Source organism: Caloenas nicobarica, unplaced genomic scaffold (genome assembly GCF_036013445.1).
Source record: "Caloenas nicobarica isolate bCalNic1 unplaced genomic scaffold, bCalNic1.hap1 Scaffold_404, whole genome shotgun sequence".
NCBI lineage: Eukaryota > Metazoa > Chordata > Aves > Columbiformes > Columbidae > Caloenas > Caloenas nicobarica.
Genome location: NW_027017393.1, coordinates 4195 through 74290, shown reverse-complemented (window position 1 = coordinate 74290; position 70096 = coordinate 4195). Strand labels below are relative to the sequence as shown.

The window sequence follows — 70096 nt, the reverse complement described above, 5'->3', positions numbered from 1 at the left end:
TGGAATGTTAGAGGAGCAAGAGAGGCCCCAGAGTACAGAGCAACCCAAACAAAATGGTATTCCTCTAACTCACAGTCTGTCTCTCACCCACACAGAATTTGAGGACGTTGTTCAGTCTGTGAGTATAGAGTCTCGGAGCACGAAAATTGTATTGAATGCCATTGAGACAGCTGTTCACAAACTTGCAGAAACAGAAGAGCCAGCTGCCTTTGAGCCAGAGCAGTGCATTAAGTCCACAGGGAAAAGCCCATCAGATACAAATATACCTGAGCTTCTGGAAAGTACGCAGGTGCATCATCAGATTCCAGTAGGCACGGAAGAGATATGGAATAATGAACAAGAGCTCCAGCAATCACGAATAGTGAAAACTGCTACAACAGCAGAGTCTGCAGAAATTCATGTACCTGTGGAAAAGACAAAAGACATGCTGTTAACTTCGGAGGTGCTGGAAGATGGACAAAGTGAGAATTCTTTAACAATTGTGACTAGCCCTGAAGACATTTCAAGGGGAAGTGAGAGACTTCAGAAATCAACACTAGAACTAAGTACTTCAGAAAATTCGACCAAAGACCCGGTTGGCCGGATTATGGAAATACCAGACCAACATACAGGTCAGCAAATGTGCAGAGAAAGTGAAGAACAACAACATCCCCTGCCAGTGGAGGATGGAAAAACACAGACATGGGAGAATGATAGTTGCCAAGAAGCAACATCTTGTGATAGTCCACAAAGTCAGAACTCAGTGGCTCCTGAGGCCTTGAATGTAAGTAGCATTTTTAGTCAGCAATTTCTTTTTTTTTCATAGTAGTTTTTGGAGTCTGTAAAACTGTCTTGTTTTTTTTTTTTTAATTCTGGTGAAAGACTGCTCCTCAGTTTAACCACCAGGCCACAGATTATCTATATATATATATTTTTTAATCATTATTTCTTTTCCCCCCTCACTTTACTGCCTCTATCTTGGCTAACACTTTCTTTTCTGTTCTGTACAGCTACCCTCATTTTAATGGACTTTGACTTGGCCTGTAGTTTAGGGTGATATTTCTGGGAGGCAGAAATGTGGTTTCCAGCTTTGCTAGATACACACTCATATGGCACGTGTTTAACGTATGGGATTTAATCTGCAAACATGTTTCCTCTTTAACAAAGCTCTTTGTAAAATCCTAAGGGATGTGAGTGTCACCTTCCATGATAAACCTGGAGTGCCCCATGTACTAAAGCTCTTTGCACTTCAGTGAAGTCTGAATCAGAAATGATAGGTACAACTTCTCCTTAGGATGTTTACTATGCTTGCTTAACTAAGTCATGAGACCTTTATCTCTATCTTTGAGAGCTGCTTGGGAAAATAAGATATTTTTGAGAGAGTAAGTTGTCATTAATATGGCTTTTTTTCACTGTCGTCTTTCTTTCAGATGTGCTAAGCATCCATGTGGCGTTTGGAGAGATGCCAGTCCTAGAGAACAACTGACAATCCTGCAGCAAAACCAGGAGCTTTATTCACTACCCTTTATTCTTGGATGTTAACATTTGCTTTTTTGAAGACTTCACCCTTTTTGTCATTTCTATGAAAAAAAAAAATGGCTTTAATGTTCGCTATATCTACACGTGTGTTCCACTTGAAGGGCATTTGCCTTTGCCCAAAATATACCATTTAGACTGGAGATACACAACTGAGTGAATGGACAGACCATTAAATTTGTGCCACAGTTTTTACCCCACTTAACGTGTGTCTTGTCTGTCCCACCTCCTTGAATCCTTTAGCTCATCCCTTAATCCTCCTACCTTTCTGCAGTCCCCTCTACTCCCCACATCTTCCCTAGCTGCCTTGATTTGACCTGCAAGTGGCTGTAGATGCTGCTTGATTCATGTGTGAGGAGGAGAAGGAAGGCTGGCTGATGAGAACACATGAGACTTCTGGCTGAGTAGCAGACTTGTCTTCATCAAACAGCAGGAACTGGATCACACACAAATTCTTGAGCAAGATACTCAAGATTGCTGCCTTTCAGTCCCATTCAGGTATCTCTATCCATCCTTCAGTTGTATCTGTGCAGGCCTGATTTAGTCAGAAATGACTTCTACAGTGTAGCTTGAAAGGAGATTGAGAATACCCTTCTTCTTTTGTTCCAGACTTCAGGTCTCAGGACTAGACTGTAATGTGTTGAATATTTATATGTATGTCTTAAACCCAGTTCTGATTTTAATGTAGAGCTATGATACTTCTGTACTATTTAGGTGTACCCTTAAATGAATTTTGTAGAGTAGCTTGGAGCGGAAATTGATACCATTGGAGCGGAAATTGATAACATGTACTTTCCTATTTATTGTTCCAGGTTTTTCCCCTTGTAAAATCTCTCAAAAACTTGGCTGCCTTGCTTTGAATATTTATATGTATATCCTAAACCCAGTTCTGATTTTAATGTAGAACTACAATACTTCTAAAGACAAAAGAGGCCTGACCTGTGTCAGATCCACCAACCACTTCTACTCGCAGTCTTCCCTCATTTCTGAGAATCCCATAGACTTACCATTTCCCTGCTGTCTCGCTCATGTAACAACCCTCAAGTCACATCCCTCTCGTTTCAGAGTCTGCTCATTTCTGGTCACTGCCCCATCCAACCCCAGGCCTTTACCCAAACCTACACCATCTAACATCCTTCCTGCAGAGAGCCTTCCTCCTTTCCCAACCCCTGCTTGAACCTCTTTCCTTATCACAGCAGGTGGAGTAGCAGGAAGGAGGATAAGGGCTTGGTGATGCATTCTGTCTTGGATTGCAAAACGCTGATGAGAATTTTGGGGTGCTGAGATCTTAAAAACCTTCAGCTTAAAAACCAACAGCTGTAGACCAGAATGAGCAGGGCGATTTAACAATGGGAAGAAGCCCCAAGACTACGAGTCCTGGGGTGTCTGTCCCCAACAGGAGTTGGTCCTCTCTTTTGTTGTTTACATTAAAATCAAATACGGGGTACAAGTCCAAACTTGCAGCTCTGATTTGAAAAGTGAAGGTTACAGATCACACTTTGTGAAACTGATGCCCATCAAGTTGAACAATAGCTCACTATCCTACCTGTATAGTAATTTATTTTAAAAACAACTTCTAGTGTAGAAATGCTCTTGTTATGGCAGGGCTCGCCTCTCCTCGAGGCTGCACATACAGCAAGCAATGCAACTGCACCGGTGTGATTGCACCATCTGGTGCTGCCCTGCGTGGAAGCATCGAAAGATTTTTTTTTTTTCCTTACCTCAGAGCAAATTATATAAATGTTTAAAGCCCAACAATGTGGTTTCAAACAATCCCGTCTATGTCAGTCCATCGTTAGCAGCAGCTTCCCCCCCTAGCTTTGGGCAATTCCACCAACCTCGGCTGGTTTCCACAGGTTTAAGTTGGCTTGCAAGTTAATAGTGCTCTTAATAACACCTCACAAGTGCAAACTTGGCTGAATTTGTACAAATTGTATACCTATGTACATTAAGCCATATTGCAACAACTGCAGCAGGTAAAATGAAATAACAATAGCATGACCTGTGTAATCCTGATTCTTACGTTTGTAGCTCCAAAGCTGTTAATAATATGTAAAGTTAATTCTTGTCTGAACCTTATTTAAATAAAGCTAGCTGTACCACAGTGTAAATTGTCTGTTGGTAGTAATTGGACAGACGAGTGCTTAAACTTGCCTGTTTTCTCCGTTAATCCAGGGCCCAGGTAAGCAATGCAACAAACTTAACTATAAAACAAATACAAAAGCTTCTTATTATAACTGACAGCTAAAGAAATACTGCACCCAAAACCACGCTAATGGTGCAAGGGGCATGCCTCCACAGAAGGATACTACATTGTTTCAGCGTATTGCTTTGGCCTCTGAAACTCTCATTTGAGACTGTGACTTCTGGCTTGTGCTTAAAGCTCAAAGCTTTCTCTAATCCAATGTACTGGGTTACTAAATTTGATTTTGTGTTTTTAAGGTAGATTTTCATTGATTAAATAAAGCTACAAATTTGTTCTAAAGTGTGTATGTGGGTTTTTTTCAGCTTGCTTAGTGTAAATTATTTTCTGATAGTTGCTTCATCTTCAGAGTTAGCTTTGCTCCTGACAGTTCGTTTGTTGTTGACTGACATTCAGTCTTTGTGAATTGAAGGAACTAATTACAGAATTAAACTGTGATTTGGTTGTAAGGTTCTTTGAAATAAGCATACTTAAGAAGTAGTAATAAGAATAAGGTACTTTAGAAGACTGTGAAGAAAAAAGCCTCAATATAAGTAACAGTATTCAGTGAGCCACAATGAAAAATGAGTAAATAATTCCCTGGCATAAATGAAGTATTAAAAAAACCCAACAAAACAACAATATGAACGTCCACCAAAAAAACAATGGCATAGAGTAGAAGATTAAGGACCTTAGACCCATAATGCATATCTTCTAGGCTCCCACACTTCTGCTTAGCTGGACTATACTCCTCATGGCACTGAATATTCAGAGGTCCTTGTGATTTATGTTCACAGACCTTGGATTTAAGACATGAAGCTTCTCCAGCCATCTATGTTCTATGGCTAAAGATGTTTAGCAGCATTTGTATCTCAAGGCTTGCATGGATTTCATACCTAAACTCATTTTGTAAAGCTACACATCTACCTTCCTATCGCAGCTAAAATGCTAAATCCAGTATCTGCAAATACTTACCTGCTCTGGTCACAGCAAACGCAGAGATGTCAAAGTGCTGCAGGATGCCTGTCCCTCCTCTTGCTTCTGTATTGCATCAGGGGGCTCATACTGCAGGTGTGCTGGTTTGACTGAATATAAGTTAATTCATGCAGTTAGAAACATTTCTTTTTCATAGCTAGTACAGTCATTATTTGGACTAAGTTTGAGAAAAAGAGATAACACCCCAGCACAGAGTTAATGTTTTTAATTGCTCTGCTATGAGATCCAAGGACATTCTGAGTGCTCCACCAACAGGTGTGAAGCATCGAGGAAGGGGGGCATGGATGGGGCAGCCCCTGACTGACATCCAGACTGATCAACAGGAGTATTCCATCCCATTAGCGTCATGTTTCATATCGAAGGAGAGTCGGGATCTTCCACTCTTTCTCCTTTGTTGGAGCTGGGACAGAGACCTGTTCAGGAGAGTTCTGTTCAGGACTTTCTTCAGTTTGGCCTTCTGCCATCCTGCCATTTTGCAGAGGCCTCTGGGCCTTTCTGCCTTTTTCCTCTTTTCCCTCTCTGGGATTGGTTGTTGGGACCAGGTGCTGTTTTCCTGGGACTGGCTGCTCAATGTGGACAGAGTTTGTGAAGAATTACATTAAGTATATTTTATATTCTATTTCTCTTATATATATATATATGTTTACTAGTTGTTTATTAATATTTTGTTATTTTATTCAACTGTGTTTATCTCAACCCAAGTTTCTCCCTTCCCTTTTGATTCTCTCCCCTATTTGGAGGGTGGGAGGAGGGGGGAGTGAATGAGTGGCTATCCTAGTTGTATTGCTAGCTCGGGTTAAACCACGACAGCAGGTGACAGATCTCACTGCCCAGCTCTAACATCGGAGGTATAGATCAAACCAGTATCTCTCACCAGACTTTGTGTTCAAGGCGCACAACCTCTGCCAGTCCTTTCACAGGGTTTATTCATTTATACTATCCCGTTACTTGTTAACATGAAGTCCCTAAAAAGGCATCAAAGTAGGGATTAGAGACCCAGCCTCTTGCATGAGAGGTTTGTGTGCTGCTTTCTCTTTCGCAATGCTGTTTTATTGGCAATAGCTCAAGTATCCTGGCTATTAGCTCAAGCTATGGAAGCAGATCTGGCTTTCCAATTCAGATCCAGAGCATATGGGAGGCAGCTGTGCTCGTTAAGGAACCTGCACAGCTTGGATGCAGCAAGTGCCTGGGGATGGGCAGGCGGCTTGCCAAAAGCACAGAGGATTCCTGAGATGGTCATGTCTGGATGCCAAACACTGGATGTTTGTCATTCACACTGCCACAAGGGAGGGGAGCAGGCCTGAGGAGGCTGATGGCCCTGTAAGGAAGGATGTGGTTTGGAACGAGGAACAATGTGGAGCCAGGAGAAGGCCAGTGGAATTGACAGCACAGGGTTTGGAGTCCTGATTTCAGGGAGATGGATGAGATGTGGTAAAAGACTTTTAGCTTTGTGAACATTTTAAGATGCTACTAACAAGATGGAAGCTTGGCCACCACAACATTAATATCTGATTTAGGGCTGATGTCATTTCTAGTTGGACACTACATTTAGTCTTCACAAAAGTGAGAATGAAAGATAAGGATGCGGTAAAGGCCCGTAGCTGTTCTGGTCCAACATCCTCTTGAAAAAATAATATAAACTCTTTAAAATTTGAGGAACATTTTAAGTGTCTCCTGTTCCTCCTTGAAAAAGACATCCATTTCCAGAGCTTGAAAACCCCACATGTCTCAGTCCTTGCTGCTGGGACAGACAAAATGATGAAATGAGGGAAGCAGAAGTCTAATATGCCATGGGAGTTGCTTCCTGGGAATGGTCTCTGTGTGAAGTCCTGCAGCAGCTTGACCCTCTCCTCATAATCTAGCCGACCAATCTGTCCCTGTCCCTCCTACAAAAGCACCAGACTAGAAAGAATAACCTGCAAGACACCTTTTCTTCTAAGCAGCTAGACAAGAAGGGAATTGTAAAAATTTGCAAGGAGTTCACAAGCCAACTGCTGTCCTGAAAGGCATACATCCCATGAAGCCTTTGGGAAGCAGCCCAACAGCAATCCCTGCCTTCTCCCCAGCACTACTGTCCCTATCTCATGGTCTCCTGTGGACCCTCAGCCTTGCAGTGCTGCAGCCTCCTCTCCCTTGCTTGAGCTATTGTCTCTGCTTGGTAAGCAGGTTCCTTGAGAACCTTTAAACCCATTTCTAGGAGATTTTCATCAAACAGTCCCACAGTTGGCATGTGTCCTGGTTTTGTTAAAAACAAGTTTTTTTTCCTTCTCCAGTGGGGTGATTGGACTAGATGGTCTTTTGAGGTCCCTTCCAACCCCTAATATTCTGTGACTGTGACTCTGTGATTCTATGATTCTGTGATGCGTTCCCAGGTTCTGTTGGCAAGAGGAAAGGGGAACCCCTAGCAAGCTGTGTCTCTAGCTGCCCGCCAGTTGCCTGCAAGGAGTCATGAGTGTCTTTTGAACTGTCCTCCACTCCTGCTGGCTTCTTGCTTCTGGTCTTTCCCACTTAGACCCAGCGTTACACACAGGCTTTCAGCTCTGGTTTTTTTCTGCCTTTGTCTGAGTCGTGCCAGATGGAGATAGAGATTTCCACATATCCAAGGGTAAGCATGTTGGCATTAATGCAGGACTGAAGAAGAATAGAAGGGAGACTTGATAGGCCTTGTTTCCACCAGAGATGCTAAGAAGAAGAAATGATTAGTGTTCAATTTCATAGCTGGTTCAGCCATTAAAAATACTCGTAGCGTAGATAAAGGGAAGAAATGTCACTGTCTTCACCCAGGAAAAAGAGTTAGACATCCATCTCTCTCGCTCTCTATCCTCTCTCTCTCTCTCTCTCTATCCTCTCTCTCTCTCTCTCTCTCTCCTCTCTCTCTCTCTCTCTCTCTCCTCTCTCTCTCTCTCTCTATCCTCTCTCTCTCTCTCTCTCTATCCTCTCTCTCTCTCTCTCTCTATCCTCTCTCTCTCTCTATCCTCTCTCTCTCTCTCTCTCTATCCTCTCTCTCTCTCTCTCTCTCTATCCTCTCTCTCTCCCTAGGTTATATTAAAGTACCTCTTACTAAATAAGTATAAAATATGTGGTATGTACCCTAGTGTTAGAAGAAATGTCTCTAACTTTGTGAATTCCCATTAAGCCATGGTAAGCTTTCTGTTAAATTATATAGTTTGACAGTTCTTTCTGGACCTAAGAATAAACGAACACAGATATGAGAGTGGTTCTTTGGCTTTATCCTTGTGTAGTCTTAGTATACAACAACACAATGTTTGATTAATAAGACTCCCAAAATATTAATAAAATAAGCACATCAGTTTTTATTTGGAAACCATCTTAAAATTAAAAGAGAGTTCAAAAGTATTATTGCTACTTCTAGCTGTCCTTACAATCTTACTTCCCTTTACTGACTAAAGTGTTTTTGCAGTGAGTTATTTTTGGTTGTGGAGTGTTCTGGTGTTTGCAAGAGGTGTATTACCAATAGAGTAATAATCCTGGCTTCTTCAGAAGAATGTCCATTTCTTCTCACCCCACTCCCTCACAAATTACTTGGTTTGAACATCTCTGTTTTAAAATGTTCAGGGAGTTAGGATGTTATCAGAGGTCAGACTTTTAATTAGGAATTAACAATTAACGGAAATAATTTTAAACTGTTAGATAAAGGGAAAAATAAAAAGCTTTGTTTACATCAACTGAGAAACAACAACCAGTAGGCTGTCGATAGTGAATATAAACATAGTTTGCCCTCTACATAGCTATTAGAAGTCAGTATACTTGTAGATTTAGTTTTGCCTATTGTGTAGTTGTGTTTCAGCACTATCTAGAGTGCATTGTCTATGTGCTTATGAAGATGCTGTTCTTCTCAAAGGGAACATAGGCAAGCAGAATCAAGGAAGCATCTGGGCTGGAAGGGACCTCTGGAGATCAGGTGGTCCAGCCCCTGTGCAAAGCAGGGCCAGCTGCAGAGTAAGATCCAACTTAAAAGATGGATCAAATAAAAAAATCAATCACTTTGGGGAATTCGGTGATGCACGTACTTTTGAAAGCAGTGTCCACCATGCCTTTAGGCATCAAAGCAGCACCTGTACACTTAAAAGAAAAGGGCCGTGCCTTCTCCAAAGATGTTGCTGTTTAACATTGATCATTATTATTCTTTATTTTGTCATCTTCACATTCTAACAAGGTTGGTCAGAGAGAAGAGCACACTTACTCATGCTCTTGCACTTTCACCTATTGCACAAAATCAAGGGTCAAGAACAATGCTAAACTGAAATCAAGGCAGTATCCAAGCCCAAGAATCTTTTGGAGCCTTGAACATGCCATAGATTTTTATCTTCACGTGTTGTCCTGTTTCATCATCAAGCATGTTCATCGCACAGTTATTACTACAATTAAAATTCTCATTATAGGCAACAGCAGTTTTACCTGCTCATTTTTGTGTTTAAATGGAAGAACTTAAAGGCTCGGTGCCCTTGTTCCTTTCCACCCTTTCCCTCCAAAGTTACTTATTTGGGGCATGGGGAGCCTGCAATTTTGTGCTCTGAACTGGATGTGTGCTGGCTTCTTGATTGCTGCATTTTGGCGGGTTTAATGTAGATGCCAGTCTGTGAACTTAGGCAACTTGTGGCCAGAGGGAGTGACAGTATTAATACCTAAATTGTCCCAGCAAGACTGAGAGGATGGTTGCCCGTGTCCTGAAGGTAGAACTCAAGCAGTGCTCAAGAATGAGATTATGCAAACACAGACTTACGAGCAATTGGGGGTTGGATTTTACCTGCCTGCATAGTAACAACCTCATTAAGTGATGTGGAATTGCTGTAGATGAGGTTTCTGTTTGGCCATAGTGGTGATGTGATGTATGGGAGAATTACAAGATTTATGATCTTTAAAACAAATATGTTGTAATGTAACTGTTCTGGGGATTTTAAGTTTCCAGAAAAATACAAAATTTCCCATGGGCATTTTAACAAGTTATTGTTCTTTTGTGACAGAGCTGTAAATAAGATTTCTTTTTTGGCCATCATTTTAGATCAACACACTCTTCCTTTTTCCTTTTTTTTCCCCCCTTTTCCTTTTTTTTTTTCCCCTTTCCCCTTCTTTTTCTTTTTTTTTTTTTTCCTTTTTTTCGAGGGTCTTGCTGCATCAGGATACTGAGCTTTGCTTCAGGGGTAATTACATACATTGTTCTGTGTATTCTTTGAGTAATTATAGGACAGAATTAATTTTTTTTCTCGCAGTTTTTCTTAAAGTAAAAAAGATAAACCTTAGACAACAATAATGACAACAACAAAAAGCCTAAACATAAGCCTTGTGCCCGCCCGCCTCCCCCCCCGCCCCCCCCCCAAAAAAAAATGAAAGAAAGAAAGAGAATGAGAGAATATAAGCTCAAAAGGTATATTTGCAAATAAATTTTGGAAAGACCTATACACTGATATAAGGAATGAAAGGAATTTTGGTAATCTTAGAGCAAAAACTGGTCCTTAAAAAAAAATTAATAACAGCACGTGGAAGAGGCACACAGATAATAGAACACATCTGTTTTGGAAAGTTTAATAGAAATGAAAAAAAATCAATATATTTACATAAAGGTATAATATAACATTAAATTGAGAAGGAAACTAACTTTTTTTTTTTTTTAAATTAAAAAAAACAGTTGGACAGACAGAACATGCCAGTGTAACTCTGAAGGAAGAAGCTGAAACTATGGAGACAAGTCCATCTGTTGCAAGCACCAAGGATGGTGTAGATGCTGAGAAAGACGATGACGACGATGCTTATACAGTTAAACAGTTGCCATCTTCGGAAGAAGACGCGGAAAACCTTGACCAGGCATCTGAGCCTCAGTCTTATGATCTGGGTTTTAAAAAGGTTTTTAAATTTGTTGGATTCAGATTCACCGTGAAGAAGGAAAAGACAGGGAAATCGGAACCAGTTCAGCTGCTTACTGTAAAAAAAGAAACACGAGTCCATGAAGGAGCTGGTGATGAAAAAGAAGTCAGCTCAGAAGAAACAGCGATGCCTGAGGATGCATACTGTGCAGAAGACAACACCAAAGACACATTGAAAAATGAACAAACAGAACCTGAATCTCCTAAAACACCAGAAGCAAATGAGATTTGTTCTGAATCAGCTGCCTTAGCCACTGATACTACATCACCATTAAGAAGATTTTTTACTCAGGGATGGAGTGCATTTAGAAAAAAGAAGAGTTTCAGGAAGCCTAAAGAAGATGAACTACAGTCTCCTCCACAAGAAGAGGAGCAAGAAAAAGAGGGCTCAACATTAACAACTGAAACCAGTGAAAAGGAGGAGAAATCTGAGTTCGAGAAGCAAGATGAAGAGAAGAACATGACAGCAGTAACTGCTGAAGTGCACGAGAAGGAGCAAACTGAAGGTGAAAAGCAGGAGTCAGAAAAGACTGTGGCAGCCATAGGAGCTGAAGCATGTGAGAAGGAAGAGCTAATCAGGCATGATGAGCAGGGACAAAAAGAGGATGTAGCAGCAGCAGTTGTTAAAGAAAGTGCGATGGAGAAAAAAGCTGAAGAAGGTGATCAAGAAGGAAACCTGGTGGAAGTCTCAGAAGATCTTGGTCAAAAGGAAGAAAAAACTGAAGAAGGAGGAAAGGAAAGTGAGGTGACAGAGAAACTACTAAAAACAAGGTCAGTGGTACCTGTTATCACTGACAGTGTGAACGGAGAACTGAAAATGTCCTCGGAAGTACTACCTGTGGGAGAAAAACTGGAGTCAACTGGAGCCAAGTGTGAAACAGAGGACAAAAATGAAATGGCTTCTGAAGAGAAACTTGAAGCAGGATCTTTGGCTATTGAATTTTCTAGTGAAGAGCTCAAAAAATCTGAAGGAAGAGAAGGAAATAAACCTTCTTCACTGGGGAAAGAAACTTCCGATGAAAAAATAGAGGAAGCAGAATTGAAAATTTCACCCACATCAGAAGACATAACTGGAAAGTTAGACACACAAGGAGAAGCTCAAGATAGAACCACAGAGAAGAAAGCAAGCGAAGAGCATGAGACAAAACTGACTCTGGGTGCTCCTGAGTTGAAGTCCTTTTCTACTTCTGAATGTTCTGTTGACACGGAGGATGATCAACAGACAATCAAACCCACTGATGAAGGTCTACAGGGAAAAACTGGCATAGTTATGACTGATACTGTCAAACCAGATGAAGTAACCACAGAAATAACTCCTGAAGAGGCAGCTGGAAAGAGGCCTCCAGAAGGTATCACAAATGAAGCTGAACTGTTGTCTTCTCAAGAAAAAACTAAACCACAAGGCAGCCCTTTAAAGAAACTCTTTACGGGGACTGGATTAAAAAAACTGTCTGGGAAGAAACAAAAAGGCAAAAGAGAAGAATCTAAGTTAGGGGAACAGGGTGAACCAATTCAGCACTTATCAGATTCCCCAGATAGCCCAGAGGAACAGAAGGGGGAGAGTTCTGCTTCTTCTCCTGAGGAGATGAATGAAATTCCTTCTTTGGAAAAATCTGCAGATGGAATGCAAGTCACTGAAAATGAAGAAGCTGCAACTTCAGATGTGGAGCGAAAAAGAGAAAGTGTCACAGCCTGGGCGTCATTTAAAAAGATGGTGACTCCCAAGAAACGTGTCAGAAGACCTTCTGAAAGTGATAAAGAAGAAGAAATTGATAAGACAAAGGATGGTGCAGTGTCTTCAACTGAAAATGCTGTTGATGAAAAGCAGGGAGAATTCAAAGAAAATGGGATGGACCAGAAACCAGAGAAAGCCACGGAAGAGCCCAAAAGAAAGGTTGACACCTCTGTGTCCTGGGAAGCTTTTATATGTGTAGGTTCTTCAAAGAAAAGAGCCAGGAGGAAATCATCATCATCTGATGAAGAAACTGAACATAAACTTGCTCAAGAAAGCCAAAAAGTGGAAGAACCTGGACAGACCAAAGAAACAGTAACAGATGCAATTCTTACCAGCTCTCAGGAGAGTGATCAAGGACAAGGGAATTCTTCCCCAGAACAAGCCGGAAGCCCATCTGAGGGCGAAGGTATTTCAACATGGGAATCCTTTAAAAGGTTAGTCACTCCAAGAAGGAAATCCAAAACCAGAATGGAAGAGAGGACTGAAGACTCTGTGGTGGGATCCAGCCTGGAGCATTCAACATCAGATGGTGAGCCTGGAAAAGATGAATCATGGGTTCCATTTAGAAAGCTGATGCCTAGGCGTAGGAAGAAAAAGTCAGATCGGAAGCCAGAGCCAAATCATCTTAAACAAACAAGAGAAGACATGGCAGAAACAGCTGAAGAAGATTCAGATATTCCAGCTGTTGTTCCTTTATCCGAATACGAAGCAGCAGAGCAGGAAAAGATGGAAGCCCAACAAGCAAAAGATGCTGAAGCGATGAGAGAACGAACCTCAGAGGAAGAGAGAGCAGAAAAATTAGAGGAGAGCCTAAGAATTGAGCAAGGACATGAAGGGCTGGTACATGTGGTTACTGTTACCGTTGTGGAAGGGGAAAGGGCAATCAGCAGTATTGAAGAAAGGTCACCATCTTGGATATCTGCTGCTCTGACAGAGTGCATTGAGCAGGCAAAAGAAGAGGAAGAGACGGAAACTGAGAAAACATTTGAATCAGATGTTCTTGTGGAAGAAGCAGTGGCAGCTGCTAAGACAGAGCCAGAGATGAGAAAGGATCGAAGTGATGACACCACAGCAAGTGAGCTAGAGCTAACCTCCGAAGCAGTGACAGCTCTGGAAGAGACAGCAGAAGCTTCCTGTGCTGAAGGAACAATGGAAGTGTCCCTTGCTGAGGAGACAACTGAGATGGTTTCTGCTGTTTCACAGTTGTTAGAAACCCCAGACACTACAGAGGAAGTTACACCTGTACAAGAAGTAGAGGCCACTGAACAAAATTTGAAAGAGTTAGACAAACAAACACAAAAAGTTCTTCAGGAAGTTGCTGAAAGAGTAAAGTCAGCAGATGCAGCCCAGCTGGTTAGTGAAAGAACCATGACAACAACTGTAATTACAACAGTGCAAGAAGAAATTGATTCAGAAATGAAAGATGATGCTGAAGATGGGCAAGTTGTAGGTCAGGCAACTGTTTTGCTTGACCAGTCCTTGAAAAAAGAGGAACATAAAGATGACCTCCAGGCACTGGGAAGTGCAGGGAGCATTCAGGACCAAACTGGACTTGAAGAGAGTGTCCTTCTGGAAGGTTCTGAGAGAAGTGGACTATCTGCTGGAGCAAAAGAAAGCACAGAAGGATGTGAAAATGTAGATGTATCTAGAGAGGAAAGCCAGTGTCAGGCACGTGAGGAACCAGTTGTAGAAGGCCATGAAGAAATATCTGAAGCTCAGAGAACAGTAGAGGAACCTTCATCACAAGACAGAGACCCTCACATTGTCAAAGCAGTCACTCCTGAAGAAGAGCCATTTCCAAAGCAGGAGGCTTCAGAACAAGAAAAACTACCCATGACGGATTTCGCAGTAGATGAGACAAGAGATGAATGTATTCCAGGAGTGCACGCTGCGGTAGGTATTACATATAACACCAAGGTTCATCTGTCAAAGGAAAAAATCCGCAAGCATTAGCTATTATACCTACTTTAGATCCAGGTAGTAGCAATATTACTGCCAGGGTCCTTTTTTGTGCAGCCTGAGGCAACTGAAGTTTGTTTCCAGTGAGACAGACACACAGATGTCCATAAGCAGCAGCCACTGAGGCTTGTATGCAGATTGAGGTGGATGCAATTCCTGCAGAAATGGGTGGGAGATGGTTTGTGTGGATCGGAAGGTGCTGCAACAATTGCAATGAGGGCTCCTGCACAGCACAATGTGACTGAAGATATTATATGAAAATATGTGATACATATGTGATCTATATGGTACCATACATAGCAGGTGGTATCTTCAGTCATAGGCAGAGGTACGATTGTAGCTGAGGTACTTGTGCAAAGCGGGGGAAATAAATGACCCCAGTATCTCCAGCTTTAAATGTGCGGGAGTTCTTGTGGCTGATGTGTCCCTGCCTTCCTCTGTACCTCCCCACCAACTTGCTGGCTTAGTCTTTGTTTCAAGTGCTGCTGGTTATCCCTTGCTTTAGGCTGCCCTTTGTTTAATGAGCTGTGTGTCCTGAGAAACTGAACATGAGCTGGAATCTTGGTGACCCACTGATCTCAGTGTCATCATCTCGTGCTCTTCCCATAACCATACTCCTCTGCTTGTTTTTTCTGGTGCTTTTTCACGCAGAACACTTCTGGTCACTCCCTGTTCCTACCCTTTATCACAGGTCTGTTGCAATTCTCCACAGGTGCAGGACAAGATGGAGTATGAAACCTCTACCTTGGGGCTTCCACCTGAAGAGCCTGTGCAGCTTGAAGGAGAGGGCAAAACCCTCACGATGGGACCAGAATGCACAGAAGCAGCTGTCACTGTGGTCCCCATGAAACCTGAAAGACAAGATGAAATTCCTGACTTAGACTCTCAGGAGCAAACTTGTACCAAAGGAGTTCCTGGCAAGGCACCTGCCCAGAGAGAGGAAAAAGAAGATGATGCTGTGCTCCTTGGAGAAGAAAGCACAGAAGTTGCTGTTGCTGAGGTTCCTCTGCAGAACGAAGTAAAAACCTCTGCCCTTCCTTCAGAAGCAATTGGCTCAGAGGCAGCTGCAGATGCTGAGCAGAGTGTGAGGGATGGGGATGGCAGGCAGATTACAGCAAAAGATCCTGTGCCCTTTGTTGAGCCACAATGCAGAGAAAAAACAACTGAAATCCCCTCCCAGAGTGATGAAACTGAGGGTGGGAAAATGGAAGGTGCTGTGCCCAAAACTGAAACACACTTCGAGAGGGGTACCCCTGTCACTGAGGCCCCCACGCAGATTGAAGCAGACAGTGTATCTAATGTAGCGTCAATATGCCCAGATCTCCCTGAAAATGGAAGCACCATCCTCACTGACACAATTGCTAAGAAATGTGAAACACTAAGCAGCTTAGCTGAAGAAGAGACTGTGGAAAAAGAAGAAAAACTTGCAGAAACCTCCACCTGTCAAGACTTTCAGAAAGAAGATAACAAAAATGAGCACTCGATGGAAGGAGCCAAAGAAGTATTTGAATATGGAAAAGGGGAGGCTGTGAGAGGTGCTGAATGTTCAAGTGCTGTCCAGCAAGAGGTTTTAACTGTGCAAGAGGAAGGCTCTGACTCAGCCTTCCCACAAGCTAGAGGCTTGGAGGCTCTCACTGTGCCTGTGCCTGTAGCAGCTGCAGCAGCTGAAGAGCACATCATGGCAGAAACTGTGACACCCGCAGACACAACATCTGAAACTGTACAGCCCTTGGCAAACACAGCAGAACAAATGGCTTCTGAAGGAGTCCCAGTTGCTACTATTGACTTTTCAGGCTGTGGGACTGCAGAGCTTGGTAGTGCAGGAGCACCTGAGCCTCAAGTATCTCCCACTTCCATGAATGGAATGTTAGAGGAGCAAGAGAGGCCCCAGAGTACAGAGCAACCCAAACAAAATGGTATTCCTCTAACTCACAGTCTGTCTCTCACCCACACAGAATTTGAGGACGTTGTTCAGTCTGTGAGTATAGAGTCTCGGAGCACGAAAATTGTATTGAATGCCATTGAGACAGCTGTTCACAAACTTGCAGAAACAGAAGAGCCAGCTGCCTTTGAGCCAGAGCAGTGCATTAAGTCCACAGGGAAAAGCCCATCAGGTACAAATATACCTGAGCTTCTGGAAAGTACGCAGGTGGATCATCAGATTCCAGTAGGCACGGAAGAGATATGGAATAATGAACAAGAGCTCCAGCAATCACGAATAGTGAAAACTGCTACAACAGCAGAGTCTGCAGAAATTCATGTACCTGTGGAAAAGACAAAAGACATGCTGTTAACTTCGGAGGTGCTGGAAGATGGACAAAGTGAGAATTCTTTAACAATTGTGACTAGCCCTGAAGACATTTCAAGGGGAAGTGAGAGACTTCAGAAATCAACACTAGAACTAAGTACTTCAGAAAATTCGACCAAAGACCCGGTTGGCCGGATTATGGAAATACCAGACCAACATACAGGTCAGCAAATGTGCAGAGAAAGTGAAGAACAACAACATCCCCTGCCAGTGGAGGATGGAAAAACACAGACATGGGAGAATGATAGTTGCCAAGAAGCAACATCTTGTGATAGTCCACAAAGTCAGAACTCAGTGGCTCCTGAGGCCTTGAATGTAAGTAGCATTTTTAGTCAGCAATTTCTTTTTTTTCATAGTAGTTTTTGGAGTCTGTAAAACTGTCTTGTTTTTTTTTTTTTAATTCTGGTGAAAGACTGCTCCTCAGTTTAACCAACAGGCCACAGATTATCTATATATATATATTTTTTAATCATTATTTCTTTTCCCCCCTCACTTTACTGCCTCTATCTTGGCTAACACTTTCTTTTCTGTTCTGTACAGCTACCCTCATTTTAATGGACTTTGACTTGGCCTGTAGTTTAGGGTGATATTTCTGGGAGGCAGAAATGTGGTTTCCAGCTTTGCTAGATACACACTCATATGGCACGTGTTTAACGTATGGGATATAATCTGCAAACATGTTTCCTCTTTAACAAAGCTCTTTGTAAAATCCTAAGGGATGTGAGTGTCACCTTCCATGATAAACCTGGAGTGCCCCATGTACTAAAGCTCTTTGCACTTCAGTGAAGTCTGAATCAGAAATGATAGGTACAACTTCTCCTTAGGATGTTTACTATGCTTGCTTAACTAAGTCATGAGACCTTTATCTCTATCTTTGAGAGCTGCTTGGGAAAATAAGATATTTTTGAGAGAGTAAGTTGTCATTAATATGGCTTTTTTTCACTATCGTCTTTCTTTCAGATGTGCTAAGCATCCATGTGGCGTTTGGAGAGATGCCAGTCCTAGAGAACAACTGACAATCCTGCAGCAAAACCAGGAGCTTTATTCACTACCCTTTATTCTTGGATGTTAACATTTGCTTTTTTGAAGACTTCACCCTTTTTGTCATTTCTATGAAAAAAAAAAATGGCTTTAATGTTCGCTATATCTACACGTGTGTTCCACTTGAAGGGCATTTGCCTTTGCCCAAAATATACCATTTAGACTGGAGATACACAACTGAGTGAATGGACAGACCATTAAATTTGTGCCACAGTTTTTACCCCACTTAACGTGTGTCTTGTCTGTCCCACCTCCTTGAATCCTTTAGCTCATCCCTTAATCCTCCTACCTTTCTGCAGTCCCCTCTACTCCCCACATCTTCCCTAGCTGCCTTGATTTGACCTGCAAGTGGCTGTAGATGCTGCTTGATTCATGTGTGAGGAGGAGAAGGAAGGCTGGCTGATGAGAACACATGAGACTTCTGGCTGAGTAGCAGACTTGTCTTCATCAAACAGCAGGAACTGGATCACACACAAATTCTTGAGCAAGATACTCAAGATTGCTGCCTTTCAGTCCCATTCAGGTATCTCTATCCATCCTTCAGTTGTATCTGTGCAGGCCTGATTTAGTCAGAAATGACTTCTACAGTGTAGCTTGAAAGGAGATTGAGAATACCCTTCTTCTTTTGTTCCAGACTTCAGGTCTCAGGACTAGACCGTAATGTGTTGAATATTTATATGTATGTCTTAAACCCAGTTCTGATTTTAATGTAGAGCTATGATACTTCTGTACTATTTAGGTGTACCCTTAAATGAATTTTGTAGAGTAGCTTGGAGCGGAAATTGATACCATTGGAGCGGAAATTGATAACATGTACTTTCCTATTTATTGTTCCAGGTTTTTCCCCTTGTAAAATCTCTCAAAAACTTGGCTGCCTTGCTTTGAATATTTATATGTATATCCTAAACCCAGTTCTGATTTTAATGTAGAACTACAATACTTCTAAAGACAAAAGAGGCCTGACCTGTGTCAGATCCACCAACCACTTCTACTCGCAGTCTTCCCTCATTTCTGAGAATCCCATAGACTTACCATTTCCCTGCTGTCTCGCTCATGTAACAACCCTCAAGTCACATCCCTCTCGTTTCAGAGTCTGCTCATTTCTGGTCACTGCCCCATCCAACCCCAGGCCTTTACCCAAACCTACACCATCTAACATCCTTCCTGCAGAGAGCCTTCCTCCTTTCCCAACCCCTGCTTGAACCTCTTTCCTTATCACAGCAGGTGGAGTAGCAGGAAGGAGGGTAAGGGCTTGGTGATGCATTCTGTCTTGGATTGCAAAACGCTGATGAGAATTTTGGGGTGCTGAGATCTTAAAAACCTTCAGCTTAAAAACCAACAGCTGTAGACCAGAATGAGCAGGGCGATTTAACAATGGGAAGAAGCCCCAAGACTACGAGTCCTGGGGTGTCTGTCCCCAACAGGAGTTGGTCCTCTCTTTTGTTGTTTACATTAAAATCAAATACGAGGTACAAGTCCAAACTTGCAGCTCTGATTTGAAAAGTGAAGGTTACAGATCACACTTTGTGAAACTGATGCCCATCAAGTTGAACAATAGCTCACTATCCTACCTGTATAGTAATTTATTTTAAAAACAACTTCTAGTGTACAAATGCTCTTGTTATGGCAGGGCTCGCCTCTCCTCGAGGCTGCACATACAGCAAGCAATGCAACTGCACCGGTGTGATTGCACCATCTGGTGCTGCCCTGCGTGGAAGCATCGAAAGATTTTTTTTTTTTCCTTACCTCAGAGCAAATTATATAAATGTTTAAAGCCCAACAATGTGGTTTCAAACAATCCCGTCTATGTCAGTCCATCGTTAGCAGCAGCTTCCCCCCCTAGCTTTGGGCAATTCCACCAACCTCGGCTGGTTTCCACAGGTTTAAGTTGGCTTGCAAGTTAATAGTGCTCTTAATAACACCTCACAAGTGCAAACTTGGCTGAATTTGTACAAATTGTATACCTATGTACATTAAGCCATATTGCAACAACTGCAGCAGGTAAAATGAAATAACAATAGCATGACCTGTGTAATCCTGATTCTTAGGTTTGTAGCTCCAAAGCTGTTAATAATATGTAAAGTTAATTCTTGTCTGAACCTCATTTAAATAAAGCTAGCTGTACCACAGTGTAAATTGTCTGTTGGTAGTAATTGGACAGACGAGTGCTTAAACTTGCCTGTTTTCTCCGTTAATCCAGGGCCCAGGTAAGCAATGCAACAAACTTAACTATAAAACAAATACAAAAGCTTCTTATTATAACTGACAGCTAAAGAAATACTGCACCCAAAACCACGCTAATGGTGCAAGGGGCATGCCTCCACAGAAGGATACTACATTGTTTCAGCGTATTGCTTTGGCCTCTGAAACTCTCATTTGAGACTGTGACTTCTGGCTTGTGCTTAAAGCTCAAAGCTTTCTCTAATCCAATGTACTGGGTTACTAAATTTGATTTTGTGTTTTTAAGGTAGATTTTCATTGATTAAATAAAGCTACAAATTTGTTCTAAAGTGTGTATGTGGGTTTTTTTCAGCTTGCTTAGTGTAAATTATTTTCTGATAGTTGCTTCATCTTCAGAGTTAGCTTTGCTCCTGACAGTTCGTTTGTTGTTGACTGACATTCAGTCTTTGTGAATTGAAGGAACTAATTACAGAATTAAACTGTGATTTGGTTGTAAGGTTCTTTGAAATAAGCATACTTAAGAAGTAGTAATAAGAATAAGGTACTTTAGAAGACTGTGAAGAAAAAAGCCTCAATATAAGTAACAGTATTCAGTGAGCCACAATGAAAAATGAGTAAATAATTCCCTGGCATAAATGAAGTATTAAAAAAACCCAACAAAACAACAATATGAACGTCCACCAAAAAAACAATGGCATAGAGTAGAAGATTAAGGACCTTAGACCCATAATGCATATCTTCTAGGCTCCCACACTTCTGCTTAGCTGGACTATACTCCTCATGGCACTGAATATTCAGAGGTCCTTGTGATTTATGTTCACAGACCTTGGATTTAAGACATGAAGCTTCTCCAGCCATCTATGTTCTATGGCTAAAGATGTTTAGCAGCATTTGTATCTCAAGGCTTGCATGGATTTCATACCTAAACTCATTTTGTAAAGCTACACATCTACCTTCCTATCGCAGCTAAAATGCTAAATCCAGTATCTGCAAATACTTACCTGCTCTGGTCACAGCAAACGCAGAGATGTCAAAGTGCTGCAGGATGCCTGTCCCTCCTCTTGCTTCTGTATTGCATCAGGGGGCTCATACTGCAGGTGTGCTGGTTTGACTGAATATAAGTTAATTCATGCAGTTAGAAACATTTCTTTTTCATAGCTAGTACAGTCATTATTTGGACTAAGTTTGAGAAAAAGAGATAACACCCCAGCACAGAGTTAATGTTTTTAATTGCTCTGCTATGAGATCCAAGGACATTCTGAGTGCTCCACCAACAGGTGTGAAGCATCGAGGAAGGGGGGCATGGATGGGGCAGCCCCTGACTGACATCCAGACTGATCAACAGGAGTATTCCATCCCATTAGCGTCATGTTTCATATCGAAGGAGAGTCGGGATCTTCCACTCTTTCTCCTTTGTTGGAGCTGGGACAGAGACCTGTTCAGGAGAGTTCTGTTCAGGACTTTCTTCAGTTTGGCCTTCTGCCATCCTGCCATTTTGCAGAGGCCTCTGGGCCTTTCTGCCTTTTTCCTCTTTTCCCTCTCTGGGATTGGTTGTTGGGACCAGGTGCTGTTTTCCTGGGACTGGCTGCTCAATGTGGACAGAGTTTGTGAAGAATTACATTAAGTATATTTTATATTCTATTTCTCTTATATATATATATGTTTACTAGTTGTTTATTAATATTTTGTTATTTTATTCAACTGTGTTTATCTCAACCCAAGTTTCTCCCTTCCCTTTTGATTCTCTCCCCTATTTGGAGGGTGGGAGGAGGGGGGAGTGAATGAGTGGCTATCCTAGTTGTATTGCTAGCTCGGGTTAAACCACGACAGCAGGTGACAGATCTCACTGCCCAGCTCTAACATCGGAGGTATAGATCAAACCAGTATCTCTCACCAGACTTTGTGTTCAAGGCGCACAACCTCTGCCAGTCCTTTTACAAGGTTTATTCATTTATACTATCCCGTTACTTGTTAACATGAAGTCCCTAAAAAGGCATCAAAGTAGGGATTAGAGACCCAGCCTCTTGCATGAGAGGTTTGTGTGCTGCTTTCTCTTTCGCAATGCTGTTTTATTGGCAATAGCTCAAGTATCCTGGCTATTAGCTCAAGCTATGGAAGCAGATCTGGCTTTCCAATTCAGATCCAGAGCATATGGGAGGCAGCTGTGCTCGTTAAGGAACCTGCACAGCTTGGATGCAGCAAGTGCCTGGGGATGGGCAGGCGGCTTGCCAAAAGCACAGAGGATTCCTGAGATGGTCATGTCTGGATGCCAAACACTGGATGTTTGTCATTCACACTGCCACAAGGGAGGGGAGCAGGCCTGAGGAGGCTGATGGCCCTGTAAGGAAGGATGTGGTTTGGAACGAGGAACAATGTGGAGCCAGGAGAAGGCCAGTGGAATTGACAGCACAGGGTTTGGAGTCCTGATTTCAGGGAGATGGATGAGATGTGGTAAAAGACTTTTAGCTTTGTGAACATTTTAAGATGCTACTAACAAGATGGAAGCTTGGCCACCACAACATTAATATCTGATTTAGGGCTGATGTCATTTCTAGTTGGACACTACATTTAGTCTTCACAAAAGTGAGAATGAAAGATAAGGATGCGGTAAAGGCCCGTAGCTGTTCTGGTCCAACATCCTCTTGAAAAAATAATATAAACTCTTTAAAATTTGAGGAACATTTTAAGTGTCTCCTGTTCCTCCTTGAAAAAGACATCCATTTCCAGAGCTTGAAAACCCCACATGTCTCAGTCCTTGCTGCTGGGACAGACAAAATGATGAAATGAGGGAAGCAGAAGTCTAATATGCCATGGGAGTTGCTTCCTGGGAATGGTCTCTGTGTGAAGTCCTGCAGCAGCTTGACCCTCTCCTCATAATCTAGCCGACCAATCTGTCCCTGTCCCTCCTACAAAAGCACCAGACTAGAAAGAATAACCTGCAAGACACCTTTTCTTCTAAGCAGCTAGACAAGAAGGGAATTGTAAAAATTTGCAAGGAGTTCACAAGCCAACTGCTGTCCTGAAAGGCAGACATCCCATGAAGCCTTTGGGAAGCAGCCCAACAGCAATCCCTGCCTTCTCCCCAGCACTACTGTCCCTATCTCATGGTCTCCTGTGGACCCTCAGCCTTGCAGTGCTGCAGCCTCCTCTCCCTTGCTTGAGCTATTGTCTCTGCTTGGTAAGCAGGTTCCTTGAGAACCTTTAAACCCATTTCTAGGAGATTTTCATCAAACAGTCCCACAGTTGGCATGTGTCCTGGTTTTGTTAAAAACAAGTTTTTTTTCCTTCTCCAGTGGGGTGATTGGACTAGATGGTCTTTTGAGGTCCCTTCCAACCCCTAATATTCTGTGACTGTGACTCTGTGATTCTATGATTCTGTGATGCGTTCCCAGGTTCTGTTGGCAAGAGGAAAGGGGAACCCCTAGCAAGCTGTGTCTCTAGCTGCCCGCCAGTTGCCTGCAAGGAGTCATGAGTGTCTTTTGAACTGTCCTCCACTCCTGCTGCCTTCTTGCTTCTGGTCTTTCCCACTTAGACCCAGCGTTACACACAGGCTTTCAGCTCTGGTTTTTGTTCTGCCTTTGTCTGAGTCGTGCCAGATGGAGATAGAGATTTCCACATATCCAAGGGTAAGCATGTTGGCATTAATGCAGGACTGAAGAAGAATAGAAGGGAGACTTGATAGGCCTTGTTTCCACCAGAGATGCTAAGAAGAAGAAATGATTAGTGTTCAATTTCATAGCTGGTTCAGCCATTAAAAATACTCGTAGCGTAGATAAAGGGAAGAAATGTCACTGTCTTCACCCAGGAAAAAGAGTTAGACATCCATCTCTCTCTCTCTCTATCCTCTCTCTCTCTCTCTCTCTATCCTCTCTCTCTCTCTCTCTCTCTCCTCTCTCTCTCTCTCTCTATCCTCTCTCTCTCTCTCTCTCTCTATCCTCTCTCTCTCTCTCTCTCTATCCTCTCTCTCTCCCTAGGTTATATTAAAGTACCTCTTACTAAATAAGTATAAAATATGTGGTATGTACCCTAGTGTTTGAAGAAATGTCTCTAACTTTGTGAATTCCCATTAAGCCATGGTAAGCTTTCTGTTAAATTATATAGTTTGACAGTTCTTTCTGGACCTAAGAATAAACGAACACAGATATGAGAGTGGTTCTTTGGCTTTATCCTTGTGTAGTCTTAGTATACAACAACACAATGTTTGATTAATAAGACTCCCAAAATATTAATAAAATAAGCACATCAGTTTTTATTTGGAAACCATCTTAAAATTAAAAGAGAGTTCAAAAGTATTATTGCTACTTCTAGCTGTCCTTACAATCTTACTTCCCTTTACTGACTAAAGTGTTTTTGCAGTGAGTTATTTTTGGTTGTGGAGTGTTCTGGTGTTTGCAAGAGGTGTATTACCAATGGAGTAATAATCCTGGCTTCTTCAGAAGAATGTCCATTTCTTCTCACCCCACTCCCTCACAAATTACTTGGTTTGAACATCTCTGTTTTAAAATGTTCAGGGAGTTAGGATGTTATCAGAGGTCAGACTTTTAATTAGGAATTAACAATTAACGGAAATAATTTTAAACTGTTAGATAAAGGGAAAAATAAAAAGCTTTGTTTACATCAACTGAGAAACAACAACCAGTAGGCTGTCGATAGTGAATATAAACATAGTTTGCCCTCTACATAGCTATTAGAAGTCAGTATACTTGTAGATTTAGTTTTGCCTATTGTGTAGTTGTGTTTCAGCACTATCTAGAGTGCATTGTCTATGTGCTTATGAAGATGCTGTTCTTCTCAAAGGGAACATAGGCAAGCAGAATCAAGGAAGCATCTGGGCTGGAAGGGACCTCTGGAGATCAGGTGGTCCAGCCCCTGTGCAAAGCAGGGCCAGCTGCAGAGTAAGATCCAACTTAAAAGATGGATCAAATAAAAAAATCAATCACTTTGGGGAATTCTGTGATGCACGTACTTTTGAAAGCAGTGTCCACCATGCCTTTAGGCATCAAAGCAGCACCTGTACACTTAAAAGAAAAGGGCCGTGCCTTCTCCAAAGATGTTGCTGTTTAACATTGATCATTATTATTCTTTATTTTGTCACCTTCGCATTCTAACAAGGTTGGTCAGAGAGAAGAGCACACTTACTCATGCTCTTGCACTTTCACCTATTGCACAAAATCAAGGGTCAAGAACAATGCTAAACTGAAATCAAGGCAGTATCCAAGCCCAAGAATCTTTTGGAGCCTTGAACATGCCATAGATTTTTATCTTCACGTGTTGTCCTGTTTCATCATCAAGCATGTTCATCGCACAGTTATTACTACAATTAAAATTCTCATTATAGGCAACAGCAGTTTTACCTGCTCATTTTTGTGTTTAAATGGAAGAACTTAAAGGCTCGGTGCCCTTGTTCCTTTCCACCCTTTCCCTCCAAAGTTACTTATTTGGGGCATGGGGAGCCTGCAATTTTGTGCTCTGAACTGGATGTGTGCTGGCTTCTTGATTGCTGCATTTTGGCGGGTTTAATGTAGATGCCAGTCTGTGAACTTAGGCAACTTGTGGCCAGAGGGAGCGACAGTATTAATACCTAAATTGTCCCAGCAAGACGGAGAGGATGGTTGCCCGTGTCCTGAAGGTAGAACTCAAGCAGTGCTCAAGAATGAGATTATGCAAACACAGACTTACGAGCAGTTGGGGGTTGGATTTTACCTGCCTGCATAGTAACAACCTCATTAAGTGATGTGGAATTGCTGTAGATGAGGTTTCTGTTTGGCCATAGTGGTGATGTGATGTATGGGAGAATTACAAGATTTATGATCTTTAAAACAAATATGTTGTAATGTAACTGTTCTGGGGATTTTAAGTTTCCAGAAAAATACAAAATTTCCCATGGGCATTTTAACAAGTTATTGTTCTTTTGTGACAGAGCTGTAAATAAGATTTCTTTTTTGGCCATCATTTTAGATCAACACACTCTTCCTTTTTCCTTTTTTTTCCCCCCTTTTCCTTTTTTTTTTTCCCCTTTCCCCTTCTTTTTCTTTTTTTTTTTTTTTCCTTTTTTTCGAGGGTCTTGCTGCATCAGGATACTGAGCTTTGCTTCAGGGGTAATTACATACATTGTTCTGTGTATTCTTTGAGTAATTATAGGACAGAATTAATTTTTTTTCTCGCAGTTTTTCTTAAAGTAAAAAAGATAAACCTTACACAACAATAATGACAACAACAAAAAGCCTAAACATAAGCCTTCCGCCCGCCCGCCTCCCCCCCCCCCCCGCCCCCCCCAAAAAAAATGAAAGAAAGAAAGAGAATGAGAGAATATAAGCTCAAAAGGTATATTTGCAAATAAATTTTGGAAAGACCTATACACTGATATAAGGAATGAAAGGAATTTTGGTAATCTTAGAGCAAAAACTGGTCCTTAAAAAAAAATTAATAACAGCACGTGGAAGAGGCACACAGATAATAGAACACATCTGTTTTGGAAAGTTTAATAGAAATGAAAAAAAATCAATATATTTACATAAAGGTATAATATAACATTAAATTGAGAAGGAAACTAACTTTTTTTTTTTTTTAAATTAAAAAAAACAGTTGGACAGACAGAACATGCCAGTGTAACTCTGAAGGAAGAAGCTGAAACTATGGAGACAAGTCCATCTGTTGCAAGCACCAAGGATGGTGTAGATGCTGAGAAAGACGATGACGACGATGCTTATACAGTTAAACAGTTGCCATCTTCGGAAGAAGACGCGGAAAACCTTGACCAGGCATCTGAGCCTCAGTCTTATGATCTGGGTTTTAAAAAGGTTTTTAAATTTGTTGGATTCAGATTCACCGTGAAGAAGGAAAAGACAGGGAAATCGGAACCAGTTCAGCTGCTTACTGTAAAAAAAGAAACACGAGTCCATGAAGGAGCTGGTGATGAAAAAGAAGTCAGCTCAGAAGAAACAGCGATGCCTGAGGATGCATACTGTGCAGAAGACAACACCAAAGACACATTGAAAAATGAACAAACAGAACCTGAATCTCCTAAAACACCAGAAGCAAATGAGATTTGTTCTGAATCAGCTGCCTTAGCCACTGATACTACATCACCATTAAGAAGATTTTTTACTCAGGGATGGAGTGCATTTAGAAAAAAGAAGAGTTTCAGGAAGCCTAAAGAAGATGAACTACAGTCTCCTCCACAAGAAGAGGAGCAAGAAAAAGAGGGCTCAACATTAACAACTGAAACCAGTGAAAAGGAGGAGAAATCTGAGTTCGAGAAGCAAGATGAAGAGAAGAACATGACAGCAGTAACTGCTGAAGTGCACGAGAAGGAGCAAACTGAAGGTGAAAAGCAGGAGTCAGAAAAGACTGTGGCAGCCATAGGAGCTGAAGCATGTGAGAAGGAAGAGCTAATCAGGCATGATGAGCAGGGACAAAAAGAGGATGTAGCAGCAGCAGTTGTTAAAGAAAGTGCGATGGAGAAAAAAGCTGAAGAAGGTGATCAAGAAGGAAACCTGGTGGAAGTCTCAGAAGATCTTGGTCAAAAGGAAGAAAAAACTGAAGAAGGAGGAAAGGAAAGTGAGGTGACAGAGAAACTACTAAAAACAAGGTCAGTGGTACCTGTTATCACTGACAGTGTGAACGGAGAACTGAAAATGTCCTCGGAAGTACTACCTGTGGGAGAAAAACTGGAGTCAACTGGAGCCAAGTGTGAAACAGAGGACAAAAATGAAATGGCTTCTGAAGAGAAACTTGAAGCAGGATCTTTGGCTATTGAATTTTCTAGTGAAGAGCTCAAAAAATCTGAAGGAAGAGAAGGAAATAAACCTTCTTCACTGGGGAAAGAAACTTCCGATGAAAAAATAGAGGAAGCAGAATTGAAAATTTCACCCACATCAGAAGACACAACTGGAAAGTTAGACACACAAGGAGAAGCTCAAGATAGAACCACAGAGAAGAAAGCAAGCGAAGAGCATGAGACAAAACTGACTCTGGGTGCTCCTGAGTTGAAGTCCTTTTCTACTTCTGAATGTTCTGTTGACACGGAGGATGATCAACAGACAATCAAACCCACTGATGAAGGTCTACAGGGAAAAACTGGCATAGTTATGACTGATACTGTCAAACCAGATGAAGTAACCACAGAAATAACTCCTGAAGAGGCAGCTGGAAAGAGGCCTCCAGAAGGTATCACAAATGAAGCTGAACTGTTGTCTTCTCAAGAAAAAACTAAACCACAAGGCAGCCCTTTAAAGAAACTCTTTACGGGGACTGGATTAAAAAAACTGTCTGGGAAGAAACAAAAAGGCAAAAGAGAAGAATCTAAGTTAGGGGAACAGGGTGAACCAATTCAGCACTTATCAGATTCCCCAGATAGCCCAGAGGAACAGAAGGGGGAGAGTTCTGCTTCTTCTCCTGAGGAGATGAATGAAATTCCTTCTTTGGAAAAATCTGCAGATGGAATGCAAGTCACTGAAAATGAAGAAGCTGCAACTTCAGATGTGGAGCGAAAAAGAGAAAGTGTCACAGCCTGGGCGTCATTTAAAAAGATGGTGACTCCCAAGAAACGTGTCAGAAGACCTTCTGAAAGTGATAAAGAAGAAGAAATTGATAAGACAAAGGATGGTGCAGTGTCTTCAACTGAAAATGCTGTTGATGAAAAGCAGGGAGAATTCAAAGAAAATGGGATGGACCAGAAACCAGAGAAAGCCACGGAAGAGCCCAAAAGAAAGGTTGACACCTCTGTGTCCTGGGAAGCTTTTATATGTGTAGGTTCTTCAAAGAAAAGAGCCAGGAGGAAATCATCATCATCTGATGAAGAAACTGAACATAAACTTGCTCAAGAAAGCCAAAAAGTGGAAGAACCTGGACAGACCAAAGAAACAGTAACAGATGCAATTCTTACCAGCTCTCAGGAGAGTGATCAAGGACAAGGGAATTCTTCCCCAGAACAAGCTGGAAGCCCATCTGAGGGCGAAGGTATTTCAACATGGGAATCCTTTAAAAGGTTAGTCACTCCAAGAAGGAAATCCAAAACCAGAATGGAAGAGAGGACTGAAGACTCTGTGGTGGGATCCAGCCTGGAGCATTCAACATCAGATGGTGAGCCTGGAAAAGATGAATCATGGGTTCCATTTAGAAAGCTGATGCCTAGGCGTAGGAAGAAAAAGTCAGATCGGAAGCCAGAGCCAAATCATCTTAAACAAACAAGAGAAGACATGGCAGAAACAGCTGAAGAAGATTCAGATATTCCAGCTGTTGTTCCTTTATCCGAATACGAAGCAGCAGAGCAGGAAAAGATGGAAGCCCAACAAGCAAAAGATGCTGAAGCGATGAGAGAACGAACCTCAGAGGAAGAGAGAGCAGAAAAATTAGAGGAGAGCCTAAGAATTGAGCAAGGACATGAAGGGCTGGTACATGTGGTTACTGTTACCGTTGTGGAAGGGGAAAGGGCAATCAGCAGTATTGAAGAAAGGTCACCATCTTGGATATCTGCTGCTCTGACAGAGTGCATTGAGCAGGCAAAAGAAGAGGAAGAGACGGAAACTGAGAAAACATTTGAATCAGATGTTCTTGTGGAAGAAGCAGTGGCAGCTGCTAAGACAGAGCCAGAGATGAGAAAGGATCGAAGTGATGACACCACAGCAAGTGAGCTAGAGCTAACCTCCGAAGCAGTGACAGCTCTGGAAGAGACAGCAGAAGCTTCCTGTGCTGAAGGAACAATGGAAGTGTCCCTTGCTGAGGAGACAACTGAGATGGTTTCTGCTGTTTCACAGTTGTTAGAAACCCCAGACACTACAGAGGAAGTTACACCTGTACAAGAAGTAGAGGCCACTGAACAAAATTTGAAAGAGTTAGACAAACAAACACAAAAAGTTCTTCAGGAAGTTGCTGAAAGAGTAAAGTCAGCAGATGCAGCCCAGCTGGTTAGTGAAAGAACCATGACAACAACTGTAATTACAACAGTGCAAGAAGAAATTGATTCAGAAATGAAAGATGATGCTGAAGATGGGCAAGTTGTAGGTCAGGCAACTGTTTTGCTTGACCAGTCCTTGAAAAAAGAGGAACATAAAGATGACCTCCAGGCACTGGGAAGTGCAGGGAGCATTCAGGACCAAACTGGACTTGAAGAGAGTGTCCTTCTGGAAGGTTCTGAGAGAAGTGGACTATCTGCTGGAGCAAAAGAAAGCACAGAAGGATGTGAAAATGTAGATGTATCTAGAGAGGAAAGCCAGTGTCAGGCACGTGAGGAACCAGTTGTAGAAGGCCATGAAGAAATATCTGAAGCTCAGAGAACAGTAGAGGAACCTTCATCACAAGACAGAGACCCTCACATTGTCAAAGCAGTCACTCCTGAAGAAGAGCCATTTCCAAAGCAGGAGGCTTCAGAACAAGAAAAACTACCCATGACGGATTTCGCAGTAGATGAGACAAGAGATGAATGTATTCCAGGAGTGCGCGCTGCGGTAGGTATTACATATAACACCAAGGTTCATCTGTCAAAGGAAAAAATCCGCAAGCATTAGCTATTATACCTACTTTAGATCCAGGTAGTAGCAATATTACTGCCAGGGTCCTTTTTTGTGCAGCCTGAGGCAACTGAAGTTTGTTTCCAGTGAGACAGACACACAGATGTCCATAAGCAGCAGCCACTGAGGCTTGTATGCAGATTGAGGTGGATGCAATTCCTGCAGAAATGGGTGGGAGATGGTTTGTGTGGATCGGAAGGTGCTGCAACAATTGCAATGAGGGCTCCTGCACAGCACAATGTGACTGAAGATATTATATGAAAATATGTGATACATATGTGATCTATATGGTACCATACATAGCAGGTGGTATCTTCAGTCATAGGCAGAGGTACGATTGTAGCTGAGGTACTTGTGCAAAGCGGGGGAAATAAATGACCCCAGTATCTCCAGCTTTAAATGTGCGGGAGTTCTTGTGGCTGATGTGTCCCTGCCTTCCTCTGTACCTCCCCACCAACTTGCTGGCTTAGTCTTTGTTTCAAGTGCTGCTGGTTATCCCTTGCTTTAGGCTGCCCTTTGTTTAATGAGCTGTGTGTCCTGAGAAACTGAACATGAGCTGGAATCTTGGTGACCCACTGATCTCAGTGTCATCATCTCGTGCTCTTCCCATAACCATACTCCTCTGCTTGTTTTTTCTGGTGCTTTTTCACGCAGAACACTTCTGGTCACTCCCTGTTCCTACCCTTTATCACAGGTCTGTTGCAATTCTCCACAGGTGCAGGACAAGATGGAGTATGAAACCTCTACCTTGGGGCTTCCACCTGAAGAGCCTGTGCAGCTTGAAGGAGAGGGCAAAACCCTCACGATGGGACCAGAATGCACAGAAGCAGCTGTCACTGTGGTCCCCATGAAACCTGAAAGACAAGATGAAATTCCTGACTTAGACTCTCAGGAGCAAACTTGTACCAAAGGAGTTCCTGGCAAGGCACCTGCCCAGAGAGAGGAAAAAGAAGATGATGCTGTGCTCCTTGGAGAAGAAAGCACAGAAGTTGCTGTTGCTGAGGTTCCTCTGCAGAACGAAGTAAAAACCTCTGCCCTTCCTTCAGAAGCAATTGGCTCAGAGGCAGCTGCAGATGCTGAGCAGAGTGTGAGGGATGGGGATGGCAGGCAGATTACAGCAAAAGATCCTGTGCCCTTTGTTGAGCCACAATGCAGAGAAAAAACAACTGAAATCCCCTCCCAGAGTGATGAAACTGAGGGTGGGAAAATGGAAGGTGCTGTGCCCAAAACTGAAACACACTTCGAGAGGGGTACCCCTGTCACTGAGGCCCCCACGCAGATTGAAGCAGACAGTGTATCTAATGTAGCGTCAATATGCCCAGATCTCCCTGAAAATGGAAGCACCATCCTCACTGACACAATTGCTAAGAAATGTGAAACACTAAGCAGCTTAGCTGAAGAAGAGACTGTGGAAAAAGAAGAAAAACTTGCAGAAACCTCCACCTGTCAAGACTTTCAGAAAGAAGATAACAAAAATGAGCACTCGATGGAAGGAGCCAAAGAAGTATTTGAATATGGAAAAGGGGAGGCTGTGAGAGGTGCTGAATGTTCAAGTGCTGTCCAGCAAGAGGTTTTAACTGTGCAAGAGGAAGGCTCTGACTCAGCCTTCCCACAAGCTAGAGGCTTGGAGGCTCTCACTGTGCCTGTGCCTGTAGCAGCTGCAGCAGCTGAAGAGCACATCATGGCAGAAACTGTGACACCCGCAGACACAACATCTGAAACTGTACAGCCCTTGGCAAACACAGCAGAACAAATGGCTTCTGAAGGAGTCCCAGTTGCTACTATTGACTTTTCAGGCTGTGGGACTGCAGAGCTTGGTAGTGCAGGAGCACCTGAGCCTCAAGTATCTCCCACTTCCATGAATGGAATGTTAGAGGAGCAAGAGAGGCCCCAGAGTACAGAGCAACCCAAACAAAATGGTATTCCTCTAACTCACAGTCTGTCTCTCACCCACACAGAATTTGAGGACGTTGTTCAGTCTGTGAGTACAGAGTCTCGGAGCACGAAAATTGTATTGAATGCCATTGAGACAGCTGTTCACAAACTTGCAGAAACAGAAGAGCCAGCTGCCTTTGAGCCAGAGCAGTGCATTAAGTCCACAGGGAAAAGCCCATCAGGTACAAATATACCTGAGCTTCTGGAAAGTACGCAGGTGGATCATCAGATTCCAGTAGGCACGGAAGAGATATGGAATAATGAACAAGAGCTCCAGCAATCACGAATAGTGAAAACTGCTACAACAGCAGAGTCTGCAGAAATTCATGTACCTGTGGAAAAGACAAAAGACATGCTGTTAACTTCGGAGGTGCTGGAAGATGGACAAAGTGAGAATTCTTTAACAATTGTGACTAGCCCTGAAGACATTTCAAGGGGAAGTGAGAGACTTCAGAAATCAACACTAGAACTAAGTACTTCAGAAAATTCGACCAAAGACCCGGTTGGCCGGATTATGGAAATACCAGACCAACATACAGGTCAGCAAATGTGCAGAGAAAGTGAAGAACAACAACATCCCCTGCCAGTGGAGGATGGAAAAACACAGACATGGGAGAATGATAGTTGCCAAGAAGCAACATCTTGTGATAGTCCACAAAGTCAGAACTCAGTGGCTCCTGAGGCCTTGAATGTAAGTAGCATTTTTAGTCAGCAATTTCTTTTTTTTCATAGTAGTTTTTGGAGTCTGTAAAACTGTCTTGTTTTTTTTTTTTAATTCTGGTGAAAGACTGCTCCTCAGTTTAACCAACAGGCCACAGATTATCTATATATATATATTTTTTAATCATTATTTCTTTTTCCCCCTCACTTTACTGCCTCTATCTTGGCTAACACTTTCTTTTCTGTTCTGTACAGCTACCCTCATTTTAATGGACTTTGACTTGGCCTGTAGTTTAGGGTGATATTTCTGGGAGGCAGAAATGTGGTTTCCAGCTTTGCTAGATACACACTCATATGGCACGTGTTTAACGTATGGGATTTAATCTGCAAACATGTTTCCTCTTTAACAAAGCTCTTTGTAAAATCCTAAGGGATGTGAGTGTCACCTTCCATGATAAACCTGGAGTGCCCCATGTACTAAAGCTCTTTGCACTTCAGTGAAGTCTGAATCAGAAATGATAGGTACAACTTCTCCTTAGGATGTTTACTATGCTTGCTTAACTAAGTCATGAGACCTTTATCTCTATCTTTGAGAGCTGCTTGGGAAAATAAGATATTTTTGAGAGAGTAAGTTGTCATTAATATGGCTTTTTTTCACTGTCGTCTTTCTTTCAGATGTGCTAAGCATCCATGCGGCGTTTGGAGAGATGCCAGTCCTAGAGAACAACTGACAATCCTGCAGCAAAACCAGGAGCTTTATTCACTACCCTTTATTCTTGGATGTTAACATTTGCTTTTTTGAAGACTTCACCCTTTTTGTCATTTCTATGAAAAAAAAAAATGGCTTTAATGTTCGCTATATCTACACGTGTGTTCCACTTGAAGGGCATTTGCCTTTGCCCAAAATATACCATTTAGACTGGAGATACACAACTGAGTGAATGGACAGACCATTAAATTTGTGCCACAGTTTTTACCCCACTTAACGTGTGTCTTGTCTGTCCCACCTCCTTGAATCCTTTAGCTCATCCCTTAATCCTCCTACCTTTCTGCAGTCCCCTCTACTCCCCACATCTTCCCTAGCTGCCTTGATTTGACCTGCAAGTGGCTGTAGATGCTGCTTGATTCATGTGTGAGGAGGAGAAGGAAGGCTGGCTGATGAGAACACATGAGACTTCTGGCTGAGTAGCAGACTTGTCTTCATCAAACAGCAGGAACTGGATCACACACAAATTCTTGAGCAAGATACTCAAGATTGCTGCCTTTCAGTCCCATTCAGGTATCTCTATCCATCCTTCAGTTGTATCTGTGCAGGCCTGATTTAGTCAGAAATGACTTCTACAGTGTAGCTTGAAAGGAGATTGAGAATACCCTTCTTCTTTTGTTCCAGACTTCAGGTCTCAGGACTAGACTGTAATGTGTTGAATATTTATATGTATGTCTTAAACCCAGTTCTGATTTTAATGTAGAGCTATGATACTTCTGTACTATTTAGGTGTACCCTTAAATGAATTTTGTAGAGTAGCTTGGAGCGGAAATTGATACCATTGGAGCGGAAATTGATAACATGTACTTTCCTATTTATTGTTCCAGGTTTTTCCCCTTGTAAAATCTCTCAAAAACTTGGCTGCCTTGCTTTGAATATTTATATGTATATCCTAAACCCAGTTCTGATTTTAATGTAGAACTACAATACTTCTAAAGACAAAAGAGGCCTGACCTGTGTCAGATCCACCAACCACTTCTACTCGCAGTCTTCCCTCATTTCTGAGAATCCCATAGACTTACCATTTCCCTGCTGTCTCGCTCATGTAACAACCCTCAAGTCACATCCCTCTCGTTTCAGAGTCTGCTCATTTCTGGTCACTGCCCCATCCAACCCCAGGCCTTTACCCAAACCTACACCATCTAACATCCTTCCTGCAGAGAGCCTTCCTCCTTTCCCAACCCCTGCTTGAACCTCTTTCCTTATCACAGCAGGTGGAGTAGCAGGAAGGAGGGTAAGGGCTTGGTGATGCATTCTGTCTTGGATTGCAAAACGCTGATGAGAATTTTGGGCTGCTGAGATCTTAAAAACCTTCAGCTTAAAAACCAACAGCTGTAGACCAGAATGAGCAGGGCGATTTAACAATGGGAAGAAGCCCCAAGACTACGAGTCCTGGGGTGTCTGTCCCCAACAGGAGTTGGTCCTCTCTTTTGTTGTTTACATTAAAATCAAATACGGGGTACAAGTCCAAACTTGCAGCTCTGATTTGAAAAGTGAAGGTTACAGATCACACTTTGTGAAACTGATGCCCATCAAGTTGAACAATAGCTCACTATCCTACCTGTATAGTAATTTATTTTAAAAACAACTTCTAGTGTACAAATGCTCTTGTTATGGCAGGGCTCGCCTCTCCTCGAGGCTGCACATACAGCAAGCAATGCAACTGCACCGGTGTGATTGCACCATCTGGTGCTGCCCTGCGTGGAAGCATCGAAAGATTTTTTTTTTTTCCTTACCTCAGAGCAAATTATATAAATGTTTAAAGCCCAACAATGTGGTTTCAAACAATCCCGTCTATGTCAGTCCATCGTTAGCAGCAGCTTCCCCCCCTAGCTTTGGGCAATTCCACCAACCTCGGCTGGTTTCCACAGGTTTAAGTTGGCTTGCAAGTTAATAGTGCTCTTAATAACACCTCACAAGTGCAAACTTGGCTGAATTTGTACAAATAGTATACCTATGTACATTAAGCCATATTGCAACAACTGCAGCAGGTAAAATGAAATAACAATAGCATGACCTGTGTAATCCTGATTCTTACGTTTGTAGCTCCAAAGCTGTTAATAATATGTAAAGTTAATTCTTGTCTGAACCTCATTTAAATAAAGCTAGCTGTACCACAGTGTAAATTGTCTGTTGGTAGTAATTGGACAGACGAGTGCTTAAACTTGCCTGTTTTCTCCGTTAATCCAGGGCCCAGGTAAGCAATGCAACAAACTTAACTATAAAACAAATACAAAAGCTTCTTATTATAACCGACAGCTAAAGAAATACTGCACCCAAAACCACGCTAATGGTGCAAGGGGCATGCCTCCACAGAAGGATACTACATTGTTTCAGCGTATTGCTTTGGCCTCTGAAACTCTCATTTGAGACTGTGACTTCTGGCTTGTGCTTAAAGCTCAAAGCTTTCTCTAATCCAATGTACTGGGTTACTAAATTTGATTTTGTGTTTTTAAGGTAGATTTTCATTGATTAAATAAAGCTACAAATTTGTTCTAAAGTGTGTATGTGGGTTTTTTTCAGCTTGCTTAGTGTAAATTATTTTCTGATAGTTGCTTCATCTTCAGAGTTAGCTTTGCTCCTGACAGTTCGTTTGTTGTTGACTGACATTCAGTCTTTGTGAATTGAAGGAACTAATTACAGAATTAAACTGTGATTTGGTTGTAAGGTTCTTTGAAATAAGCATACTTAAGAAGTAGTAATAAGAATAAGGTACTTTAGAAGACTGTGAAGAAAAAAGCCTCAATATAAGTAACAGTATTCAGTGAGCCACAATGAAAAATGAGTAAATAATTCCCTGGCATAAATGAAGTATTAAAAAAACCCAACAAAACAACAATATGAACGTCCACCAAAAAAACAATGGCATAGAGTAGAAGATTAAGGACCTTAGACCCATAATGCATATCTTCTAGGCTCCCACACTTCTGCTTAGCTGGACTATACTCCTCATGGCACTGAATATTCAGAGGTCCTTGTGATTTATGTTCACAGACCTTGGATTTAAGACATGAAGCTTCTCCAGCCATCTATGTTCTATGGCTAAAGATGTTTAGCAGCATTTGTATCTCAAGGCTTGCATGGATTTCATACCTAAACTCATTTTGTAAAGCTACACATCTACCTTCCTATCGCAGCTAAAATGCTAAATCCAGTATCTGCAAATACTTACCTGCTCTGGTCACAGCAAACGCAGAGATGTCAAAGTGCTGCAGGATGCCTGTCCCTCCTCTTGCTTCTGTATTGCATCAGGGGGCTCATACTGCAGGTATGCTGGTTTGACTGAATATAAGTTAATTCATGCAGTTAGAAACATTTCTTTTTCATAGCTAGTACAGTCATTATTTGGACTAAGTTTGAGAAAAAGAGATAACACCCCAGCACAGAGTTAATGTTTTTAATTGCTCTGCTATGAGATCCAAGGACATTCTGAGTGCTCCACCAACAGGTGTGAAGCATCGAGGAAGGGGGGCATGGATGGGGCAGCCCCTGACTGACATCCAGACTGATCAACAGGAGTATTCCATCCCATTAGCGTCATGTTTCATATCGAAGGAGAGTCGGGATCTTCCACTCTTTCTCCTTTGTTGGAGCTGGGACAGAGACCTGTTCAGGAGAGTTCTGTTCAGGACTTTCTTCAGTTTGGCCTTCTGCCATCCTGCCATTTTGCAGAGGCCTCTGGGCCTTTCTGCCTTTTTCCTCTTTTCCCTCTCTGGGATTGGTTGTTGGGACCAGGTGCTGTTTTCCTGGGACTGGCTGCTCAATGTGGACAGAGTTTGTGAAGAATTACATTAAGTATATTTTATATTCTATTTCTCTTATATATATATATGTTTACTAGTTGTTTATTAATATTTTGTTATTTTATTCAACTGTGTTTATCTCAACCCAAGTTTCTCCCTTCCCTTTTGATTCTCTCCCCTATTTGGAGGGTGGGAGGAGGGGGGAGTGAATGAGTGGCTATCCTAGTTGTATTGCTAGCTCGGGTTAAACCACGACAGCAGGTGACAGATCTCACTGCCCAGCTCTAACATCGGAGGTATAGATCAAACCAGTATCTCTCACCAGACTTTGTGTTCAAGGCGCACAACCTCTGCCAGTCCTTTTACAAGGTTTATTCATTTATACTATCCCGTTACTTGTTAACATGAAGTCCCTAAAAAGGCATCAAAGTAGGGATTAGAGACCCAGCCTCTTGCATGAGAGGTTTGTGTGCTGCTTTCTCTTTCGCAATGCTGTTTTATTGGCAATAGCTCAAGTATCCTGGCTATTAGCTCAAGCTATGGAAGCAGATCTGGCTTTCCAATTCAGATCCAGAGCATATGGGAGGCAGCTGTGCTCGTTAAGGAACCTGCACAGCTTGGATGCAGCAAGTGCCTGGGGATGGGCAGGCGGCTTGCCAAAAGCACAGAGGATTCCTGAGATGGTCATGTCTGGATGCCAAACACTGGATGTTTGTCATTCACACTGCCACAAGGGAGGGGAGCAGGCCTGAGGAGGCTGATGGCCCTGTAAGGAAGGATGTGGTTTGGAACGAGGAACAATGTGGAGCCAGGAGAAGGCCAGTGGAATTGACAGCACAGGGTTTGGAGTCCTGATTTCAGGGAGATGGATGAGATGTGGTAAAAGACTTTTAGCTTTGTGAACATTTTAAGATGCTACTAACAAGATGGAAGCTTGGCCACCACAACATTAATATCTGATTTAGGGCTGATGTCATTTCTAGTTGGACACTACATTTAGGCTTCACAAAAGTGAGAATGAAAGATAAGGATGCGGTAAAGGCCCGTAGCTGTTCTGGTCCAACATCCTCTTGAAAAAATAATATAAACTCTTTAAAATTTGAGGAACATTTTAAGTGTCTCCTGTTCCTCCTTGAAAAAGACATCCATTTCCAGAGCTTGAAAACCCCACATGTCTCAGTCCTTGCTGCTGGGACAGACAAAATGATGAAATGAGGGAAGCAGAAGTCTAATATGCCATGGGAGTTGCTTCCTGGGAATGGCCTCTGTGTGAAGTCCTGCAGCAGCTTGACCCTCTCCTCATAATCTAGCCGACCAATCTGTCCCTGTCCCTCCTACAAAAGCACCAGACTAGAAAGAATAACCTGCAAGACACCTTTTCTTCTAAGCAGCTAGACAAGAAGGGAATTGTAAAAATTTGCAAGGAGTTCACAAGCCAACTGCTGTCCTGAAAGGCAGACATCCCATGAAGCCTTTGGGAAGCAGCCCAACAGCAATCCCTGCCTTCTCCCCAGCACTACTGTCCCTATCTCATGGTCTCCTGTGGACCCTCAGCCTTGCAGTGCTGCAGCCTCCTCTCCCTTGCTTGAGCTATTGTCTCTGCTTGGTAAGCAGGTTCCTTGAGAACCTTTAAACCCATTTCTAGGAGATTTTCATCAAACAGTCCCACAGTTGGCATGTGTCCTGGTTTTGTTAAAAACAAGTTTTTTTTCCTTCTCCAGTGGGGTGATTGGACTAGATGGTCTTTTGAGGTCCCTTCCAACCCCTAATATTCTGTGACTGTGACTCTGTGATTCTATGATTCTGTGATGCGTTCCCAGGTTCTGTTGGCAAGAGGAAAGGGGAACCCCTAGCAAGCTGTGTCTCTAGCTGCCCGCCAGTTGCCTGCAAGGAGTCATGAGTGTCTTTTGAACTGTCCTCCACTCCTGCTGCCTTCTTGCTTCTGGTCTTTCCCACTTAGACCCAGCGTTACACACAGGCTTTCAGCTCTGGTTTTTGTTCTGCCTTTGTCTGAGTCGTGCCAGATGGAGATAGAGATTTCCACATATCCAAGGGTAAGCATGTTGGCATTAATGCAGGACTGAAGAAGAATAGAAGGGAGACTTGATAGGCCTTGTTTCCACCAGAGATGCTAAGAAGAAGAAATGATTAGTGTTCAATTTCATAGCTGGTTCAGCCATTAAAAATACTCGTAGCGTAGATAAAGGGAAGAAATGTCACTGTCTTCACCCAGGAAAAAGAGTTAGACATCCATCTCTCTCTCTCTCTATCCTCTCTCTCTCTCTCTCTCTATCCTCTCTCTCTCTCTCTCTCTCTCCTCTCTCTCTCTCTCTCTATCCTCTCTCTCTCTCTCTCTCTCTATCCTCTCTCTCTCTCTCTCTCTATCCTCTCTCTCTCCCTAGGTTATATTAAAGTACCTCTTACTAAATAAGTATAAAATATGTGGTATGTACCCTAGTGTTTGAAGAAATGTCTCTAACTTTGTGAATTCCCATTAAGCCATGGTAAGCTTTCTGTTAAATTATATAGTTTGACAGTTCTTTCTGGACCTAAGAATAAACGAACACAGATATGAGAGTGGTTCTTTGGCTTTATCCTTGTGTAGTCTTAGTATACAACAACACAATGTTTGATTAATAAGACTCCCAAAATATTAATAAAATAAGCACATCAGTTTTTATTTGGAAACCATCTTAAAATTAAAAGAGAGTTCAAAAGTATTATTGCTACTTCTAGCTGTCCTTACAATCTTACTTCCCTTTACTGACTAAAGTGTTTTTGCAGTGAGTTATTTTTGGTTGTGGAGTGTTCTGGTGTTTGCAAGAGGTGTATTACCAATGGAGTAATAATCCTGGCTTCTTCAGAAGAATGTCCATTTCTTCTCACCCCACTCCCTCACAAATTACTTGGTTTGAACATCTCTGTTTTAAAATGTTCAGGGAGTTAGGATGTTATCAGAGGTCAGACTTTTAATTAGGAATTAACAATTAACGGAAATAATTTTAAACTGTTAGATAAAGGGAAAAATAAAAAGCTTTGTTTACATCAACTGAGAAACAACAACCAGTAGGCTGTCGATAGTGAATATAAACATAGTTTGCCCTCTACATAGCTATTAGAAGTCAGTATACTTGTAGATTTAGTTTTGCCTATTGTGTAGTTGTGTTTCAGCACTATCTAGAGTGCATTGTCTATGTGCTTATGAAGATGCTGTTCTTCTCAAAGGGAACATAGGCAAGCAGAATCAAGGAAGCATCTGGGCTGGAAGGGACCTCTGGAGATCAGGTGGTCCAGCCCCTGTGCAAAGCAGGGCCAGCTGCAGAGTAAGATCCAACTTAAAAGATGGATCAAATAAAAAAATCAATCACTTTGGGGAATTCTGTGATGCACGTACTTTTGAAAGCAGTGTCCACCATGCCTTTAGGCATCAAAGCAGCACCTGTACACTTAAAAGAAAAGGGCCGTGCCTTCTCCAAAGATGTTGCTGTTTAACATTGATCATTATTATTCTTTATTTTGTCACCTTCGCATTCTAACAAGGTTGGTCAGAGAGAAGAGCACACTTACTCATGCTCTTGCACTTTCACCTATTGCACAAAATCAAGGGTCAAGAACAATGCTAAACTGAAATCAAGGCAGTATCCAAGCCCAAGAATCTTTTGGAGCCTTGAACATGCCATAGATTTTTATCTTCACGTGTTGTCCTGTTTCATCATCAAGCATGTTCATCGCACAGTTATTACTACAATTAAAATTCTCATTATAGGCAACAGCAGTTTTACCTGCTCATTTTTGTGTTTAAATGGAAGAACTTAAAGGCTCGGTGCCCTTGTTCCTTTCCACCCTTTCCCTCCAAAGTTACTTATTTGGGGCATGGGGAGCCTGCAATTTTGTGCTCTGAACTGGATGTGTGCTGGCTTCTTGATTGCTGCATTTTGGCGGGTTTAATGTAGATGCCAGTCTGTGAACTTAGGCAACTTGTGGCCAGAGGGAGCGACAGTATTAATACCTAAATTGTCCCAGCAAGACGGAGAGGATGGTTGCCCGTGTCCTGAAGGTAGAACTCAAGCAGTGCTCAAGAATGAGATTATGCAAACACAGACTTACGAGCAGTTGGGGGTTGGATTTTACCTGCCTGCATAGTAACAACCTCATTAAGTGATGTGGAATTGCTGTAGATGAGGTTTCTGTTTGGCCATAGTGGTGATGTGATGTATGGGAGAATTACAAGATTTATGATCTTTAAAACAAATATGTTGTAATGTAACTGTTCTGGGGATTTTAAGTTTCCAGAAAAATACAAAATTTCCCATGGGCATTTTAACAAGTTATTGTTCTTTTGTGACAGAGCTGTAAATAAGATTTCTTTTTTGGCCATCATTTTAGATCAACACACTCTTCCTTTTTCCTTTTTTTTCCCCCCTTTTCCTTTTTTTTTTTCCCCTTTCCCCTTCTTTTTCTTTTTTTTTTTTTTTCCTTTTTTTCGAGGGTCTTGCTGCATCAGGATACTGAGCTTTGCTTCAGGGGTAATTACATACATTGTTCTGTGTATTCTTTGAGTAATTATAGGACAGAATTAATTTTTTTTCTCGCAGTTTTTCTTAAAGTAAAAAAGATAAACCTTACACAACAATAATGACAACAACAAAAAGCCTAAACATAAGCCTTGTGCCCGCCCGCCTCCCCCCCCCCCCCGCCCCCCCCAAAAAAAATGAAAGAAAGAAAGAGAATGAGAGAATATAAGCTCAAAAGGTATATTTGCAAATAAATTTTGGAAAGACCTATACACTGATATAAGGAATGAAAGGAATTTTGGTAATCTTAGAGCAAAAACTGGTCCTTAAAAAAAAATTAATAACAGCACGTGGAAGAGGCACACAGATAATAGAACACATCTGTTTTGGAAAGTTTAATAGAAATGAAAAAAAATCAATATATTTACATAAAGGTATAATATAACATTAAATTGAGAAGGAAACTAACTTTTTTTTTTTTTTAAATTAAAAAAAACAGTTGGACAGACAGAACATGCCAGTGTAACTCTGAAGGAAGAAGCTGAAACTATGGAGACAAGTCCATCTGTTGCAAGCACCAAGGATGGTGTAGATGCTGAGAAAGACGATGACGACGATGCTTATACAGTTAAACAGTTGCCATCTTCGGAAGAAGACGCGGAAAACCTTGACCAGGCATCTGAGCCTCAGTCTTATGATCTGGGTTTTAAAAAGGTTTTTAAATTTGTTGGATTCAGATTCACCGTGAAGAAGGAAAAGACAGGGAAATCGGAACCAGTTCAGCTGCTTACTGTAAAAAAAGAAACACGAGTCCATGAAGGAGCTGGTGATGAAAAAGAAGTCAGCTCAGAAGAAACAGCGATGCCTGAGGATGCATACTGTGCAGAAGACAACACCAAAGACACATTGAAAAATGAACAAACAGAACCTGAATCTCCTAAAACACCAGAAGCAAATGAGATTTGTTCTGAATCAGCTGCCTTAGCCACTGATACTACATCACCATTAAGAAGATTTTTTACTCAGGGATGGAGTGCATTTAGAAAAAAGAAGAGTTTCAGGAAGCCTAAAGAAGATGAACTACAGTCTCCTCCACAAGAAGAGGAGCAAGAAAAAGAGGGCTCAACATTAACAACTGAAACCAGTGAAAAGGAGGAGAAATCTGAGTTCGAGAAGCAAGATGAAGAGAAGAACATGACAGCAGTAACTGCTGAAGTGCACGAGAAGGAGCAAACTGAAGGTGAAAAGCAGGAGTCAGAAAAGACTGTGGCAGCCATAGGAGCTGAAGCATGTGAGAAGGAAGAGCTAATCAGGCATGATGAGCAGGGACAAAAAGAGGATGTAGCAGCAGCAGTTGTTAAAGAAAGTGCGATGGAGAAAAAAGCTGAAGAAGGTGATCAAGAAGGAAACCTGGTGGAAGTCTCAGAAGATCTTGGTCAAAAGGAAGAAAAAACTGAAGAAGGAGGAAAGGAAAGTGAGGTGACAGAGAAACTACTAAAAACAAGGTCAGTGGTACCTGTTATCACTGACAGTGTGAACGGAGAACTGAAAATGTCCTCGGAAGTACTACCTGTGGGAGAAAAACTGGAGTCAACTGGAGCCAAGTGTGAAACAGAGGACAAAAATGAAATGGCTTCTGAAGAGAAACTTGAAGCAGGATCTTTGGCTATTGAATTTTCTAGTGAAGAGCTCAAAAAATCTGAAGGAAGAGAAGGAAATAAACCTTCTTCACTGGGGAAAGAAACTTCCGATGAAAAAATAGAGGAAGCAGAATTGAAAATTTCACCCACATCAGAAGACACAACTGGAAAGTTAGACACACAAGGAGAAGCTCAAGATAGAACCACAGAGAAGAAAGCAAGCGAAGAGCATGAGACAAAACTGACTCTGGGTGCTCCTGAGTTGAAGTCCTTTTCTACTTCTGAATGTTCTGTTGACACGGAGGATGATCAACAGACAATCAAACCCACTGATGAAGGTCTACAGGGAAAAACTGGCATAGTTATGACTGATACTGTCAAACCAGATGAAGTAACCACAGAAATAACTCCTGAAGAGGCAGCTGGAAAGAGGCCTCCAGAAGGTATCACAAATGAAGCTGAACTGTTGTCTTCTCAAGAAAAAACTAAACCACAAGGCAGCCCTTTAAAGAAACTCTTTACGGGGACTGGATTAAAAAAACTGTCTGGGAAGAAACAAAAAGGCAAAAGAGAAGAATCTAAGTTAGGGGAACAGGGTGAACCAATTCAGCACTTATCAGATTCCCCAGATAGCCCAGAGGAACAGAAGGGGGAGAGTTCTGCTTCTTCTCCTGAGGAGATGAATGAAATTCCTTCTTTGGAAAAATCTGCAGATGGAATGCAAGTCACTGAAAATGAAGAAGCTGCAACTTCAGATGTGGAGCGAAAAAGAGAAAGTGTCACAGCCTGGGCGTCATTTAAAAAGATGGTGACTCCCAAGAAACGTGTCAGAAGACCTTCTGAAAGTGATAAAGAAGAAGAAATTGATAAGACAAAGGATGGTGCAGTGTCTTCAACTGAAAATGCTGTTGATGAAAAGCAGGGAGAATTCAAAGAAAATGGGATGGACCAGAAACCAGAGAAAGCCACGGAAGAGCCCAAAAGAAAGGTTGACACCTCTGTGTCCTGGGAAGCTTTTATATGTGTAGGTTCTTCAAAGAAAAGAGCCAGGAGGAAATCATCATCATCTGATGAAGAAACTGAACATAAACTTGCTCAAGAAAGCCAAAAAGTGGAAGAACCTGGACAGACCAAAGAAACAGTAACAGATGCAATTCTTACCAGCTCTCAGGAGAGTGATCAAGGACAAGGGAATTCTTCCCCAGAACAAGCCGGAAGCCCATCTGAGGGCGAAGGTATTTCAACATGGGAATCCTTTAAAAGGTTAGTCACTCCAAGAAGGAAATCCAAAACCAGAATGGAAGAGAGGACTGAAGACTCTGTGGTGGGATCCAGCCTGGAGCATTCAACATCAGATGGTGAGCCTGGAAAAGATGAATCATGGGTTCCATTTAGAAAGCTGATGCCTAGGCGTAGGAAGAAAAAGTCAGATCGGAAGCCAGAGCCAAATCATCTTAAACAAACAAGAGAAGACATGGCAGAAACAGCTGAAGAAGATTCAGATATTCCAGCTGTTGTTCCTTTATCCGAATACGAAGCAGCAGAGCAGGAAAAGATGGAAGCCCAACAAGCAAAAGATGCTGAAGCGATGAGAGAACGAACCTCAGAGGAAGAGAGAGCAGAAAAATTAGAGGAGAGCCTAAGAATTGAGCAAGGACATGAAGGGCTGGTACATGTGGTTACTGTTACCGTTGTGGAAGGGGAAAGGGCAATCAGCAGTATTGAAGAAAGGTCACCATCTTGGATATCTGCTGCTCTGACAGAGTGCATTGAGCAGGCAAAAGAAGAGGAAGAGACGGAAACTGAGAAAACATTTGAATCAGATGTTCTTGTGGAAGAAGCAGTGGCAGCTGCTAAGACAGAGCCAGAGATGAGAAAGGATCGAAGTGATGACACCACAGCAAGTGAGCTAGAGCTAACCTCCGAAGCAGTGACAGCTCTGGAAGAGACAGCAGAAGCTTCCTGTGCTGAAGGAACAATGGAAGTGTCCCTTGCTGAGGAGACAACTGAGATGGTTTCTGCTGTTTCACAGTTGTTAGAAACCCCAGACACTACAGAGGAAGTTACACCTGTACAAGAAGTAGAGGCCACTGAACAAAATTTGAAAGAGTTAGACAAACAAACACAAAAAGTTCTTCAGGAAGTTGCTGAAAGAGTAAAGTCAGCAGATGCAGCCCAGCTGGTTAGTGAAAGAACCATGACAACAACTGTAATTACAACAGTGCAAGAAGAAATTGATTCAGAAATGAAAGATGATGCTGAAGATGGGCAAGTTGTAGGTCAGGCAACTGTTTTGCTTGACCAGTCCTTGAAAAAAGAGGAACATAAAGATGACCTCCAGGCACTGGGAAGTGCAGGGAGCATTCAGGACCAAACTGGACTTGAAGAGAGTGTCCTTCTGGAAGGTTCTGAGAGAAGTGGACTATCTGCTGGAGCAAAAGAAAGCACAGAAGGATGTGAAAATGTAGATGTATCTAGAGAGGAAAGCCAGTGTCAGGCACGTGAGGAACCAGTTGTAGAAGGCCATGAAGAAATATCTGAAGCTCAGAGAACAGTAGAGGAACCTTCATCACAAGACAGAGACCCTCACATTGTCAAAGCAGTCACTCCTGAAGAAGAGCCATTTCCAAAGCAGGAGGCTTCAGAACAAGAAAAACTACCCATGACGGATTTCGCAGTAGATGAGGCAAGAGATGAATGTATTCCAGGAGTGCGCGCTGCGGTAGGTATTACATATAACACCAAGGTTCATCTGTCAAAGGAAAAAATCCGCAAGCATTAGCTATTATACCTACTTTAGATCCAGGTAGTAGCAATATTACTGCCAGGGTCCTTTTTTGTGCAGCCTGAGGCAACTGAAGTTTGTTTCCAGTGAGACAGACACACAGATGTCCATAAGCAGCAGCCACTGAGGCTTGTATGCAGATTGAGGTGGATGCAATTCCTGCAGAAATGGGTGGGAGATGGTTTGTGTGGATCGGAAGGTGCTGCAACAATTGCAATGAGGGCTCCTGCACAGCACAATGTGACTGAAGATATTATATGAAAATATGTGATACATATGTGATCTATATGGTACCATACATAGCAGGTGGTATCTTCAGTCATAGGCAGAGGTACGATTGTAGCTGAGGTACTTGTGCAAAGCGGGGGAAATAAATGACCCCAGTATCTCCAGCTTTAAATGTGCGGGAGTTCTTGTGGCTGATGTGTCCCTGCCTTCCTCTGTACCTCCCCACCAACTTGCTGGCTTAGTCTTTGTTTCAAGTGCTGCTGGTTATCCCTTGCTTTAGGCTGCCCTTTGTTTAATGAGCTGTGTGTCCTGAGAAACTGAACATGAGCTGGAATCTTGGTGACCCACTGATCTCAGTGTCATCATCTCGTGCTCTTCCCATAACCATACTCCTCTGCTTGTTTTTTCTGGTGCTTTTTCACGCAGAACACTTCTGGTCACTCCCTGTTCCTACCCTTTATCACAGGTCTGTTGCAATTCTCCACAGGTGCAGGACAAGATGGAGTATGAAACCTCTACCTTGGGGCTTCCACCTGAAGAGCCTGTGCAGCTTGAAGGAGAGGGCAAAACCCTCACGATGGGACCAGAATGCACAGAAGCAGCTGTCACTGTGGTCCCCATGAAACCTGAAAGACAAGATGAAATTCCTGACTTAGACTCTCAGGAGCAAACTTGTACCAAAGGAGTTCCTGGCAAGGCACCTGCCCAGAGAGAGGAAAAAGAAGATGATGCTGTGCTCCTTGGAGAAGAAAGCACAGAAGTTGCTGTTGCTGAGGTTCCTCTGCAGAACGAAGTAAAAACCTCTGCCCTTCCTTCAGAAGCAATTGGCTCAGAGGCAGCTGCAGATGCTGAGCAGAGTGTGAGGGATGGGGATGGCAGGCAGATTACAGCAAAAGATCCTGTGCCCTTTGTTGAGCCACAATGCAGAGAAAAAACAACTGAAATCCCCTCCCAGAGTGATGAAACTGAGGGTGGGAAAATGGAAGGTGCTGTGCCCAAAACTGAAACACACTTCGAGAGGGGTACCCCTGTCACTGAGGCCCCCACGCAGATTGAAGCAGACAGTGTATCTAATGTAGCGTCAATATGCCCAGATCTCCCTGAAAATGGAAGCACCATCCTCACTGACACAATTGCTAAGAAATGTGAAACACTAAGCAGCTTAGCTGAAGAAGAGACTGTGGAAAAAGAAGAAAAACTTGCAGAAACCTCCACCTGTCAAGACTTTCAGAAAGAAGATAACAAAAATGAGCACTCGATGGAAGGAGCCAAAGAAGTATTTGAATATGGAAAAGGGGAGGCTGTGAGAGGTGCTGAATGTTCAAGTGCTGTCCAGCAAGAGGTTTTAACTGTGCAAGAGGAAGGCTCTGACTCAGCCTTCCCACAAGCTAGAGGCTTGGAGGCTCTCACTGTGCCTGTGCCTGTAGCAGCTGCAGCAGCTGAAGAGCACATCATGGCAGAAACTGTGACACCCGCAGACACAACATCTGAAACTGTACAGCCCTTGGCAAACACAGCAGAACAAATGGCTTCTGAAGGAGTCCCAGTTGCTACTATTGACTTTTCAGGCTGTGGGACTGCAGAGCTTGGTAGTGCAGGAGCACCTGAGCCTCAAGTATCTCCCACTTCCATGAATGGAATGTTAGAGGAGCAAGAGAGGCCCCAGAGTACAGAGCAACCCAAACAAAATGGTATTCCTCTAACTCACAGTCTGTCTCTCACCCACACAGAATTTGAGGACGTTGTTCAGTCTGTGAGTACAGAGTCTCGGAGCACGAAAATTGTATTGAATGCCATTGAGACAGCTGTTCACAAACTTGCAGAAACAGAAGAGCCAGCTGCCTTTGAGCCAGAGCAGTGCATTAAGTCCACAGGGAAAAGCCCATCAGGTACAAATATACCTGAGCTTCTGGAAAGTACGCAGGTGGATCATCAGATTCCAGTAGGCACGGAAGAGATATGGAATAATGAACAAGAGCTCCAGCAATCACGAATAGTGAAAACTGCTACAACAGCAGAGTCTGCAGAAATTCATGTACCTGTGGAAAAGACAAAAGACATGCTGTTAACTTCGGAGGTGCTGGAAGATGGACAAAGTGAGAATTCTTTAACAATTGTGACTAGCCCTGAAGACATTTCAAGGGGAAGTGAGAGACTTCAGAAATCAACACTAGAACTAAGTACTTCAGAAAATTCGACCAAAGACCCGGTTGGCCGGATTATGGAAATACCAGACCAACATACAGGTCAGCAAATGTGCAGAGAAAGTGAAGAACAACAACATCCCCTGCCAGTGGAGGATGGAAAAACACAGACATGGGAGAATGATAGTTGCCAAGAAGCAACATCTTGTGATAGTCCACAAAGTCAGAACTCAGTGGCTCCTGAGGCCTTGAATGTAAGTAGCATTTTTAGTCAGCAATTTCTTTTTTTTCATAGTAGTTTTTGGAGTCTGTAAAACTGTCTTGTTTTTTTTTTTTAATTCTGGTGAAAGACTGCTCCTCAGTTTAACCAACAGGCCACAGATTATCTATATATATATATTTTTTAATCATTATTTCTTTTTCCCCCTCACTTTACTGCCTCTATCTTGGCTAACACTTTCTTTTCTGTTCTGTACAGCTACCCTCATTTTAATGGACTTTGACTTGGCCTGTAGTTTAGGGTGATATTTCTGGGAGGCAGAAATGTGGTTTCCAGCTTTGCTAGATACACACTCATATGGCACGTGTTTAACGTATGGGATTTAATCTGCAAACATGTTTCCTCTTTAACAAAGCTCTTTGTAAAATCCTAAGGGATGTGAGTGTCACCTTCCATGATAAACCTGGAGTGCCCCATGTACTAAAGCTCTTTGCACTTCAGTGAAGTCTGAATCAGAAATGATAGGTACAACTTCTCCTTAGGATGTTTACTATGCTTGCTTAACTAAGTCATGAGACCTTTATCTCTATCTTTGAGAGCTGCTTGGGAAAATAAGATATTTTTGAGAGAGTAAGTTGTCATTAATATGGCTTTTTTTCACTGTCGTCTTTCTTTCAGATGTGCTAAGCATCCATGCGGCGTTTGGAGAGATGCCAGTCCTAGAGAACAACTGACAATCCTGCAGCAAAACCAGGAGCTTTATTCACTACCCTTTATTCTTGGATGTTAACATTTGCTTTTTTGAAGACTTCACCCTTTTTGTCATTTCTATGAAAAAAAAAAATGGCTTTAATGTTCGCTATATCTACACGTGTGTTCCACTTGAAGGGCATTTGCCTTTGCCCAAAATATACCATTTAGACTGGAGATACACAACTGAGTGAATGGACAGACCATTAAATTTGTGCCACAGTTTTTACCCCACTTAACGTGTGTCTTGTCTGTCCCACCTCCTTGAATCCTTTAGCTCATCCCTTAATCCTCCTACCTTTCTGCAGTCCCCTCTACTCCCCACATCTTCCCTAGCTGCCTTGATTTGACCTGCAAGTGGCTGTAGATGCTGCTTGATTCATGTGTGAGGAGGAGAAGGAAGGCTGGCTGATGAGAACACATGAGACTTCTGGCTGAGTAGCAGACTTGTCTTCATCAAACAGCAGGAACTGGATCACACACAAATTCTTGAGCAAGATACTCAAGATTGCTGCCTTTCAGTCCCATTCAGGTATCTCTATCCATCCTTCAGTTGTATCTGTGCAGGCCTGATTTAGTCAGAAATGACTTCTACAGTGTAGCTTGAAAGGAGATTGAGAATACCCTTCTTCTTTTGTTCCAGACTTCAGGTCTCAGGACTAGACTGTAATGTGTTGAATATTTATATGTATGTCTTAAACCCAGTTCTGATTTTAATGTAGAGCTATGATACTTCTGTACTATTTAGGTGTACCCTTAAATGAATTTTGTAGAGTAGCTTGGAGCGGAAATTGATACCATTGGAGCGGAAATTGATAACATGTACTTTCCTATTTATTGTTCCAGGTTTTTCCCCTTGTAAAATCTCTCAAAAACTTGGCTGCCTTGCTTTGAATATTTATATGTATATCCTAAACCCAGTTCTGATTTTAATGTAGAACTACAATACTTCTAAAGACAAAAGAGGCCTGACCTGTGTCAGATCCACCAACCACTTCTACTCGCAGTCTTCCCTCATTTCTGAGAATCCCATAGACTTACCATTTCCCTGCTGTCTCGCTCATGTAACAACCCTCAAGTCACATCCCTCTCGTTTCAGAGTCTGCTCATTTCTGGTCACTGCCCCATCCAACCCCAGGCCTTTACCCAAACCTACACCATCTAACATCCTTCCTGCAGAGAGCCTTCCTCCTTTCCCAACCCCTGCTTGAACCTCTTTCCTTATCACAGCAGGTGGAGTAGCAGGAAGGAGGGTAAGGGCTTGGTGATGCATTCTGTCTTGGATTGCAAAACGCTGATGAGAATTTTGGGCTGCTGAGATCTTAAAAACCTTCAGCTTAAAAACCAACAGCTGTAGACCAGAATGAGCAGGGCGATTTAACAATGGGAAGAAGCCCCAAGACTACGAGTCCTGGGGTGTCTGTCCCCAACAGGAGTTGGTCCTCTCTTTTGTTGTTTACATTAAAATCAAATACGGGGTACAAGTCCAAACTTGCAGCTCTGATTTGAAAAGTGAAGGTTACAGATCACACTTTGTGAAACTGATGCCCATCAAGTTGAACAATAGCTCACTATCCTACCTGTATAGTAATTTATTTTAAAAACAACTTCTAGTGTACAAATGCTCTTGTTATGGCAGGGCTCGCCTCTCCTCGAGGCTGCACATACAGCAAGCAATGCAACTGCACCGGTGTGATTGCACCATCTGGTGCTGCCCTGCGTGGAAGCATCGAAAGATTTTTTTTTTTTCCTTACCTCAGAGCAAATTATATAAATGTTTAAAGCCCAACAATGTGGTTTCAAACAATCCCGTCTATGTCAGTCCATCGTTAGCAGCAGCTTCCCCCCCTAGCTTTGGGCAATTCCACCAACCTCGGCTGGTTTCCACAGGTTTAAGTTGGCTTGCAAGTTAATAGTGCTCTTAATAACACCTCACAAGTGCAAACTTGGCTGAATTTGTACAAATAGTATACCTATGTACATTAAGCCATATTGCAACAACTGCAGCAGGTAAAATGAAATAACAATAGCATGACCTGTGTAATCCTGATTCTTACGTTTGTAGCTCCAAAGCTGTTAATAATATGTAAAGTTAATTCTTGTCTGAACCTCATTTAAATAAAGCTAGCTGTACCACAGTGTAAATTGTCTGTTGGTAGTAATTGGACAGACGAGTGCTTAAACTTGCCTGTTTTCTCCGTTAATCCAGGGCCCAGGTAAGCAATGCAACAAACTTAACTATAAAACAAATACAAAAGCTTCTTATTATAACCGACAGCTAAAGAAATACTGCACCCAAAACCACGCTAATGGTGCAAGGGGCATGCCTCCACAGAAGGATACTACATTGTTTCAGCGTATTGCTTTGGCCTCTGAAACTCTCATTTGAGACTGTGACTTCTGGCTTGTGCTTAAAGCTCAAAGCTTTCTCTAATCCAATGTACTGGGTTACTAAATTTGATTTTGTGTTTTTAAGGTAGATTTTCATTGATTAAATAAAGCTACAAATTTGTTCTAAAGTGTGTATGTGGGTTTTTTTCAGCTTGCTTAGTGTAAATTATTTTCTGATAGTTGCTTCATCTTCAGAGTTAGCTTTGCTCCTGACAGTTCGTTTGTTGTTGACTGACATTCAGTCTTTGTGAATTGAAGGAACTAATTACAGAATTAAACTGTGATTTGGTTGTAAGGTTCTTTGAAATAAGCATACTTAAGAAGTAGTAATAAGAATAAGGTACTTTAGAAGACTGTGAAGAAAAAAGCCTCAATATAAGTAACAGTATTCAGTGAGCCACAATGAAAAATGAGTAAATAATTCCCTGGCATAAATGAAGTATTAAAAAAACCCAACAAAACAACAATATGAACGTCCACCAAAAAAACAATGGCATAGAGTAGAAGATTAAGGACCTTAGACCCATAATGCATATCTTCTAGGCTCCCACACTTCTGCTTAGCTGGACTATACTCCTCATGGCACTGAATATTCAGAGGTCCTTGTGATTTATGTTCACAGACCTTGGATTTAAGACATGAAGCTTCTCCAGCCATCTATGTTCTATGGCTAAAGATGTTTAGCAGCATTTGTATCTCAAGGCTTGCATGGATTTCATACCTAAACTCATTTTGTAAAGCTACACATCTACCTTCCTATCGCAGCTAAAATGCTAAATCCAGTATCTGCAAATACTTACCTGCTCTGGTCACAGCAAACGCAGAGATGTCAAAGTGCTGCAGGATGCCTGTCCCTCCTCTTGCTTCTGTATTGCATCAGGGGGCTCATACTGCAGGTATGCTGGTTTGACTGAATATAAGTTAATTCATGCAGTTAGAAACATTTCTTTTTCATAGCTAGTACAGTCATTATTTGGACTAAGTTTGAGAAAAAGAGATAACACCCCAGCACAGAGTTAATGTTTTTAATTGCTCTGCTATGAGATCCAAGGACATTCTGAGTGCTCCACCAACAGGTGTGAAGCATCGAGGAAGGGGGGCATGGATGGGGCAGCCCCTGACTGACATCCAGACTGATCAACAGGAGTATTCCATCCCATTAGCGTCATGTTTCATATCGAAGGAGAGTCGGGATCTTCCACTCTTTCTCCTTTGTTGGAGCTGGGACAGAGACCTGTTCAGGAGAGTTCTGTTCAGGACTTTCTTCAGTTTGGCCTTCTGCCATCCTGCCATTTTGCAGAGGCCTCTGGGCCTTTCTGCCTTTTTCCTCTTTTCCCTCTCTGGGATTGGTTGTTGGGACCAGGTGCTGTTTTCCTGGGACTGGCTGCTCAATGTGGACAGAGTTTGTGAAGAATTACATTAAGTATATTTTATATTCTATTTCTCTTATATATATATATGTTTACTAGTTGTTTATTAATATTTTGTTATTTTATTCAACTGTGTTTATCTCAACCCAAGTTTCTCCCTTCCCTTTTGATTCTCTCCCCTATTTGGAGGGTGGGAGGAGGGGGGAGTGAATGAGTGGCTATCCTAGTTGTATTGCTAGCTCGGGTTAAACCACGACAGCAGGTGACAGATCTCACTGCCCAGCTCTAACATCGGAGGTATAGATCAAACCAGTATCTCTCACCAGACTTTGTGTTCAAGGCGCACAACCTCTGCCAGTCCTTTTACAAGGTTTATTCATTTATACTATCCCGTTACTTGTTAACATGAAGTCCCTAAAAAGGCATCAAAGTAGGGATTAGAGACCCAGCCTCTTGCATGAGAGGTTTGTGTGCTGCTTTCTCTTTCGCAATGCTGTTTTATTGGCAATAGCTCAAGTATCCTGGCTATTAGCTCAAGCTATGGAAGCAGATCTGGCTTTCCAATTCAGATCCAGAGCATATGGGAGGCAGCTGTGCTCGTTAAGGAACCTGCACAGCTTGGATGCAGCAAGTGCCTGGGGATGGGCAGGCGGCTTGCCAAAAGCACAGAGGATTCCTGAGATGGTCATGTCTGGATGCCAAACACTGGATGTTTGTCATTCACACTGCCACAAGGGAGGGGAGCAGGCCTGAGGAGGCTGATGGCCCTGTAAGGAAGGATGTGGTTTGGAACGAGGAACAATGTGGAGCCAGGAGAAGGCCAGTGGAATTGACAGCACAGGGTTTGGAGTCCTGATTTCAGGGAGATGGATGAGATGTGGTAAAAGACTTTTAGCTTTGTGAACATTTTAAGATGCTACTAACAAGATGGAAGCTTGGCCACCACAACATTAATATCTGATTTAGGGCTGATGTCATTTCTAGTTGGACACTACATTTAGTCTTCACAAAAGTGAGAATGAAAGATAAGGATGCGGTAAAGGCCCGTAGCTGTTCTGGTCCAACATCCTCTTGAAAAAATAATATAAACTCTTTAAAATTTGAGGAACATTTTAAGTGTCTCCTGTTCCTCCTTGAAAAAGACATCCATTTCCAGAGCTTGAAAACCCCACATGTCTCAGTCCTTGCTGCTGGGACAGACAAAATGATGAAATGAGGGAAGCAGAAGTCTAATATGCCATGGGAGTTGCTTCCTGGGAATGGCCTCTGTGTGAAGTCCTGCAGCAGCTTGACCCTCTCCTCATAATCTAGCCGACCAATCTGTCCCTGTCCCTCCTACAAAAGCACCAGACTAGAAAGAATAACCTGCAAGACACCTTTTCTTCTAAGCAGCTAGACAAGAAGGGAATTGTAAAAATTTGCAAGGAGTTCACAAGCCAACTGCTGTCCTGAAAGGCAGACATCCCATGAAGCCTTTGGGAAGCAGCCCAACAGCAATCCCTGCCTTCTCCCCAGCACTACTGTCCCTATCTCATGGTCTCCTGTGGACCCTCAGCCTTGCAGTGCTGCAGCCTCCTCTCCCTTGCTTGAGCTATTGTCTCTGCTTGGTAAGCAGGTTCCTTGAGAACCTTTGAACCCATTTCTAGGAGATTTTCATCAAACAGTCCCACAGTTGGCATGTCTCCTGGTTTTGTTAAAGGAAGTTTTTTTTCCTTCTCCAGCGGGGTGATTGGACTAGATGGTCTTTTGAGGTCCCTTCCAACCCCTAATATTCTGTGACTGTGACTCTGTGATTCTATGATTCTGTGATGCGTTCCCAGGTTCTGTTGGCAAGAGGAAAGGGGAACCCCTAGCAAGCTGTGTCTCTAGCTGCCCGCCAGTTGCCTGCAAGGAGTCATGAGTGTCTTTTGAACTGTCCTCCACTCCTGCTGGCTTCTTGCTTCTGGTCTTTCCCACTTAGACCCAGCGTTACACACAGGCTTTCAGCTCTGGTTTTTTTCTGCCTTTGTCTGAGTCGTGCCAGATGGAGATAGAGATTTCCACATATCCAAGGGTAAGCATGTTGGCATTAATGCAGGACTGAAGAAGAATAGAAGGGAGACTTGATAGGCCTTGTTTCCACCAGAGATGCTAAGAAGAAGAAATGATTAGTGTTCAATTTCATAGCTGGTTCAGCCATTAAAAATACTCGTAGCGTAGATAAAGGGAAGAAATGTCACTGTCTTCACCCAGGAAAAAGAGTTAGACATCCATCTCTCTCTCTCTCTATCCTCTCTCTCTCTCTCTCTCTATCCTCTCTCTCTCTCTCTCTCTCTCCTCTCTCTCTCTCTCTCTCTATCCTCTCTCTCTCCCTAGGTTATATTAAAGTACCTCTTACTAAATAAGTATAAAATATGTGGTATGTACCCTAGTGTTTGAAGAAATGTCTCTAACTTTGTGAATTCCCATTAAGCCATGGTAAGCTTTCTGTTAAATTCTATAGTTTGACAGTTCTTTCTGGACCTAAGAATAAACGAACACAGATATGAGAGTGGTTCTTTGGCTTTATCCTTGTGTAGTCTTAGTATACAACAACACAATGTTTGATTAATAAGACTCCCAAAATATTAATAAAATAAGCACATCAGTTTTTATTTGGAAACCATCTTAAAATTAAAAGAGAGTTCAAAAGTATTATTGCTACTTCTAGCTGTCCTTACAATCTTACTTCCCTTTACTGACTAAAGTGTTTTTGCAGTGAGTTATTTTTGGTTGTGGAGTGTTCTGGTGTTTGCGAGAGGTGTATTACCAATAGAGTAATAATCCTGGCTTCTTCAGAAGAATGTCCATTTCTTCTCACCCCACTCCCTCACAAATTACTTGGTTTGAACATCTCTGTTTTAAAATGTTCAGGGAGTTAGGATGTTATCAGAGGTCAGACTTTTAATTAGGAATTAACAATTAACGGAAATAATTTTAAACTGTTAGATAAAGGGAAAAATAAAAAGCTTTGTTTACATCAACTGAGAAACAACAACCAGTAGGCTGTCGATAGTGAATATAAACATAGTTTGCCCTCTACATAGCTATTAGAAGTCAGTATACTTGTAGATTTAGTTTTGCCTATTGTGTAGTTGTGTTTCAGCACTATCTAGAGTGCATTGTCTATGTGCTTATGAAGATGCTGTTCTTCTCAAAGGGAACATAGGCAAGCAGAATCAAGGAAGCATCTGGGCTGGAAGGGACCTCTGGAGATCAGGTGGTCCAGCCCCTGTGCAAAGCAGGGCCAGCTGCAGAGTAAGATCCAACTTAAAAGATGGATCAAATAAAAAAATCAATCACTTTGGGGAATTCGGTGATGCACGTACTTTTGAAAGCAGTGTCCACCATGCCTTTAGGCATCAAAGCAGCACCTGTACACTTAAAAGAAAAGGGCCGTGCCTTCTCCAAAGATGTTGCTGTTTAACATTGATCATTATTATTCTTTATTTTGTCATCTTCGCATTCTAACAAGGTTGGTCAGAGAGAAGAGCACACTTACTCATGCTCTTGCGCTTTCACCTATTGCACAAAATCAAGGGTCAAGAACAATGCTAAACTGAAACCAAGGCAGTATCCAAGCCCAAGAATCTTTTGGAGCCTTGAACATGCCATAGATTTTTATCTTCACGTGTTGTCCTGTTTCATCATCAAGCATGTTCATCGCACAGTTATTACTACAATTAAAATTCTCATTATAGGCAACAGCAGTTTTACCTGCTCATTTTTGTGTTTAAATGGAAGAACTTAAAGGCTCGGTGCCCTTGTTCCTTTCCACCCTTTCCCTCCAAAGTTACTTATTTGGGGCATGGGGAGCCTGCAATTTTGTGCTCTGAACTGGATGTGTGCTGGCTTCTTGATTGCTGCATTTTGGCGGGTTTAATGTAGATGCCAGTCTGTGAACTTAGGCAACTTGTGGCCAGAGGGAGCGACAGTATTAATACCTAAATTGTCCCAGCAAGACGGAGAGGATGGTTGCCCGTGTCCTGAAGGTAGAACTCAAGCAGTGCTCAAGAATGAGATTATGCAAACACAGACTTACGAGCAATTGGGGGTTGGATTTTACCTGCCTGCATAGTAACAACCTCATTAAGTGATGTGGAATTGCTGTAGATGAGGTTTCTGTTTGGCCATAGTGGTGATGTGATGTATGGGAGAATTACAAGATTTATGATCTTTAAAACAAATATGTTGTAATGTAACTGTTCTGGGGATTTTAAGTTTCCAGAAAAATACAAAATTTCCCATGGGCATTTTAACAAGTTATTGTTCTTTTGTGACAGAGCTGTAAATAAGATTTCTTTTTTGGCCATCATTTTAGATCAACACACTCTTCCTTTTTCCTTTTTTTTCCCCCCTTTTCCTTTTTTTTTTTCCCCTTTCCCCTTCTTTTTCTTTTTTTTTTTTTTCCTTTTTTTCGAGGGTCTTGCTGCATCAGGATACTGAGCTTTGCTTCAGGGGTAATTACATACATTGTTCTGTGTATTCTTTGAGTAATTATAGGACAGAATTAATTTTTTTTCTCGCAGTTTTTCTTAAAGTAAAAAAGATAAACCTTACACAACAATAATGACAACAACAAAAAGCCTAAACATAAGCCTTGTGCCCGCCCGCCTCCCCCCGCCCCCCCCTCCCCCCAAAAAAAATGAAAGAAAGAAAGAGAATGAGAGAATATAAGCTCAAAAGGTATATTTGCAAATAAATTTTGGAAAGACCTATACACTGATATAAGGAATGAAAGGAATTTTGGTAATCTTAGAGCAAAAACTGGTCCTTAAAAAAAAAATTAATAACAGCACGTGGAAGAGGCACACAGATAATAGAACACATCTGTTTTGGAAAGTTTAATAGAAATGAAAAAAAATCAATATATTTACATAAAGGTATAATATAACATTAAATTGAGAAGGAAACTAACTTTTTTTTTTTTTTAAATTAAAAAAAACAGTTGGACAGACAGAACATGCCAGTGTAACTCTGAAGGAAGAAGCTGAAACTATGGAGACAAGTCCATCTGTTGCAAGCACCAAGGATGGTGTAGATGCTGAGAAAGACGATGACGACGATGCTTATACAGTTAAACAGTTGCCATCTTCGGAAGAAGACGCGGAAAACCTTGACCAGGCATCTGAGCCTCAGTCTTATGATCTGGGTTTTAAAAAGGTTTTTAAATTTGTTGGATTCAGATTCACCGTGAAGAAGGAAAAGACAGGGAAATCGGAACCAGTTCAGCTGCTTACTGTAAAAAAAGAAACACGAGTCCATGAAGGAGCTGGTGATGAAAAAGAAGTCAGCTCAGAAGAAACAGCGATGCCTGAGGATGCATACTGTGCAGAAGACAACACCAAAGACACATTGAAAAATGAACAAACAGAACCTGAATCTCCTAAAACACCAGAAGCAAATGAGATTTGTTCTGAATCAGCTGCCTTAGCCACTGATACTACATCACCATTAAGAAGATTTTTTACTCAGGGATGGAGTGCATTTAGAAAAAAGAAGAGTTTCAGGAAGCCTAAAGAAGATGAACTACAGTCTCCTCCACAAGAAGAGGAGCAAGAAAAAGAGGGCTCAACATTAACAACTGAAACCAGTGAAAAGGAGGAGAAATCTGAGTTCGAGAAGCAAGATGAAGAGAAGAACATGACAGCAGTAACTGCTGAAGTGCACGAGAAGGAGCAAACTGAAGGTGAAAAGCAGGAGTCAGAAAAGACTGTGGCAGCCATAGGAGCTGAAGCATGTGAGAAGGAAGAGCTAATCAGGCATGATGAGCAGGGACAAAAAGAGGATGTAGCAGCAGCAGTTGTTAAAGAAAGTGCGATGGAGAAAAAAGCTGAAGAAGGTGATCAAGAAGGAAACCTGGTGGAAGTCTCAGAAGATCTTGGTCAAAAGGAAGAAAAAACTGAAGAAGGAGGAAAGGAAAGTGAGGTGACAGAGAAACTACTAAAAACAAGGTCAGTGGTACCTGTTATCACTGACAGTGTGAACGGAGAACTGAAAATGTCCTCGGAAGTACTACCTGTGGGAGAAAAACTGGAGTCAACTGGAGCCAAGTGTGAAACAGAGGACAAAAATGAAATGGCTTCTGAAGAGAAACTTGAAGCAGGATCTTTGGCTATTGAATTTTCTAGTGAAGAGCTCAAAAAATCTGAAGGAAGAGAAGGAAATAAACCTTCTTCACTGGGGAAAGAAACTTCCGATGAAAAAATAGAGGAAGCAGAATTGAAAATTTCACCCACATCAGAAGACACAACTGGAAAGTTAGACACACAAGGAGAAGCTCAAGATAGAACCACAGAGAAGAAAGCAAGCGAAGAGCATGAGACAAAACTGACTCTGGGTGCTCCTGAGTTGAAGTCCTTTTCTACTTCTGAATGTTCTGTTGACACGGAGGATGATCAACAGACAATCAAACCCACTGATGAAGGTCTACAGGGAAAAACTGGCATAGTTATGACTGATACTGTCAAACCAGATGAAGTAACCACAGAAATAACTCCTGAAGAGGCAGCTGGAAAGAGGCCTCCAGAAGGTATCACAAATGAAGCTGAACTGTTGTCTTCTCAAGAAAAAACTAAACCACAAGGCAGCCCTTTAAAGAAACTCTTTACGGGGACTGGATTAAAAAAACTGTCTGGGAAGAAACAAAAAGGCAAAAGAGAAGAATCTAAGTTAGGGGAACAGGGTGAACCAATTCAGCACTTATCAGATTCCCCAGATAGCCCAGAGGAACAGAAGGGGGAGAGTTCTGCTTCTTCTCCTGAGGAGATGAATGAAATTCCTTCTTTGGAAAAATCTGCAGATGGAATGCAAGTCACTGAAAATGAAGAAGCTGCAACTTCAGATGTGGAGCGAAAAAGAGAAAGTGTCACAGCCTGGGCGTCATTTAAAAAGATGGTGACTCCCAAGAAACGTGTCAGAAGACCTTCTGAAAGTGATAAAGAAGAAGAAATTGATAAGACAAAGGATGGTGCAGTGTCTTCAACTGAAAATGCTGTTGATGAAAAGCAGGGAGAATTCAAAGAAAATGGGATGGACCAGAAACCAGAGAAAGCCACGGAAGAGCCCAAAAGAAAGGTTGACACCTCTGTGTCCTGGGAAGCTTTTATATGTGTAGGTTCTTCAAAGAAAAGAGCCAGGAGGAAATCATCATCATCTGATGAAGAAACTGAACATAAACTTGCTCAAGAAAGCCAAAAAGTGGAAGAACCTGGACAGACCAAAGAAACAGTAACAGATGCAATTCTTACCAGCTCTCAGGAGAGTGATCAAGGACAAGGGAATTCTTCCCCAGAACAAGCCGGAAGCCCATCTGAGGGCGAAGGTATTTCAACATGGGAATCCTTTAAAAGGTTAGTCACTCCAAGAAGGAAATCCAAAACCAGAATGGAAGAGAGGACTGAAGACTCTGTGGTGGGATCCAGCCTGGAGCATTCAACATCAGATGGTGAGCCTGGAAAAGATGAATCATGGGTTCCATTTAGAAAGCTGATGCCTAGGCGTAGGAAGAAAAAGTCAGATCGGAAGCCAGAGCCAAATCATCTTAAACAAACAAGAGAAGACATGGCAGAAACAGCTGAAGAAGATTCAGATATTCCAGCTGTTGTTCCTTTATCCGAATACGAAGCAGCAGAGCAGGAAAAGATGGAAGCCCAACAAGCAAAAGATGCTGAAGCGATGAGAGAACGAACCTCAGAGGAAGAGAGAGCAGAAAAATTAGAGGAGAGCCTAAGAATTGAGCAAGGACATGAAGGGCTGGTACATGTGGTTACTGTTACCGTTGTGGAAGGGGAAAGGGCAATCAGCAGTATTGAAGAAAGGTCACCATCTTGGATATCTGCTGCTCTGACAGAGTGCATTGAGCAGGCAAAAGAAGAGGAAGAGACGGAAACTGAGAAAACATTTGAATCAGATGTTCTTGTGGAAGAAGCAGTGGCAGCTGCTAAGACAGAGCCAGAGATGAGAAAGGATCGAAGTGATGACACCACAGCAAGTGAGCTAGAGCTAACCTCCGAAGCAGTGACAGCTCTGGAAGAGACAGCAGAAGCTTCCTGTGCTGAAGGAACAATGGAAGTGTCCCTTGCTGAGGAGACAACTGAGATGGTTTCTGCTGTTTCACAGTTGTTAGAAACCCCAGACACTACAGAGGAAGTTACACCTGTACAAGAAGTAGAGGCCACTGAACAAAATTTGAAAGAGTTAGACAAACAAACACAAAAAGTTCTTCAGGAAGTTGCTGAAAGAGTAAAGTCAGCAGATGCAGCCCAGCTGGTTAGTGAAAGAACCATGACAACAACTGTAATTACAACAGTGCAAGAAGAAATTGATTCAGAAATGAAAGATGATGCTGAAGATGGGCAAGTTGTAGGTCAGGCAACTGTTTTGCTTGACCAGTCCTTGAAAAAAGAGGAACATAAAGATGACCTCCAGGCACTGGGAAGTGCAGGGAGCATTCAGGACCAAACTGGACTTGAAGAGAGTGTCCTTCTGGAAGGTTCTGAGAGAAGTGGACTATCTGCTGGAGCAAAAGAAAGCACAGAAGGATGTGAAAATGTAGATGTATCTAGAGAGGAAAGCCAGTGTCAGGCACGTGAGGAACCAGTTGTAGAAGGCCATGAAGAAATATCTGAAGCTCAGAGAACAGTAGAGGAACCTTCATCACAAGACAGAGACCCTCACATTGTCAAAGCAGTCACTCCTGAAGAAGAGCCATTTCCAAAGCAGGAGGCTTCAGAACAAGAAAAACTACCCATGACGGATTTCGCAGTAGATGAGGCAAGAGATGAATGTATTCCAGGAGTGCGCGCTGCGGTAGGTATTACATATAACACCAAGGTTCATCTGTCAAAGGAAAAAATCCGCAAGCATTAGCTATTATACCTACTTTAGATCCAGGTAGTAGCAATATTACTGCCAGGGTCCTTTTTTGTGCAGCCTGAGGCAACTGAAGTTTGTTTCCAGTGAGACAGACACACAGATGTCCATAAGCAGCAGCCACTGAGGCTTGTATGCAGATTGAGGTGGATGCAATTCCTGCAGAAATGGGTGGGAGATGGTTTGTGTGGATCGGAAGGTGCTGCAACAATTGCAATGAGGGCTCCTGCACAGCACAATGTGACTGAAGATATTATATGAAAATATGTGATACATATGTGATCTATATGGTACCATACATAGCAGGTGGTATCTTCAGTCATAGGCAGAGGTACGATTGTAGCTGAGGTACTTGTGCAAAGCGGGGGAAATAAATGACCCCAGTATCTCCAGCTTTAAATGTGCGGGAGTTCTTGTGGCTGATGTGTCCCTGCCTTCCTCTGTACCTCCCCACCAACTTGCTGGCTTAGTCTTTGTTTCAAGTGCTGCTGGTTATCCCTTGCTTTAGGCTGCCCTTTGTTTAATGAGCTGTGTGTCCTGAGAAACTGAACATGAGCTGGAATCTTGGTGACCCACTGATCTCAGTGTCATCATCTCGTGCTCTTCCCATAACCATACTCCTCTGCTTGTTTTTTCTGGTGCTTTTTCACGCAGAACACTTCTGGTCACTCCCTGTTCCTACCCTTTATCACAGGTCTGTTGCAATTCTCCACAGGTGCAGGACAAGATGGAGTATGAAACCTCTACCTTGGGGCTTCCACCTGAAGAGCCTGTGCAGCTTGAAGGAGAGGGCAAAACCCTCACGATGGGACCAGAATGCACAGAAGCAGCTGTCACTGTGGTCCCCATGAAACCTGAAAGACAAGATGAAATTCCTGACTTAGACTCTCAGGAGCAAACTTGTACCAAAGGAGTTCCTGGCAAGGCACCTGCCCAGAGAGAGGAAAAAGAAGATGATGCTGTGCTCCTTGGAGAAGAAAGCACAGAAGTTGCTGTTGCTGAGGTTCCTCTGCAGAACGAAGTAAAAACCTCTGCCCTTCCTTCAGAAGCAATTGGCTCAGAGGCAGCTGCAGATGCTGAGCAGAGTGTGAGGGATGGGGATGGCAGGCAGATTACAGCAAAAGATCCTGTGCCCTTTGTTGAGCCACAATGCAGAGAAAAAACAACTGAAATCCCCTCCCAGAGTGATGAAACTGAGGGTGGGAAAATGGAAGGTGCTGTGCCCAAAACTGAAACACACTTCGAGAGGGGTACCCCTGTCACTGAGGCCCCCACGCAGATTGAAGCAGACAGTGTATCTAATGTAGCGTCAATATGCCCAGATCTCCCTGAAAATGGAAGCACCATCCTCACTGACACAATTGCTAAGAAATGTGAAACACTAAGCAGCTTAGCTGAAGAAGAGACTGTGGAAAAAGAAGAAAAACTTGCAGAAACCTCCACCTGTCAAGACTTTCAGAAAGAAGATAACAAAAATGAGCACTCGATGGAAGGAGCCAAAGAAGTATTTGAATATGGAAAAGGGGAGGCTGTGAGAGGTGCTGAATGTTCAAGTGCTGTCCAGCAAGAGGTTTTAACTGTGCAAGAGGAAGGCTCTGACTCAGCCTTCCCACAAGCTAGAGGCTTGGAGGCTCTCACTGTGCCTGTGCCTGTAGCAGCTGCAGCAGCTGAAGAGCACATCATGGCAGAAACTGTGACACCCGCAGACACAACATCTGAAACTGTACAGCCCTTGGCAAACACAGCAGAACAAATGGCTTCTGAAGGAGTCCCAGTTGCTACTATTGACTTTTCAGGCTGTGGGACTGCAGAGCTTGGTAGTGCAGGAGCACCTGAGCCTCAAGTATCTCCCACTTCCATGAATGGAATGTTAGAGGAGCAAGAGAGGCCCCAGAGTACAGAGCAACCCAAACAAAATGGTATTCCTCTAACTCACAGTCTGTCTCTCACCCACACAGAATTTGAGGACGTTGTTCAGTCTGTGAGTACAGAGTCTCGGAGCACGAAAATTGTATTGAATGCCATTGAGACAGCTGTTCACAAACTTGCAGAAACAGAAGAGCCAGCTGCCTTTGAGCCAGAGCAGTGCATTAAGTCCACAGGGAAAAGCCCATCAGGTACAAATATACCTGAGCTTCTGGAAAGTACGCAGGTGGATCATCAGATTCCAGTAGGCACGGAAGAGATATGGAATAATGAACAAGAGCTCCAGCAATCACGAATAGTGAAAACTGCTACAACAGCAGAGTCTGCAGAAATTCATGTACCTGTGGAAAAGACAAAAGACATGCTGTTAACTTCGGAGGTGCTGGAAGATGGACAAAGTGAGAATTCTTTAACAATTGTGACTAGCCCTGAAGACATTTCAAGGGGAAGTGAGAGACTTCAGAAATCAACACTAGAACTAAGTACTTCAGAAAATTCGACCAAAGACCCGGTTGGCCGGATTATGGAAATACCAGACCAACATACAGGTCAGCAAATGTGCAGAGAAAGTGAAGAACAACAACATCCCCTGCCAGTGGAGGATGGAAAAACACAGACATGGGAGAATGATAGTTGCCAAGAAGCAACATCTTGTGATAGTCCACAAAGTCAGAACTCAGTGGCTCCTGAGGCCTTGAATGTAAGTAGCATTTTTAGTCAGCAATTTCTTTTTTTTCATAGTAGTTTTTGGAGTCTGTAAAACTGTCTTGTTTTTTTTTTTTAATTCTGGTGAAAGACTGCTCCTCAGTTTAACCAACAGGCCACAGATTATCTATATATATATATTTTTTAATCATTATTTCTTTTTCCCCCTCACTTTACTGCCTCTATCTTGGCTAACACTTTCTTTTCTGTTCTGTACAGCTACCCTCATTTTAATGGACTTTGACTTGGCCTGTAGTTTAGGGTGATATTTCTGGGAGGCAGAAATGTGGTTTCCAGCTTTGCTAGATACACACTCATATGGCACGTGTTTAACGTATGGGATTTAATCTGCAAACATGTTTCCTCTTTAACAAAGCTCTTTGTAAAATCCTAAGGGATGTGAGTGTCACCTTCCATGATAAACCTGGAGTGCCCCATGTACTAAAGCTCTTTGCACTTCAGTGAAGTCTGAATCAGAAATGATAGGTACAACTTCTCCTTAGGATGTTTACTATGCTTGCTTAACTAAGTCATGAGACCTTTATCTCTATCTTTGAGAGCTGCTTGGGAAAATAAGATATTTTTGAGAGAGTAAGTTGTCATTAATATGGCTTTTTTTCACTGTCGTCTTTCTTTCAGATGTGCTAAGCATCCATGCGGCGTTTGGAGAGATGCCAGTCCTAGAGAACAACTGACAATCCTGCAGCAAAACCAGGAGCTTTATTCACTACCCTTTATTCTTGGATGTTAACATTTGCTTTTTTGAAGACTTCACCCTTTTTGTCATTTCTATGAAAAAAAAAAATGGCTTTAATGTTCGCTATATCTACACGTGTGTTCCACTTGAAGGGCATTTGCCTTTGCCCAAAATATACCATTTAGACTGGAGATACACAACTGAGTGAATGGACAGACCATTAAATTTGTGCCACAGTTTTTACCCCACTTAACGTGTGTCTTGTCTGTCCCACCTCCTTGAATCCTTTAGCTCATCCCTTAATCCTCCTACCTTTCTGCAGTCCCCTCTACTCCCCACATCTTCCCTAGCTGCCTTGATTTGACCTGCAAGTGGCTGTAGATGCTGCTTGATTCATGTGTGAGGAGGAGAAGGAAGGCTGGCTGATGAGAACACATGAGACTTCTGGCTGAGTAGCAGACTTGTCTTCATCAAACAGCAGGAACTGGATCACACACAAATTCTTGAGCAAGATACTCAAGATTGCTGCCTTTCAGTCCCATTCAGGTATCTCTATCCATCCTTCAGTTGTATCTGTGCAGGCCTGATTTAGTCAGAAATGACTTCTACAGTGTAGCTTGAAAGGAGATTGAGAATACCCTTCTTCTTTTGTTCCAGACTTCAGGTCTCAGGACTAGACTGTAATGTGTTGAATATTTATATGTATGTCTTAAACCCAGTTCTGATTTTAATGTAGAGCTATGATACTTCTGTACTATTTAGGTGTACCCTTAAATGAATTTTGTAGAGTAGCTTGGAGCGGAAATTGATACCATTGGAGCGGAAATTGATAACATGTACTTTCCTATTTATTGTTCCAGGTTTTTCCCCTTGTAAAATCTCTCAAAAACTTGGCTGCCTTGCTTTGAATATTTATATGTATATCCTAAACCCAGTTCTGATTTTAATGTAGAACTACAATACTTCTAAAGACAAAAGAGGCCTGACCTGTGTCAGATCCACCAACCACTTCTACTCGCAGTCTTCCCTCATTTCTGAGAATCCCATAGACTTACCATTTCCCTGCTGTCTCGCTCATGTAACAACCCTCAAGTCACATCCCTCTCGTTTCAGAGTCTGCTCATTTCTGGTCACTGCCCCATCCAACCCCAGGCCTTTACCCAAACCTACACCATCTAACATCCTTCCTGCAGAGAGCCTTCCTCCTTTCCCAACCCCTGCTTGAACCTCTTTCCTTATCACAGCAGGTGGAGTAGCAGGAAGGAGGGTAAGGGCTTGGTGATGCATTCTGTCTTGGATTGCAAAACGCTGATGAGAATTTTGGGCTGCTGAGATCTTAAAAACCTTCAGCTTAAAAACCAACAGCTGTAGACCAGAATGAGCAGGGCGATTTAACAATGGGAAGAAGCCCCAAGACTACGAGTCCTGGGGTGTCTGTCCCCAACAGGAGTTGGTCCTCTCTTTTGTTGTTTACATTAAAATCAAATACGGGGTACAAGTCCAAACTTGCAGCTCTGATTTGAAAAGTGAAGGTTACAGATCACACTTTGTGAAACTGATGCCCATCAAGTTGAACAATAGCTCACTATCCTACCTGTATAGTAATTTATTTTAAAAACAACTTCTAGTGTACAAATGCTCTTGTTATGGCAGGGCTCGCCTCTCCTCGAGGCTGCACATACAGCAAGCAATGCAACTGCACCGGTGTGATTGCACCATCTGGTGCTGCCCTGCGTGGAAGCATCGAAAGATTTTTTTTTTTTCCTTACCTCAGAGCAAATTATATAAATGTTTAAAGCCCAACAATGTGGTTTCAAACAATCCCGTCTATGTCAGTCCATCGTTAGCAGCAGCTTCCCCCCCTAGCTTTGGGCAATTCCACCAACCTCGGCTGGTTTCCACAGGTTTAAGTTGGCTTGCAAGTTAATAGTGCTCTTAATAACACCTCACAAGTGCAAACTTGGCTGAATTTGTACAAATAGTATACCTATGTACATTAAGCCATATTGCAACAACTGCAGCAGGTAAAATGAAATAACAATAGCATGACCTGTGTAATCCTGATTCTTACGTTTGTAGCTCCAAAGCTGTTAATAATATGTAAAGTTAATTCTTGTCTGAACCTCATTTAAATAAAGCTAGCTGTACCACAGTGTAAATTGTCTGTTGGTAGTAATTGGACAGACGAGTGCTTAAACTTGCCTGTTTTCTCCGTTAATCCAGGGCCCAGGTAAGCAATGCAACAAACTTAACTATAAAACAAATACAAAAGCTTCTTATTATAACCGACAGCTAAAGAAATACTGCACCCAAAACCACGCTAATGGTGCAAGGGGCATGCCTCCACAGAAGGATACTACATTGTTTCAGCGTATTGCTTTGGCCTCTGAAACTCTCATTTGAGACTGTGACTTCTGGCTTGTGCTTAAAGCTCAAAGCTTTCTCTAATCCAATGTACTGGGTTACTAAATTTGATTTTGTGTTTTTAAGGTAGATTTTCATTGATTAAATAAAGCTACAAATTTGTTCTAAAGTGTGTATGTGGGTTTTTTTCAGCTTGCTTAGTGTAAATTATTTTCTGATAGTTGCTTCATCTTCAGAGTTAGCTTTGCTCCTGACAGTTCGTTTGTTGTTGACTGACATTCAGTCTTTGTGAATTGAAGGAACTAATTACAGAATTAAACTGTGATTTGGTTGTAAGGTTCTTTGAAATAAGCATACTTAAGAAGTAGTAATAAGAATAAGGTACTTTAGAAGACTGTGAAGAAAAAAGCCTCAATATAAGTAACAGTATTCAGTGAGCCACAATGAAAAATGAGTAAATAATTCCCTGGCATAAATGAAGTATTAAAAAAACCCAACAAAACAACAATATGAACGTCCACCAAAAAAACAATGGCATAGAGTAGAAGATTAAGGACCTTAGACCCATAATGCATATCTTCTAGGCTCCCACACTTCTGCTTAGCTGGACTATACTCCTCATGGCACTGAATATTCAGAGGTCCTTGTGATTTATGTTCACAGACCTTGGATTTAAGACATGAAGCTTCTCCAGCCATCTATGTTCTATGGCTAAAGATGTTTAGCAGCATTTGTATCTCAAGGCTTGCATGGATTTCATACCTAAACTCATTTTGTAAAGCTACACATCTACCTTCCTATCGCAGCTAAAATGCTAAATCCAGTATCTGCAAATACTTACCTGCTCTGGTCACAGCAAACGCAGAGATGTCAAAGTGCTGCAGGATGCCTGTCCCTCCTCTTGCTTCTGTATTGCATCAGGGGGCTCATACTGCAGGTATGCTGGTTTGACTGAATATAAGTTAATTCATGCAGTTAGAAACATTTCTTTTTCATAGCTAGTACAGTCATTATTTGGACTAAGTTTGAGAAAAAGAGATAACACCCCAGCACAGAGTTAATGTTTTTAATTGCTCTGCTATGAGATCCAAGGACATTCTGAGTGCTCCACCAACAGGTGTGAAGCATCGAGGAAGGGGGGCATGGATGGGGCAGCCCCTGACTGACATCCAGACTGATCAACAGGAGTATTCCATCCCATTAGCGTCATGTTTCATATCGAAGGAGAGTCGGGATCTTCCACTCTTTCTCCTTTGTTGGAGCTGGGACAGAGACCTGTTCAGGAGAGTTCTGTTCAGGACTTTCTTCAGTTTGGCCTTCTGCCATCCTGCCATTTTGCAGAGGCCTCTGGGCCTTTCTGCCTTTTTCCTCTTTTCCCTCTCTGGGATTGGTTGTTGGGACCAGGTGCTGTTTTCCTGGGACTGGCTGCTCAATGTGGACAGAGTTTGTGAAGAATTACATTAAGTATATTTTATATTCTATTTCTCTTATATATATATATGTTTACTAGTTGTTTATTAATATTTTGTTATTTTATTCAACTGTGTTTATCTCAACCCAAGTTTCTCCCTTCCCTTTTGATTCTCTCCCCTATTTGGAGGGTGGGAGGAGGGGGGAGTGAATGAGTGGCTATCCTAGTTGTATTGCTAGCTCGGGTTAAACCACGACAGCAGGTGACAGATCTCACTGCCCAGCTCTAACATCGGAGGTATAGATCAAACCAGTATCTCTCACCAGACTTTGTGTTCAAGGCGCACAACCTCTGCCAGTCCTTTTACAAGGTTTATTCATTTATACTATCCCGTTACTTGTTAACATGAAGTCCCTAAAAAGGCATCAAAGTAGGGATTAGAGACCCAGCCTCTTGCATGAGAGGTTTGTGTGCTGCTTTCTCTTTCGCAATGCTGTTTTATTGGCAATAGCTCAAGTATCCTGGCTATTAGCTCAAGCTATGGAAGCAGATCTGGCTTTCCAATTCAGATCCAGAGCATATGGGAGGCAGCTGTGCTCGTTAAGGAACCTGCACAGCTTGGATGCAGCAAGTGCCTGGGGATGG

At 42.3% G+C, this 70096-nt stretch overlaps 5 protein-coding genes across 5 annotated transcripts in view; all 5 read left to right on the top strand.

Annotated features, from left to right (window-relative positions):
• The window catches only part of LOC136002796 (A-kinase anchor protein 12-like), a 12385-nt gene extending 9954 nt beyond the window's left edge, over positions 1–2431 (top strand). Inside the window, exons 3-4 of the mRNA XM_065658022.1 lie at positions 1–763; positions 1410–2431. The exon at positions 1–763 is cut by the window's left edge and continues 1148 nt beyond it. Coding sequence (XP_065514094.1) covers positions 1–763; positions 1410–1418 — 772 coding nt within the window. The 3' untranslated portion in view covers positions 1419–2431. The remainder of the gene's footprint in view (positions 764–1409) is intronic.
• A 7914-nt stretch (positions 2432–10345) lies between these two features.
• Positions 10346–18264, top strand: LOC136002799 (A-kinase anchor protein 12-like). The gene is made up of 3 exons (XM_065658025.1): positions 10346–14203; positions 14982–16892; positions 17538–18264. The coding sequence occupies exons 1-3, from the start codon at positions 10391–10393 to the stop codon at positions 17544–17546; spliced, it is 5733 nt and encodes a 1910-aa protein (XP_065514097.1). The 5' UTR covers positions 10346–10390; the 3' UTR covers positions 17547–18264.
• A 3907-nt stretch (positions 18265–22171) lies between these two features.
• LOC136002795 (A-kinase anchor protein 12-like) lies at positions 22172–34602 on the top strand. The gene is made up of 4 exons (XM_065658021.1): positions 22172–22250; positions 26385–30247; positions 31026–32936; positions 33581–34602. The coding sequence occupies exons 1-4, from the start codon at positions 22172–22174 to the stop codon at positions 33587–33589; spliced, it is 5862 nt and encodes a 1953-aa protein (XP_065514093.1). The 3' UTR covers positions 33590–34602.
• Positions 34603–38214: 3612 nt separating this feature from the next.
• On the top strand, positions 38215–50645 carry LOC136002794 (A-kinase anchor protein 12-like). The gene is made up of 4 exons (XM_065658020.1): positions 38215–38293; positions 42428–46290; positions 47069–48979; positions 49624–50645. Exons 1-4 carry the CDS (start codon positions 38215–38217, stop codon positions 49630–49632), a joined length of 5862 nt encoding a protein of 1953 aa, XP_065514092.1. The 3' UTR covers positions 49633–50645.
• Positions 50646–54257: 3612 nt separating this feature from the next.
• LOC136002800 (A-kinase anchor protein 12-like) lies at positions 54258–66640 on the top strand. The gene is made up of 4 exons (XM_065658026.1): positions 54258–54336; positions 58423–62285; positions 63064–64974; positions 65619–66640. Exons 1-4 carry the CDS (start codon positions 54258–54260, stop codon positions 65625–65627), a joined length of 5862 nt encoding a protein of 1953 aa, XP_065514098.1. The 3' UTR covers positions 65628–66640.
• Positions 66641–70096: the final 3456 nt, after the last annotated feature.

Bases quoted from the DNA above. Each gene is read 5' to 3' on its own strand.
- LOC136002795 (XM_065658021.1), top strand. From the start codon at position 22,172: ATGTGGAGCCAGGAGAAGGCCAGTGGAATTGACAGCACAGGGTTTGGA. The intron at 22,251-26,384 runs GTAAAAGACTTT...TAAAAAAAACAG, and splicing joins AGGGAGATGGATGAGATGTG to TTGGACAGACAGAACATGCC. The intron at 30,248-31,025 runs GTAGGTATTACA...AATTCTCCACAG, and splicing joins TTCCAGGAGTGCGCGCTGCG to GTGCAGGACAAGATGGAGTA.
- LOC136002800 (XM_065658026.1), top strand. From the start codon at position 54,258: ATGTGGAGCCAGGAGAAGGCCAGTGGAATTGACAGCACAGGGTTTGGA. The intron at 54,337-58,422 runs GTAAAAGACTTT...TAAAAAAAACAG, and splicing joins AGGGAGATGGATGAGATGTG to TTGGACAGACAGAACATGCC. The intron at 62,286-63,063 runs GTAGGTATTACA...AATTCTCCACAG, and splicing joins TTCCAGGAGTGCGCGCTGCG to GTGCAGGACAAGATGGAGTA.
- LOC136002794 (XM_065658020.1), top strand. From the start codon at position 38,215: ATGTGGAGCCAGGAGAAGGCCAGTGGAATTGACAGCACAGGGTTTGGA. The intron at 38,294-42,427 runs GTAAAAGACTTT...TAAAAAAAACAG, and splicing joins AGGGAGATGGATGAGATGTG to TTGGACAGACAGAACATGCC. The intron at 46,291-47,068 runs GTAGGTATTACA...AATTCTCCACAG, and splicing joins TTCCAGGAGTGCGCGCTGCG to GTGCAGGACAAGATGGAGTA.
- LOC136002799 (XM_065658025.1), top strand. From the start codon at position 10,391: ATGGAGACAAGTCCATCTGTTGCAAGCACCAAGGATGGTGTAGATGCT. The intron at 14,204-14,981 runs GTAGGTATTACA...AATTCTCCACAG, and splicing joins TTCCAGGAGTGCACGCTGCG to GTGCAGGACAAGATGGAGTA.